General features: G+C 39.4%; 1 protein-coding gene across 1 annotated transcript; it reads left to right on the top strand.

Annotated features, from left to right (window-relative positions):
- The first annotated feature begins 8737 nt into the window (after positions 1–8737).
- Positions 8738–47069, top strand: RPS6KA6 (ribosomal protein S6 kinase A6). Its single transcript, XM_075763056.1, has 22 exons — positions 8738–9046; positions 18466–18525; positions 22099–22215; positions 25837–25918; positions 26763–26843; positions 27281–27360; positions 30116–30222; positions 30497–30534; positions 32094–32236; positions 33066–33136; positions 34376–34464; positions 34910–34974; positions 36967–37069; positions 37455–37579; positions 37870–37995; positions 38596–38685; positions 39365–39523; positions 39973–40134; positions 40540–40616; positions 42331–42448; positions 44410–44550; positions 44964–47069. Exons 1-22 carry the CDS (start codon positions 8966–8968, stop codon positions 45087–45089), a joined length of 2241 nt encoding a protein of 746 aa, XP_075619171.1. The 5' UTR covers positions 8738–8965; the 3' UTR covers positions 45090–47069.
- The last annotated feature ends 15526 nt before the right edge of the window (positions 47070–62595 follow it).

The raw sequence follows: 62595 nt of genomic DNA, 5'->3' as shown, positions 1-62595 counted from the left end.
TGAACTTCAGCCCTTTATCATCTGCCTCTGTTTATGTGCATTTATACGTACTTTAAAATTTTTAAATAAATATTTCAATGTGAATATTTAAAGTATTTTAATTCTGACTATCTCTTTCAACGGTTCCTGTAATTACAAGGTACGTCATTCATTTCAGATTTAAATATGCTTCCTTCCCACACAAACCCAGCATTATTTCTTTTTTTCTTTATATTACTGTTAGCATATTTTAAAAGTGAGTCTTATTATTTTTTTGTGTTAAGAAATCAGATCCTCCCCTTTTTAAGAGTGCCCTGGTGCTTTTTGCTGTCCTTCCCAAGATGGTACTAGATCGTGTTGGTTGCAGGAAAAAATATCAAGGGCTCCTCCTCCTCCTTTTATGAGATAAAGGCTGACGCTCAGAATTACAAGTTTAAAAAAAACCACAGCGCTTAATAAAAGTAGAACTTTATCTCTCCTGCCATAAGATCCACTGGTGGTTCTAAACTCGAGGGTATTCAGCATCCGTCCGTTTACGTGATGGGGTCAAGATCAGCTCAGCTCTGTTTGTAGCTCACAAGGGGGAAGGTGCAAACCCAGCACTTTACAGGGGCGCAGCACAGAGTCATAGGCTGAGGGGTTTATTGGTGCAAGTAACTTAATTACATATTGCCCACACCGCTAGAACAGGAACACGCCTGTTTATGACGTTACCCAAACTTTACAGAGAAACTGCACTGCCAGGTCATTGCTATAGAATTTCATTTTGATGCAGCCTTCGACTTTTCCCCGTTCCCGTGAAGACTGTCCAGGTAACAGCAGCGTTTCAGCAGCTCCTTCCTGCTGTATTCTTTAAAGTCCTGCCATATCAGCTCAGCTCTAATTTGCTTAAACTCGGTGAAACACCACTAACTGCTGAAATGTCATCGACTTCTACACTTCCACCAGGTTGGAGCTGACCTTTCGTAGCTTTCAGTAGGGTTTTCAAGGTACCCCCTACCAGCATTATTCTTGCTGTTAACAGAAGATTATTTATTGTTTACTCCGTAGTGGTCTGCCAATGTTCTGGTTTGCTGGGTAATAACCATTCTTTAAAAGTCTGACTTCATTCTATTAGATGCTTCCTCTGTTGAGTGCTCTCATTTCTCACTGAAGCCAATCCACAACATTTACTAAAAAAAACTCCCATTAAAGGCGGTGAGAATCTGCCTCTCAGATGGTGTGGACTGTATTTTTTCCTTATCATTAAGAAGTCTGTTCGTCTGTCATTTTTTACTGCTTTCATCTGTTCTGCCATGGCTACTGATCGATGCCTGTGACAGCTCATCATTAAAAGGAGAAGCAGCTCTTTCAGTGTCAAAGTCAACTTGTTGAAAACTCTTCATAATCGCTTGTTCTCATAGATTTACGGCAAACAAGGAAATATTACAAAGAACTGGGAAATGTCACAAGTAATGTCCTTTCTTAACTTAGCATTCAGCTGCCCCATGACCACTGTCATTTATTAAAGCAATAGAAGAAATAAGATAATGAAACGAACTGCGAAGCATTTTGTGGCATTTCCCTGTACGAAAGACAGGGTTTAAAGATAAATTGCCACTGTAATGGCTGCTTCAGATTGTCCCGGGAAAGCACAATGTGACTGGGATAAATAGTTTCGACTTCGCTGGCGGCGCGGTGTTACCAGATCACATTGACAGGGCCGAGCAGTTAACGCTTGCAGAGCAGCACGTTAAATAACGAGCAGGTCAGAGTTGTGGTACGTAGAGGTTCTGTATTTAATACACATGCGTAATGCCAACTGAGAGTAATGTTAAGTTAGGGACATGCTTCAAAGACGAACTTCCATCTTTCCTGAATCTTTTAAACAAAACAATGTGACTGTAGAGGCTTCTCAGCCTGACATCCAGCCTAGTATAGAGTTTCAAGTAACTTCAAGTCACTTACCTGCTCATCTGCATACAATACTGTTATTTGTCTAATTGTTTCTATTCTTGTATGTTTGGTATGTAAAAATTCAGTAAAGCCATTATGCAGGAAAAGAAAAGGAAAGTAGTTGAGATGATTATTCTGTTATCAGTCATGACTAAGATGAAGAGAGATATACTAGCAAGACGTTGTTCCTAAAATAGATACCTTGCAAATAAGAAATGTCAGTCAAATTAGGTTTAAATTAAATTCCTGATAGCAATTACTTACAGAATTATCATGCTCCCATTGAAATTATTATGAATATTGTCACCATTTTTAATGGAAAAAGAAGTTGGGCTTCAGATACTGGTTCTGAACCATGTTTCAGAATGTCTTCAGCTTTTACCATCTGCTTACATTCTGCTGAACCCAGAGTCATGCTGCTGCAAAATGGGTACTTGGCTGAACTGTGGCACAGAGGAGTATGAAAACGAGTTAAACTGAGAAATGGGTACTTGCAGGAAGTATTGAATGGCCACAAACAAGTGACCTCACTGGGAGGAGAACTGATGAAGTGAAGAAATGTGATGTGTGTTCCAAATAAAGAACTGATGACTCAAGTTGTGCCCCAATTGGAACAGAAGCAAAGTCAAGACGGCTTGAAAATAACCTTGAAAATAGCGGAGAAGAAATAGCAATCAATTCAAGTTATGGTGACCCCCAAAAGCCACAAGAATAGCAGAGGGTTGGGAAAGTACACTGATTTCTCTTCCTCCCGGAGCGGGGATTCTTGAAGAACTACTGCTAGAGCAATTATCTGAAGACCTCAACTAGTATTACTGAAGTAGTATTCAGCGACCTACTCTCTATTCCCAATAATGTATCTATTACTCATGCAGTCAAGTCCTTTTGTTCCACAATAAGGAGAAAACAATTTCTAAATATATTATTTTAAATCAGTACCTTTACACTGCAAGACACAAACAGCTACTGCTGAATTATTTCTGACAGATTCTAAGTCTCTATTTAATCTTCCAGGTTGAGACATTTTTTTCTAAGCATGGCTCAGTAGGAAGTTAATTATAATCTTCCAAAATGGGAAGAATTTTCACCTGAGATGATTAGGATACTAGTTTGAGGCATGATATGTGGGCTCCTAGCTAAAGTTAGGAACTGGCAACATCTTCAGCTCTGTATCATTTCAGAAGTAACACCCTCTGCTGTCATAAAAAAACTTCCCTGAAGATTGAGATCACGATGATTTTAGATGCAATCAATTCCTCAAGTATTCATCATTGTTGATACATTTGCATATTGGAACATCACAATGCTTTGTTCTGTGCTCTGAGGCAAAATGTGAATTCAAGTTGAATTTTTTTCAGGCTTTGTTTCCGTTTCAAGGATTAAACAGGTTTGAAGAAAAATAATGATGCAAGTTTTGGAAAATACAAAAGGATGTGGGATTTGGTTAAAAAAAAAAAGGATTGATTGCTCGTGGTAGATTTTCCATCTGTTGGTGTATTCACATGGCTGTGGTAACTTATTTCAGTATTTAATTACTTTTTCTGACCTGCATTTGGCTCAGCTAACCTTAGGCGTTTATGAGAAATATAGTTGGTCAAGTTTTCTTTGTTAGTCTTTGGAAAGAGCTGAATTACCAAAGAAATTCATGTTGATGAGTACTTAGAATGAGGTTTGGTAAAGCTGGGCCTCTGGGTTTTTCACTGTAAGTCATTGCGCAGAGGCTGAACTGTGGTTCTCTGCTAGGCTTTTCCAAGCACAGGCTCCAAAACTGTACATAAAGCCTGAGTATCCATCTCCACAGTGTTACTCATGGATGTAAAACAAACTCCCTCCTTACTCGATCCCTGCTTGTATATCCAGTCCTTGTGGTAGGCCTGCAATTTACTTTGAGTCGCCTCTCATTTCCCAAAGGACTTTGATAGCTAATGACTACTCACTACTTTCCTTTTTCTTTGTAATTTGTGCGTGTTATTGGTAGTTATTTTATATTTACTTCCAAATCACTAGTGAAAATGTGTACAGAGAAACTGGAATTTCCCCACCCTTCATTTACGAGTGACTAAACAGCCCAGGAATCTTCAGCCTGGGAAACAGCGCAGAGCATGGTAGGATGGCGGAGGTGGGATATATACCATGCATAAAATCGCGAACCATGCGGAGAGGGTAATTCTTCACTCTCCATTACAATGTAAGGCTAGGGAACATCAGATGAAAAGAAGCAGTAGGCTCAGAGTGAGATACTTTTAACATAAGGTATAGTTGTGGAACCTGTGAGATGTTATGGGTGCTGAAAATTTAGACATTCAAGAAGGCTTGGGCAAACTGATGGAAGCAATATCTATTGAGACTTTTCCATACAAGATACCACCCCTGGCTCATGAAACCTGAATTGCTGGTTTGCAGCATTCACTCACTTTTGGGGAAAACAAAATATATTGTAGGACATTTGAATTCAAAATGCGTTTTGAAATGAAGAACAACTAAAAAGTTTTAAGTGAAAAAAATTTAGATAAGCATAAAAAAATCCAGTAGGACCTTCACTCACTGTGCCTATCTGCAGTTTTCATCCCCTACTGTCAAAGCAAGGTGGTCAGCAAAGTCATTGTGTTTTCTATATGGCTGATATCTTTCTTTAGCTCATTTTGGACAAATGTGGCAAAATTCGCTGCTAAGTTTGTCCTGTGCTCCTAAAATAGCCCAGAAGAAGGGTGTTTCCTTTGGTGGTGAGAGCGAAATAGTGAGTATCAAGAATCTTTCCTAAGGAGTTGATCTAGGAGCATCATCTCAAATTGGCTTTCTTTTTTATCTCTACGTGAGATTTTTAAAAACTTGCTACAAAAGTACAAAAGATGGAGATGGAAAAACATACTGGTAAAGCTGAAGCAGGGACTCAGTAACGGCCTCTTCACTCGCACTTCATATATTCAGTATAACCACAACTGAGCATAAAAGTGATTCTTGGCTGCTTCCTCAAGTAAGTGACTTCTCTTGCCTTTGTAGTGTGGGGCAAAGTATACACTAAACTGTTTAACAACATCAAACTGTTTGTAAGATATACCACATTTCTGTAAATACACACACAGGCACGAGCTTGGCTCTATTTGCATTTTTTAAATATCAGTATATACAGGATGGGATATGGACTCTCACGTTTCTGTTTCATATTAAGACTAACACAGTACCACTAAAGATTTTGTCGTGGTACTCCTCCCTAACTTAATCCAAATACATTGAGATCAGTTCCTCCTCTGGAACAATTCTGGTGTAGACACAGGCATACAACTTACACATATTCGATGCATCAGGACACTTCTTTTTCCTTCCCATGTGAGAACAAGCCATGCTAACAGAAGCATGCTTTGTACCCACGTAAATTCATCCACACAATAGGAAAGAGTTGTACTGCTCTGACTGTGCAAGTGTTGTTAAATCGTATCGTACAAAAGATTAAAGGTGAAATGATGATGAACTTGAATAAACTTGCCCTGAGAAATTAACCGTATCCCCCCCCAAACCACCCCCACAATCGATACTAGAGTTCAGTGTCTGCCTTCCATAGAATCTACAAAAGCTAAATTTATACCTGTTCCCTTTCAGGGGCTTTACCATTGTAGTAAAAACAGAGTAAAAATGTCAGTCTTAGCTCAGGCAGTTTCCTCAAACTTTGCTTTTTATACAGTTTCCTTCCTGGGATCTTGCTGAACTAGATACTATTCACATATTCACGCTGTTTTTTCTGCTTTGCTTCCCAGGGTGGAGCTGCGCTGTACTTGCCATGGTTAGCGTGGTTCAGATTCCAGTATCGTTAACTGAGGGGAGGAGGGCAATAAAAGACACTGGAGTGATGATAATATTCTTATTTTTCCTCTCTCGAGAAACGTTCTGGGTGAATGAACACAAAAGTTTGCAGGACTCTTCTGGAATAAACTTGTTTAGGGACAAGGTTGATACAGATTGATAGAAAACAGCTCTGTAATGCGCCTCTCTGAGAAATGTCCTGTTATGAATGAGATGCAGGAAATTTGCAGGGATTTTTTTTTTTTTTTACCTCATAATTTTATTTAATCTTATTTTCAGGTGTATGACTGATACTTTCAGGGAAACTGAATGGGCAAACTAAGCATGGGTGCTGTCAGTTGGCTGCAGCCCTGAGGTCTATATAAGGGACAACTCAGTGGTTGGAGTTCATGTTACTGACACTGAACAAGCTGAATTTTGGCTGCAAAGCCATTATTGTTGTTGTTGTTGTTGTTGTTATTATTATTATTATTCCTTTCCTATTAGGCTTGGTAAAAGAGCATTTTCAGCAACTTTGCCATGTCATGCAATTTATTTTAAAGTGAACAAATATTTAGAAACTGATTACTTTGAAACCTTCATCTAATAAAAGCACCTGACAGAGGAAAAAGTGGTTATAATGTCATGCTGGTCATGCAACGACCTGCTGAGGAACATAATGGGCAGAACCTGCTGAACGAATTAAGGTACTGGAATGTAAAAAAATATTCAGCTGAAAACTGCGCACCAAATCTGATCCGATATCCTCATCTGAAAACTGCACACTAAATGAGATCTGATATCCACAGAGTCATGGACACGGGCTAGATTAGATGCTCTAGAAAAAGGTACAAAAAATATCCAAATATATAATATTTAAATCTTCATTTGAAACCCAAGGCATGAGGCCTTGGTCTGCCAAAAATAATGGCTTGCTGTTGTATTTCTGATGTTTTATTTCTCTATAAAAGATCATGGCGGGGGATCTTGCTAAGTTTTAAATTCCAGTGACATATTGTTGTCTTTTTTATTGAACACCTTTTGCTTCTTTGGTTGTGAGAGCTAGAGTAAAAGAAATTCTGAATTTTCATTTTCTTATTCAGTCATTATTAAATCTACATATATTGTCATTTCCCTTTTATAGTCATTGACATGAATAACCATCCTAACTTCTTTGATTATTGCTTTTCTCTGAACTTCTCAAATATTATAGTGTTAAGATTTGGGGATGCAGAACACTTGTTTGCAATCTCTTATTGTTTGAGGCAACAGGAAAAGCCAGATGCAGGGAAATAGCATCTGCAACACAAGTTTTAGACAGAAGTTCTTGCTGAGCACTCAAGCACATTCAAAAAGTCACTTCTCACTCGATTTCCTTTATACTTATTTAAGATTTGCCTCATGGCACTGCTCAAGTACATACATATTTCACCTCACAGAAAAGATGTGGCCGTTTGGCTTCTTGCGGGTGCACACCAGTTACACGAACAGAGGCACTGGGGTGGGTAGCTATGCGTGAACCGATGGCCCACGAGGCAGGGGCTCTTCTTCTCCTCTCACTTCATCGCTCTAAAATCTCCACGTTCGCACAATCCTACGGTAACAAAAACAATGTTTACAAGTGACCTAGCCTAAACAGCTCTCTATTTAAAATGTAAATTCTCTCGTGATATTAAGTAGTAGCAACCTTGGTCCTACATTTTCTTACATACTTTGTACTTTCTGAAGGATGAACGTTCCTGGTACACTCTTCCCGTTTCAGTCCAAAACATTTGTCTTCCATGGTTGAGTTGCAGACCTTTAAAAATAGGTTTGCAATGGAAATGCTGACACGCCAGCTGGCTCTTGCTGCAATGACACATTCACAATAGGCAACTCTCTTCCGCAAGCTCAGTGACAGGGAACTGGTAGCGGTTAGCTTTGTGAAACAGGTCGCTCTAATTTAATTCTAATTTAATCAAGGACTACAGCAGCACAGCAGCTTATACTATACACTTGTTTGTACGATGATTGACTTCTGAGGAAAAAAAAAAAGCAGGACTGGAAAGTGTTCTGGACGATGGGGTGTACCAGCTTGTTCCCTCAGTTGTGCTAATTTCATCAAAATTATTTGGCAATTAAGAACGGTTTGAGACTTCTTTTTCTAGCTTTATCTGAAGGGCAGGACTTACTAAGAAGTCATACAGAGTGGTTAAATAAAGCCTCAGTGTCACTGAGGCAGTTTTCTATCCTTAAAAAAAATATGTATTTTTGATAGTATCATCTAGTGTTTTCCAGATCTTAAGATCAAATGGAGATTTTTGCATCCATGGTCTTTTTTCTACCCCCGCAGGCTTGGAAATACTGTAGTGTTTTTCTCTAAACACACGCTTGGAAACAAAGGAGTCCATCCCTTGGTGGTTGTAACCACGGTGAAGCAGATGCACACGGCTATCCATGCTCTTCATCTCACAAAGAACCTAGGAGGAACCAGGCTACGGTTTTCCACTTCCCAGCCTGTGTTTCGTATCCTGCGACCTCTGAATTTTGAAAAACTAAACTTTTGTTTGTTTGTTTGTTTGGGGTTTTTGTTCCCCTCTGTCGCTCTATCGGGTAGGAGAGCCTCCATCCTCCCGGCCTGCCCGCGCTTATGAGGGGAATTCAAGGCACCGAAGGTAGGGACCGCGCATTTCTGCGGGGGCTGAGGGGACAGCGGTGTCTCAGCCGGGGGGGTACGTCACCGATTTCACACCATGCCTTTTTTACCCCCTTTGTTTTGTTTTAAACGCCCCGGTGCCGCTCTCCCAGGCCCTCCCTCAGCTTCCCCCCGGTCCCAGGCGGAACCTCCAGGTGCCGCGCGCCCTCACGGCTATTTACCGCGGGCCCTCAAACGGGGAAGGGGGGAGGGCAGAACCGCCCTAACCGGACACCCCCCCCCTCAATCCCCTCAGCGAGGCGCCGCCCGGCCGAAGCAACGTTAACGGCACCGCGCGTCACCGCGCGTCACGACCCAGCCCCCCCCCCCATACAGGGGATTCTCCGGCCCGCCCTGACGTCATCCCCATGCCGCGCAGGCCCCGCCCCCGCCGGCCGCCATGTTGGGGGGTGTGCGCGGGGGAGCGCAGAGCGGAGCCGCCCCCGCCGGCCGGCAGCAGCAGTAGCCCGAGCTCCGCCGCCGCGCTTATGGGCTGGAGGAGGGGGCCCGCCGCGGCCGTCCGCCGCCTCTGAGCCGGCCGCGGGCCGGGGAATGTGCAGCGGCTGGCGGCGGCTGCCCGGCTAGGAGGAGAGCCGGGACATGGTGCCGTTCGCTCCGCTGGAGGACGCGGAGGAGCCGGAGCCCTGCCACAAAATGGAGCTGTACGTGAGCGGCGGCGAGGTCAGTGTGGGGCCGGGGGCGGGGCGCGCCGCGGCCGGTTCCCCGCGGGCACCTGCCTCCCCAGCCCCCGCCGCCGCCTGGGAGCGGCCGGGCCGGGGGCGGAGGGCGGGCAAGACCGCAACGCCCCCGGCCTCTCCGCGGAGGCCCCCGCCCCTCCCCGGCTTCGCGGGTCTCTTCCGCCCCCCCGCCCCGTCTCGCCTCGCTGCCCGCGGGCTGCCCGCTGCCCTCCCCCGCCGGATCCCGGCGCTCTCGGCGCCGCCGTCGCCGCTTCCCCGCCCCCCTCGGGATCCCCCCCCCCCCCGCCACCTCCCGGCCCCCGCCGCCCGGGCACCTGGCCTGCTCACGCCTCGTCCCCCGGAGCGGCCGCGTCGGGACCGGCCTTCCTGCGAACTCGCTCCGGCCTGTCCCGGGAAGGCGGCGGCCCCCAGGCGCGATCCGCAGCCCGTCCCCACCGGCCTCCCTCGCCGCCCCTCGGCAGCCGCGGCCGACGCCTCCCAGCCCGCGCTGCCCCGGCGGCGGCTCTGGGCTCGGAAAGCGGAGTCAAGCCGCGCTCCCCTCCCGGGTGCGGGCTGCGGGGCAGCGCCAACACGTGCGGAGTTAGAGCAGAGCCAGCCGGGCTTGTGAGAATAACGCGTGTTAGCGGGCACTGAAGGCCGGCGTGCCTTGTGTCGTCTTCGTAACGGTGTTAGTGCCACGGTTGTGGGTTCCCAGTTAACGTACGGCTCCGGAGGTTTGTTGTAAACTTAGGTTTATGGCCACGGATCTTGTGGAAAGTTACTTTAACTTCTGAAAATGTGATTGTACTAGTCTGGGTGTGCATCCAGGTAGGTTGTCACTAGGAGAGGTCTCGTTGCTTTTGCATTGAGTAACTATACAATGATTATCATACACACAACTAACAGAACCGGGAGCGTGTGACTGAGGTTTGGATACTTAAACGTCGTAAGGAACAAGAAACGGCTTTGAGAGCGTCTTGGAGGTATTGCTTAGCGCTCTGGGTGCATCCGTAAGCAAGTACTAAACGTTATTTAAAAGAAGATAAATGGTAAAACTGGCTGTGCTGTAATAATGCATGTATCTCAGCAGAATGTGACACTCGAGTATTAAAACTTCTGCACTTTTATATCAGAAGCGTAGGATTGCGTATCAAGTATCGCCAAGTATGACAAATAAAAGATTACACCTAGGTGTATTAGACACACAAAAGATGTTATCTAAATAAAGCTTCTTAAAACTGGTCAGACTTGCTTTCCATGATGCGGTAGGCTTTTCTTACCGTAAGTAAAAAGGTCTGTAGCAAATTCATCTTGAAGTGCAAAGTAGACAAAACAAGCATAACTTAAAGTTTTGGGAAGAATGAAAGGATATCCTTTAAAGGATCCTGTTGTATAGTTTTATTGGAGAATAAAATTTCATGTAAAGGAAAAAAAAATGAATTCATAAGAGGAATAAAGCCACGAGGTTTTAAACGTCTTAGAATTTTTTTTACTTTCTGGGTCTACAGAGTGCGACTTCCAAGTACTATAATTACTGGACATGTATTTTTGTACCATGGCAGCTACACTTTAACACTTTAAAATGTTCTAATCATCTACTAATAGTTGATGTGGTCCCTGTACTTTAATATTAGAGAAATCCTAATTATGTTAGTGAAGCTACAGGTAAGGATTAAAAAGTCAGCAGAAGTATTAAGGCTTATTTGTTAATCTTATGGTTAGTAAAAATAATATGCTGTAGTTAAGGTATGAAGCTTATTGAAGGTCTGAGAACTTTCTTGGCCCCATTGATCTGTTCTTTAAGAATATTGCAATACATCAATGTTAAAATAATGAAACTTAGAGTATTGCAGCTGAAATGTGAGTATTTGGTTATTGTGCATCTCTCAGTATTTTTTGACTGGACAACAGAGTGTAGGATGGTGGGTGTCCAACTGAACCAGCTCTGTGTTCATAACATCTGAAGGCAACTGTTTGCAACAGTTGTTCTTTGAATCGTATTTTCCTCAAGCCCGTACATGAACTACTTACTTAACAGGGTCTGCGTAAAACTATTTCAGTAGTACTCTTGATTAAAATGAGACTTCGTGTTTGTTATGTCCATGTTACACTTGGCTAGCGGCATTTGAAATTTCATTTATACCAAAACCAGTTTCTTCAGGTTGCGTATGAAATTCCCTATTTACATTAACAAATACTTGTTATTGTCATAACACTTAATATAAAGTGCATCTCAGGGATGTGTAGTACTTTTCACTTGTTGGATTTCCACATTCACGTGGTTTGGGGATTTAACAAAGGTTCATTTTATGTAAAAAATGAATTTTGGTTTGGATTCTTCACTTAAATTTTATAGAATTAGGTATAGCCTATAATGCTTACTACAACCTTATGTTGGCAGTCTGCTAGATCTTGGTGACCTTGGCCTCACTGGAACTGCAGTCAACAATATTACTGTGAAATCATCCTGTATTTTGAATAGTAACTTACTCGTGGTTACTGGTGCTCTTGTCCATCAGTTGTAGCATGGGAGAAAAAAATTAGAGAAACAGTTGAGGAATCTGCTTGTTGACTAAGTATAGGATTATGTTATTCAAAATAAATGCATTTCCAGTGAAGTTGCACTTGTGTTGACTTGATGGAGTAAAAGCAGTTGGTGAGGGAGGGTTGCGGTCTTGAAGGCAGGAAACAAATTTTCACGCTTCAAGGCATAAAACCAACATGAACTTTTGGAAGAAATTTAGGATTGTACTGTATTTGCCTCTTTTCACGTTGGTGGCCTTTGAAGTGCTAAGGATTATGTTTTGGACTATACACTGTGCTGTTCCTGTCTTTATATTCTGATGACAGTGTCACTTGTGAAGTAATTCTGTGACTGTGGGAATTCCTTCAGAATAGGTAGGAAGGGTTGGTGTCATGCAGTTTAAACTTCAGATATTGAATCAACTTTTCCTCCTAAATATATGATTAATAAGTATTTTCATGGTAATAAAAATAGGTACAAGGGTGTTGATTATAATCAACTGTTGCAGATTATTAAAATATGATTGCAGTTTACAAAGGAACAGTAAATGTTAATGGTTTATTGACCAAACTGAATGCAATGCAAAAATACTTGGAATTGGGCAGAATATAGTAATTTTGGAATTTTCTGGCTGTTTGTGCATTTAAGAGGAGAAGTGTAATTGACTTAAGTGCATGCTCATTGCAATACATGAATATTGTGAATTGCATAAATGCCACCTCAAACTCAAATATTTATTTTCAAAATAAATACTTCAGAAACCAGTTGCTTAATTGGCTGACCGTGACAAGGAAGACAAGGCTGGAACAACAAAGTGACTGGAAATTAAAGTATTCTGCTAGGAAACTGGGCTGTGTTGAAAGCTGCTGCCTTTTAAAAGGCATGTTCGTGAGTTGAGCTTTGCTGCTGTTGTACATAATCTGTTGCCTGTGCCAATTTAAATAAATAAATCTTTGATTTTGGCCAATGTTTTTAGTCCGTTCTCTTAAGCGTGTTCTGAGCCTGGTCTGTCAAAGGCCACTGAATTTTGTCAGTGTTAGGAGTTGCATAACTCCTTTGTGAGTAATTACTGGCAGTGACGTGGATGACTCAGCTACCTAGTTTTGTGCATCTCTGAAAAAAATCCACAATTAGGTGGCGTTATGCTAAGGAGAAAAAAAAAAAAAGTAATAGTATTGCATGTAACTTGAACTAAGTGCCCTCAGCCATTGCAACAATGTACAGTCTTTTATAAAGAACAAACAGGCTTAAAAAAAGTAAAAAAAAAAAAAAAAAAGTAAGCACATTAATACTCTTAAATGGAAAACAATGAGTGTCTTTATGCATTGAAAAGTGCTGCAATATAATAATAATAATAATAATTCTGTTTGGTATACCACTTTTGAAGACCGTTTTGGAAATCTGCTGTGGTATTCTGAGTCTCTGAAAGGAGCAGGGGGTCTGTTCGAGGTAACTCGCCTCGGTTCCCTCAGGGTAGTTTTGGAGACACTTCACAATAGCCCTACATCAGAAGAATGTTATGATTTGTTAACTCCTAATATACAGAATTTTAATATTTACGTAGATGTACTTCTTTACTACATTAAGAATAAAATTTGAAAAATGTTGTTTTCATCAGTTTTAAGTCTTACCCTTTTCCAGGGTAATCTGGCTGATTCCTAATCTGCCATTCAACACTATTTGCAGAGTGGCTGCTTTGTGCCTTTTGATTATGGAGTTACAGTCAGCTCCCAGACAGGCAGTAGTAAAAAGATGTCAAGTCCTTTACTAGTTCAGTGATCCCTGTGCTTGTGGTTAGGTTTGTGTTTTGTCATAGCTATAACTAGTCTGACATACACATAATTCTCCCCTGATCTCTGATAATGGAAAGGATCAAAATGTTCTCTTAAAATCAGTAATTATATGTTGCTGACGATTTGTTATCCTATCTGAATGTATGATTTATTTGCCACAGGAAGAGAACTTTATAAGTTTCCTAGTGTCAATTATGTGTTTAAGTATTTTATTACTTTTTTTAAGGTAGATGGCTTTATCTTGCTGTCTTACTTGGTGCGTTTAAAGAGGGTGTGAGTGACCGACCTGGCCTCTTCCTTTTGGGAGAGGATCTGAGGGACTGAGGCTAGCACAGGGCTTGTGCCCTGAGCGGATGAGAAAAAAATTCAGCGTAGACCTGCGGTCTCATGTGGGCGCTGCCATCAGCAGGACGTCCTTCCTCTGGTCACATCGTGGTAGGGTAGGACTCGGCTTTGGTCCGTGTAACTCCGTGTCTGGTAACCCTAATAACATCGCTCTGTCTTCCACTTCGTGGGCTTGGCTGCTGGACTGGAGGAAATTGTTCTTTCCCAAAAGTATGCAAGCCCAGGCAGTAAAGAACACCGAATCCAGCTTGGGCACCTGCATGCAGTAACAATATCTGTTTTTGTTGTTGTGGGTTGGGGGTTTTTGTTTGTTTTTGTTGTTTTTATTTTCTTTTAAAAAAAGGCTGTTGTATGGAGAACAGTTGTGGGTGTTTTATAGGAAAAACAGGTGCCTTTAAACTTCAGTTTTGTTCACAGTGACTTAGACATTGTTTTAAAAAATAGCAAACCCCCTCACCTGTTTGGCTGTGCACAGAACCCCCACATTTTTCCAACCTATCTCAGGAAATAAGATTCAGTAGGCCAATGTGTTGCTAATTAAATTAATGATGCAAACTCTCTGCAGATGTCATTCAAAATAAATGAGGAACAAATGTCGTTGTCTTAACAGGATTTTTTTTCAAAGGACTTTTTTCCCAAAGTCTTTTCAAAATAATTGGGGTTTCCAATGTAAGCTTCCACTCTAACATTTTGAAATAAGTATTTGAAGTAATGCTTTTGTATGTGGGGAAGTAAACTGGTTTGTCTTGTGTTCATTTGGAAGAATTGAGAGGTGTAGGTCTGGTGACTGTAGCTGCAGTAACTTAGCAAATTAAGCACAGTGAAGGAGGAACTGTGGAGGATGCGGAAGCTTTTGTTGATCCTTATGTAGAATTTTACCTGTTTGAAACCCGGCAAGATTGTATGTGAGTGGTGATGAATAACTCTTTCTACTTCTAATAATACTATGACTATAAAATTCCCAGTTCTGTTTTTTTTCCTGTAAATTTTTTAATTCTGTTTGAATGCCTAAATGAAGACATGTAAAAACAGGGCAGAATGAACCAGCTTTACGTCATCTTCTTGTTTTCCACGTACTTAGGCATTTTTGCTGATCACGTCTAGCTGCTTTCAGCCAAAACCTATAGGTCCGCCAAACCATAACGCATGTATCATGTAAACTGTTAAAAACATCTTTAATATGCGAGGGGGAAGATGGTTCTAATCTTTGGTAATACTGGGATTCCTCTGTTCTGCTGTAATTATCAGAGGAAAACCATGTGCAAGAGTAGTTAATCCTTTTACCAGCCCACAAAAGCCCTTTGGATGTTCTCCCAAGGTAATAGGGTATAGTCCCAGCCGGTCATGGGATCCAACGCAGCTATTTAAATCAGAAGGCAGATTGTGCCGCGTTACCTCGGAGGCAGTTTGGCATCGGAGGCTCGGGTCTGTTAGCCTGCACCTCTGGAAAAGTAAGTTTCTTATCTGCCAGATTGTCTGACCTTAACATCATTCTCATCTCTTTTTATGTAGTGGTTTTGGTTATTTTTATACTGACCAACAGTAAACTTTCTCTAATTTTAAATATTTTTTGTTTGGAAAGTATTGACACTGTTTGCCTAAAAGTCTGAGTTTAGTTTGTGTCTTAAAGTTAGTATCTAAAACGTTCGGGTATTTGCAAGAGTTTAGCAGTACTGAACACTAAAATGATTCAAGGATGAAAGAATCTCCCTCAGAATAATGGTACTCGCTTCCTTTCGCCTGTTCTCTTATAGGGATATGTGCTTTCTGATGTTCAATAGTAAATGAAATTTGTGCTTTCATAGATATTTAGTAAGTAATAACTTAGAGGTTAAAATAGTTCTGTTCTTTATATGTTTGTATATAAATATTAATTATTAAATCACTAAAAGGGGACACAGTTGGCTGTGGAAGCAGAATTCTGTATTGCAATTTTTCTTTTTTGCCTAATGCAAGAGACAGTGACAACTTCTAGTTACTAAAACTTGGCCACTGTAAGTAACTGTACAGAACAGAAATGATTTGATTTTTGTCATTGAATTTTTTAACTGAATAACAACAAACTACTAGTTCTTTAAAACCAGGCTTCAGAACAAATAAGACAAAAGTGTAGTCGTGTATATTGGGCAATAAAAGTAGATTCATGCACTTGAACATAAAATTCTTTGGACTAAAAATTGGCAAGCATCCCAGTCTTTATAGTTACAGGGAGACTGGACAGGGGAAAAAACAACCCATGAGCAACAATGAAGGGGAAAAGTGTATGATAGGAAACTGTTAATTAAGATGACATTTGATTACCTGCCATAAAAATCCAATAACTTACTGTTTGAGATTTGCCAGAAAACTGAAAGTATGCCTACGTGGCGTGCTCAGGAACTATGTAGATCAAATAACATGCTGATTTTTGGTTCAAAACGTCATTCCAGCAGTGACAGCTTTCTGTATCTGATTGCCTGGAGTTAAGCTACTGTTTTTAGTGTATCTGCAGTTCTGTGGCTGGTAGTATTCGTTTCAGAGCTTAAATTTAAGTAACAAAGCTTGAAAAATGTTAACCATATTGAAAGAAAAGGTGAAATGCATGCTGCAATTTAAAGTCCACAGGTGAAGAATTGTTTCATTTCTGAGCACCTGGAGTGGAAACCCACTTTCTTACTAGGTCCGAGTAAGTTTTTTGGACAACTTCGATGGACCTTGTATTAATTTATACTTGAATGTAATCTAGTGATACTGTGAAAAGAAATCATGTGGCAGTGAATCATCTGAAATGAGGTTGGAGTTCATATCTGGTCTGAACTCTGGTATTATTTCTTGATGTATTCAATTAATTCATATGATAACAAGTATAGCGGGTGCCCCATCCCTCTCAATATCTAATTTGGAAAAAATATTATGCAAAACAGAAATAGGTTAGGTAGGAAATTAGTAGCTTTGGTTTCTGTAGCATATGTGAGATTTCTGAATCCAGGGTAATAGGTTAGTGATTTTTTGGCCTTGAGAAATTAGGGTGGCAATGCATGATATATACGCATGATGTACATGTGTTGAATATGCCAGCACTGGGTTAAACTGATGGTTTGTTGTTAATGTGAAGAGTGTGTGTGTGTTAATTGTGGTTAAAATAAACAGAAACTTAGAGAAGAGTGAAAGTAACCAAAGCTTCATGCTACCCTACTTCATAGTTGTTTTTCTTTCCAGTGAGGATATAGTCCAAAACCAAGTGCTGGTATCTTGATACAAGAGTTGGAGATTTAATTTTCTCAAAATCATTAATTTAGGACTGAGGTCTTAAAAGCTCTGCTTGATTTCGAGAGTCCTAGAAGAAGCAGTGGAAGTGTTTGAGTTTGCTTAGACAACACAGTCGTGGTAGTATAAACCTGTCCCTTCAGCCCTACCTGTTTGTTGAGTTTTCTGGTTTGTTTTTATAGAGGCATGGTCTACATGGCACTTCAAGATTCTTTGTAGTCCTGTGGTTTACCAGTTCACATACCGATTATCATACCATATTGTGGTATCTTAGGCATGTATTTTAGATAAATTCAGAAGTACAAGAAAAAAATGTCATTACTTGGTCTAAGAACTTAATTGCTTCAACTTCTGTTTTCAGGAAAAAAGTAGTTTGAGTTTCCTTATGTTATTTTTAGTTAGTATTTTGTTGTGTGAGATCTAAGCCACATGAAGGTAGTGATGCTGAACAATTAACATACAAATAAATTAGCAATTATCATTAGCGAAATCCATAATTGGCTTCACCCACTTTGTCAGGTATTTCCAGCTTTTAATTAATGCTTTGCATGTTGAAACAGGGCATGTCCTTTATATTTGGGGTTGGGATTTTTTTTCTGTTTCAGTTGTTAACAAACAATGCCATGCTTTTTACTTAAGGAGAACCTAAACTAAATAACTTTATCTAGAAATTAAACCCTTTTTACTGTGACTGTGGGCTTGGTATCTTTGCTGTTTGAAGTGTGTGAAGGGGAGTAGGCAAACACTAGCAAATATTGTGCTCACTTCTGAGCATGTCATGTATTTGCTTCTGTCTAAATGCGTATCATACTTTTTTGCCTCTTAAAGGTGTTGGTTTTGAAAATGATCCACAAATATTTTAATATACAGATCTACAGTTTCTAAAGTACTTCATTAAAGTTTGAGTATTCTATTTGCTAGATATTTAAATAACTTAATGCAAGCAAATTTTTAGAGGAATCTTATTTTTTAAGGAAATAGATAGTTATTTTTGTGCATGAGAATTGTGGTATGTATTTTCTGTTCTACCCGCTCTTGCACCACTTCTTGCCCCCAAAGACTTCAAATCACTTTAAAATCTTTTCTCTTTAAACTGCAAATAAATTTTCAGCATCAGATTTTAGGTTTTTGAAAAGCACCCACAACATAAATTTTGTGCGTAATGGAAGAATTTTACATTAGTGTCATCCTGTCTGCATGGTATCTGTAGCTTTTAAAGAAGGAATTTTAGATTAATTCTAATTAAATAACACTATGAAATGGCATTTACAAAGGGATATGCTAAATGATACATAAGGGAGATGCTAAATATAACTACTAAGTAGTAGCATTTGTTTGAAACTACAGTTTTAAATTAGAGCAACAAGAACACCAGTTTTCATTTGTGTGCTCTGAAATGTAAATTGGTCAAATTATGAGCTCTGCTTATTTGAAATTGTTAGGTCCTAATGTTGTTTTTGTTTTGTTTTCTGTTTTTTCTTTCCCTTCTACATTCCCCTTCCATCCCCTCTCCAGCTAAATGGCCTTAAAATGGCAGACGAGCCTATGGAAGAAGGTGAACCATATTCCTACCACGTAAGTATATTTGATAGATGGTCAATTTAGACATTCATTAGCATGATTTCCTTTTGAAGCAAAATTTATGCGTTCCCTGCTCTGTAATAACTTTTGAACCTATTGTTTTATTTGACCAGATCTGAAGAGGCTGTAAGTCTCAAAGACAATTTTGAAAATTAGTACCTGGGTAGGGGCTGTGCCTTGTTTGGGAAAGTTTGCCACGTGAGGCAGTGCTGTATGGAAAACAGATTCTGTGTGCTGGAGAGAGCATTTACAGAGCCCTCAACCTCAGAAAATGCTCAGTCCAACCTTGAACCTTTTATACACAGGGTGCTTAATGTTGCTTTTATTACACTGTCATCTGTTCTTCCTTTGTATTTTTTAATGTAGTTGCTGTACGTTCATCTAGAAGGTACTTAAATCCTGCTATTTTAGAACAGAATTAATTTTTACACCAGTATGTTAATTTGACTTTTATGTAGATGTATCCCAGATAAACCCTGTTGAGCATGACTTTTGTCCAGTGCCATGGTGATGTGGTTATTTAGGAGATGCTGAAGGTCAGCGTTGTGTATGCTGGCTAAATTTTGGGCTAAACTTCAGGCTGATTCTCTTATGTGGTGAAATGCCTGACTTTGCATGGCAAAATCGACCGTCACTTTTCAACACACCCATCCATGTATTTTTGAACAGGATCACGGAAGGAAGGTATCAAGTAGGTCTTACTGCCAGCTGTAACCACTGCTTTGCATATTGCAATAATGACTTTTAGTGATTTGGAGAATAAACTCTTGGGGGTAGAAATGTGGTGCTTGGATGCTTCCTGGTGTGGAGCAAGTAAATAAAGAGTCAGTGTCAGGGTCATCTTACACGTAGCAAGGAAAGATGTGCAATGGGTTGTCTCAATCTTTCACTGTACTTGAACCAGAAGGATGTTGCTGAGCTCGTTTGTTAGGTGCTTGGAGCTACATACCAGTCAAGCTGTAACAAAGCAAGATGGCACAAAGCCATAACTGATGGCAGCATTTCTTTCTGTGCTTTGTCTTCTGTTGAACCTGCTGGGAATAGTTACCTCTTGCACAAGGCAACTTGGTGGGAGCTGGTACCTGAGTCTTGAAATAGATTTGCTGCTCGAGCAGCAGAGCACAAAAATCAGATAACCAAATTTGCAGTTCGTGGAGGCCAAACTAGAAATGAAAATCAAACTGGCTTATATATCTGTTCAACTCTTTACCTGCTCATTTCTTGTTGGTGGTCTTTTTATACTTCAGTATGCCAATTTTTAGTACTTTAATGGTAGTTTAGTAGGTGAAATTATATAGACATCTTTTATGAAAGTAAACACTTTATAAAAAAAAAAACTCATTTCCTACATCTCAAGTTATTCTTTATTTGCATGGAGACGTTTGCAAATGGAAAACATTTTTCCTCTCAGTTCACACTTAGAAATACTCTGTCAGTCTCCGCAGCAACCACCTGTGATGTCACAGGCTAATGACTCAAGGTGGGTTATAAACAGAAGAGCACATGAACTTGTAAAGATCTTTTCTCATGCAAAGGTTCACAGTGTTAAGGAACACAAATTAGGATGTTCAAGAAAAAAGGCTTCTAAATAGAGTATTTACATATTTCATAGAAAGAACTGGCCATTAAGTCTGTTGTACAATTTGGTGTGTAACTGGAGGAATCACTCCTTTGATCTGTCGTCAGATGACTTGAAATGCTAGTGTTCTTCCCTGCCTTAAATTCCAGGTTTGTGTTTAAAAAATAACTAAAAAAGTGAAGAGATGTGCGCATCTTTCATACAAACATGTGTATGCATAGTCATCAAGATGGATGGATGAAGTGAAGTTGGGATGTATACGCTGTATCATCAGTTTATGTCAGCTGGGTTTTTTGTGAACAAAGGGAAATAAAGTAGCTTAGAGTGTGAATTAAATAATTAACTTTGTATCCAGCAATGCCTTGTGTTAATACCTACTTTTGCAAGGGAGGCGGGTGGAACAAACAGGCCTTTTCCAGAAAGAGTATGAAGCAAGAGATGTAGGAGAAGGGAAAGGACTTGTGCAACAGCAGCTGGACTACAGTTTGTGAACATGCTGAGATGTTAGTTTGAATTCTTTCTGTCCCCTTCTGGTCAAACAAAGCAATTAAGGCATAGACAGTTAATGCACTGTGGTGGTTGCCTCCCCTTTTATTTTTTTCATTATTGCAGTAAGTACATACACATTTAGATGATCAGATTTCTACCCTGAATTTCTGTGTAACCACACAGAGAATTTTGTCTAGATACTTATAATCAGTGTTATCAGACTTGATACAGAAGTTTTAATGCATGGTCTTAGGTAGCAAGACTTTCTGTAGTCAGCCTGACTATAGAATGATGTTCTTTCCTAAAACCAACTCTTTTGTCAAGTGATCGGGTCTTTTTCTGGTGGTGTTCATACCTATGATTGAGGGAGAGCAATGCACTGTAGGTTGGTAAGGTGTTTTTCTGCACTCTGCTAAGAGAAGCTTTCAAGATGAAGACCTAAAGGGGGGATAGGAGGACAGTTAATAATCATTTGGATACACTAAAAGCAAAACAATGCAAATCAGATCAGATTTGCTGTTGTGGTTGGGTTGTATTTGCTGTGTACAAGAAATTAATTGGTATTTTTGATAGGGCTTGAGGGTTGCTGCTCCTTTTCTACGTGCAAGCTGAAGTTGCTGTTGTAGCCCTAGCACGTAGTTGGTAGCTTCAAGGGTGCTTATTTTGTCACCTCACTCGTTTTGGCTCACAGAAACTTCTCTTACACCATAAAAGCTGCAATACTTAATCTGATTTGTTTTCATCTTGGATGTTTGTCTTTTCACAATAGTAGCTGCTGGGCCCTGCTTTAGGTAAAGATGAGAGTAACAGGAAAAAGTCAACAGAACACTAAATCTTTTACCTACCTCAGAATTACCGTGGCTTTCTTGAAGGAGATCTCCACGCAGGATGGTCTTTCCATGAGCTCTGTGCCCCAGAGCTGTGTTTCCTTTGTTGGATGCAGGAATTTGCAGAGTTCTTAAGATGACTCATACCTTATTTATGCTCTTCAAATGATGCATATTCCTTTAGCTACAACCGGATGACCATATTTATTATTTGCTGCTGTGAAAAGCAATAATTACCTAAAATGATGCAATTCAATTTAGCTTTCATTAAGACTATTTCAGGAAAAGGAAAGATGAGAAGAGTAATCCCTGGGAGAACTAAAGGCTGCTAAAACAGAAGTGAAGCACAGAAGGATCGTCTCGGCCTTGGTTTAAAAAAATCTATGTATTCCTTTCATGGTAGAAAATCCATCTTTGCTGTAGTTGTAATAGTTGTGACAAAAGGGAATGAACATTCTTTGAGAATGTTACTTTAATTGAGAAATTTTAGATGCATTTATTTAAGAAAGGATGGATGGGAAAACTCTTCATTTGAACATCTTTCTTCTATGCCTTATTAGAATTCCAAATATTTTATTAAAAAAAAGAGCAGGCATTTACATGCACTTCTAATAAAAGTTGCTTAATTCAGATCTGTTCATTGTTGTATTTTTGTTTGCTATGAAATAATAGGATGAAGGAAGTGTGAAAGAAATTCCTATTACACACCATGTGAAAGAAGGATGTGAGAAAGCGGATCCAGCACAGTTTGAACTACTTAAGGTTCTTGGACAGGGGTCATTTGGAAAGGTAAGAGAACAAACTTTGCCTTCATCCGATGTCCACTTTGAACCTGCTTTGTCATAATAATGTTTTACTTCCCTTATTTCTATAATACTACAAGGTTAGGTATAAACCTAACAAATCTGAGTAGAGGTAGATATGCGTGTGGAAATTGCCCTGTTTTGGAGGAAGTTATCCATCCTGTTTTGCAGTTGGTTAGTGTGGGGTTTGGGTTTACTATGATAGCCTTTCTGACTTTGCGTTTTTTAGAGGAAAAGTAATGTCTTTCACCATAGATCTGTCCAAAAAGTCAGCCTGGGAGGGGGGTTAGCTCAAATACATTTTTGGGTAAGAAAGGCAATGCTGTAGCAGAGTTGCTGGGAATGTTTGAAAAGTTATTGACAAATTTCATCTTTTTCTAATCTCGATCTGGTGTCAAGGGAGCACTGTTTATAGCAGGACACCATATCATATCAGAGAGGGAACAGCCTAGGTCCCTAGGAAGAAGGGTCAGTCAGTAGCAAATTTTAGGTGGTCTGCAGTGGAAAGTTACGGTTTGCTTTAACTTGAGGGACACGTTTGTGATTCATCTGGACTGGCATCTGCAGCTTCCTGGGAACAATGGCACCAAGAGCAAGGGATTTTACCAGTTGGGTTGTAGCGTTAGGGGTGGGTTTTGTGTAACAGCTCTGGTGTTGTCCAGCTCTTTCAACTGCCTTAGGCTTGATTGCAGCATCTAGTGAGGAATCAGAACAAACAGTATCTGTGTTCTATATAGGCTGTCTCACATCTTCTGTAGCTTAGGTTGATGCTTGGGGGGCCCCAGCAGTGTAATAGAGATTGATGGACCCTTCTGGAGGAGATCATGATTTATCTTTTAAAGATGGTACTTGACATGCTGTGAATGTTTGGCTTTTTTCAATATATGAAATCTGTATTGATGTAGATACAGAAGAATGATTGTGGTAGCTTGGAACTTGAACCAAAGTAACAATAAAGCAAATAACCTGGGAAATGTATTTTGAATTTTTTATTTTGCTGTATTTGTCCAGTGATCTACAGCTAAAAGACACTAAGTGAACAATTATTCAAATGGCGAATAGAGAAGTATGGCAATTTTTTTGTTACAGTCATTTCTTTGTAATGTGCCACATTGCAGAAATGAAATTAAAAATCACGTCACAGTCACTAGTTTGAAACACATTAATTGCAATATTAATCCTAGTGTATAAGATGTTAGTTTAATTTTTTAAAACCTGTCTCTTAAACTGGATCTTTCGCAACACACAAAATAGACAATCAGCTTAACTTGTATGTTTCCATTTTCCTGTTCTTCGGCTGGTTTTGCCTGTCTCATGGCAGGAACAAACCTCTGCATAGAGTTGTATGAGCGGGGGGCAAATTAGACATTAGGAAGGCATTCTGTGAATAAGTGATAGTTTAGAAAATAGACTTTAAAATATTTCTTAATGTTTTATGGCTTAAGAAACATTTCTTTATCTGGTCGTGTTAGTTGCCAATTCCCTCATACGCTTCTTGTCTTCAGAGGCTAAAAGGCTCCGTGCATTTATTACTCCTGACTTGAGATGTCTCAAGCTATCGTAGAATTCAGCACATCTGGTACAGGCATCTTAGCCTGGACTCAGACTGATTCTTACTTCAGGCTTTGGTAGTGTAAGGAGTGCTCTGGCTCAGATAACACCGGCTTGGTGAGATGTCTGTTTAGAGTTTTTGAAACGTGGCGGTACTTGGTTCAGGAACCAGCTTTAAGGATTTAAGGTGACTGTCGCGCATCTGAGCGGAGCTCTTTTTATCTAATATTTGTTGCTTTCTATTGAAAAGAGAAAACAAACAACAAAGATCAATGGCTGTTACCTTCATGGTGTTTGTTTTCTCTCTCCAGTTCATGCTTCGCAAGGGTCTCCCTTTGGCTTTAGCAAACACAAGGTTTGTTTGCTCTGGCCTGGTGTACTACTACAGCCCATCCTCTACCTGGCTTTTTTGACATCTGTGCAGGATTTAACACTGCTTCACAGAAATAAAGGGTTAAACCTCATGTCTGTTACTGAATTTCCTTCTTCAGCCTTTGATAACCTTCTAAGGCTTCAGCACCCCATCTGCTGAAGACAATCTTCGATTCCCTTAGGTGAATCACCTTGTGCAACACGTGCCCATCTTGATTTTGCTTTACAATTGAACAGCTGGAGACTTTGAGTAGTTTTCAGTGGCAGCTATTTTGATCCTTATTAGCTAGAATTTGTAACTTGTACGTAAATTCCTTACGTTCTCACAAGCTGCTAGTTATCAAGCACTAAAATATTTGTACATGCTTACTAATATTTCACTTCTATAATTGTAAGTGTATTAATCTACAGGTGTTTTCTTATTTGCCGATGTTTGAATTAACTCCCTTTACTATTTGACCATCAACATCACATAATAGGAGAGCAGTGCTGTAGGCTGATCATTGGGCTAAACTTAAACAAAACAAAAAGCTCGATAACCTTGAAACATGATGACATTTTTCTTCTAACCAGAGCTTAAAATAAAAACAACCCCTCTCCCTAACTCTGTACAGTCTAGTCAGTGACAGCATATGTATTTCTGGTTCTAGAATGGAAAAGTTGACAAGTTTTTGGGTTTTTTTTAATAATTTCTAAATAGTAATTTCTAACACAGTATATATGTAAATAAATCTTCTGTTAATGAAAATCTGATTAAAGTAAGATCAGAGAGGCAATTTTGAGTAGCTCTTGGCATTCTCTTGAGTTGTACGTTTTATTTCTTTACAGTACAAACATTCCTCATAACTAATAATTGCTGTTATAAGAACAACGACTTGGAAGCAGAGCACATACCAAACAATTTTGTAAATGGAAAGACCTAGTAGTTAGAATATTATTCAGTAGAGGTACATGTATTTGTACTGCATTATTCTATGTAATATTATGCTTTTCTTACTGTCATGTTATATACTATCTATCTTTAAAACTCCTCTGGAAAGATGAGAGTAGAAAAACCTGTTGGAGTTGCTATTCCAGACGGAAAGGTTGCTTTGATCTTAAATGGTGTGAGGCTTCCTTGCTTTCCTCTCTGCACTCTTGCAGAATTCATTAATATAGCTTCTTGCATATTTGAGACTTGGGTTTTAAACCTTAAAAACCTCTTAGGAGGTCGCAGCCCAGGCAGAACTGTCATTCTCCAGGAAAGCAATATAAAGAAACACGTTTCTGTAAGTACTTGTTTGATAAGTACTTTTTTAAACAGCTTGCTATAGGTTACGACCAATCTGAATACTTCAGAGAGCTTGGTGGTGCTTGTACCTCTAATCTGATTAAGGGAATGCAATTTTGCCCTTCCTTTAAAGATATGCACTTAGAAAAGAATACTGAGAGCTGTCTGAAGTTAATAGGAGGTTTATGATAGTTGCTTATTCGATTACTAAGCTTCCTTAGACAGAAAGACTTACTGTGAATATTTGGCATCTTTTCATTCTTCAGAGTTTTTGAGGAATGGGATGGGACTAGGGACATGCTATCTCCTTGTCTGTATTAATGAAGTTAAAAGTAAAGACCTAGTAATGGGTTTTAGTCAGGCTTACGTAAAATATTTTTAGCGCTAATTTAAAATTGGTGTTTATGTTACCAGGTTTTCCTCGTACGGAAAATAATTGGTCCTGATGCTGGACAACTTTATGCAATGAAAGTATTGAAAAAAGCTTCTTTAAAAGGTAAGTTTGGCTTTTGAATTTAGAAAATAGTTTTCAGTGCACCTGGATCTCTTAAATGAGTCTTGTAAATACTTCTTTTTAAAACCTTTTTTTAATCTTAAATATTTTTTCAGTGAGTTCATAACTTTTTTCTCTGACAGTAGCTTTTTTTTCTAGAGTAACTTGTAAGTTCATGTTTAAGAATTATTTTAAATCTGGCCAGATAGCTTTAATTATGTGGTTAAAAAGTACTCTTTCAAAGTTTAAAATTGCATTATTTAATTCTGTTTAGTCATTATATCAAAACAAGATAATTTCATAAACAGTTTTTCCTTTTGTCTTTTGTTAAGTTAGAACTCTACTGTGGTTAAAATTAAAATTAAGCCATTCCCTCTTGTTAGAGGTGCCATAGCCAGCTAACTTACTGGTTTGGCTTTCAGAATTCACTTTAATGGGCGCAACTTCACTGTGTGTAAATAGGGACTCTTACTAGTTAAAGAAGAAAAAGTAATCTTAAAAGACAGAAAATAGATATTCAATACAGATGGCTAATTCAGAGATTGAAGTTAGCCAGGAAATGTAGATGTGAGCTCTTTTTCTTGGAAGTTACATGATTTATCACAAAATATTGGGATGTGTTGGAAAAAATTGAAGACAATAAGGAAGCTGGGGCAGGTAAGAAACAAAAGAGAGTTTTGCTGTCTGAAAGTGTGTGTTTTGGGGGAGACTGAAAAATTAAGAACAAATAAGATAACAACTTATTTCTTCAGACAGCAAAGACTTTCCATATCCTAATTTCTGCTCCATTTGTGTTATACCAAATACATTTGTTTCATACTAGTCTGTTTTTCTTTTTTTTCCTCAGTTCGGGATAGAGTTCGTACAAAAATGGAGAGAGATATATTAGTAGAAGTAAATCATCCATTTATCGTCAAACTGCACTATGGTTGGTATTTTTTTGCTACATTTTCTTTCATTACTTGAAGACATTGCTGATCTTGTTCTTCTCAGTTTTGTGTCCATTTTAGTATCCGATTCAGTTCTAGCAACTTTCAGTCACAGGGCAAAAAAAGAAGTGTTAAATACACATGTATATATAAAAGTTTTAGGTTAAGTCCTCTTGAAATTAAAGATTTGGAGAATTCTTACAAGTTCTGCAGAGATTTTTTACTTTTCATTGAGTAAACCCAAAACTCAAGACTGTCTTCTGTGAAGAAGCAAGTAATCATTCAATAAATTACCTCATGTGCTGTTGAATTATTTCAGTTCCATAACAAAAGTATTGCCTTTCACTGAAATTTCCAAGTTGTAAAAGCATTCAGATCTGTTTTGTAGATCATCTTTGTCACACAACTATTGATACTCTTTTTTATTTTTTTTAAGCCTTTCAGACTGAAGGGAAGCTATATTTAATATTGGATTTTCTCAGGGGAGGAGATGTATTCACGCGATTATCCAAAGAGGTAAGTACCTAAAATTTTATCTCCACTCTGTGTTAGACAAGGGGTTATTTTTGTTAGTACAGAATTGTCTTCTATAATTGTTTCCCCCATATTTTTGTCATGGTCAAATTTTTAATAACTTAGTTGGGTTTCCCTGATATATTCTAGAATATATTCTGTAACCTTAAGAAACATGAGTGTGTATTGATTAGTAGCTGAAATTTTAATTTGCTATCTGCAAAGTACAGTTCTTCTGTCTAAAAATGTTTTGTTGCTTGGAAACCTAACTGGATTAAATTAAGATTTAGCAATAAAGAAAGGGGATGTATAGTTCTTGTGCTCATAGTCAGCTTAGGTGCTCCTGGATGCCTGCATCTATAAGAGGTTTCTGCTGCATTGTAAAATTTCATAGTGCTGTAATACAAATCCTAATGCTTAATCTCACAAAGTGTGAACGTTGAGTATTTTTGAGACCACTCTCCTTCATCTGACATTGGAACTTTAATTTTTCATTTCTGTTTTTGTATTTTTTAAGTATTATGAACATGTTTATAAGACTTTTATTTTCTTTCTGCAAACCTTTCATAAAGATCTAAATTTTTAATGGCAGTTTCTCAACAACTTCACAGTAAGAGAGCTTTTTAGTGTTTTCAGCAGTCTAAATACATTTATGTTGCTAATGCATGGGAAAAGCCACTTAAATGAGAAAACTGGGTATCTGGCTGATTTTTCATGACATAAAGGGGGTGCTTGTATTGCTAGTATGTAAGGCCACGAGCTAGATTTTTTTTCCCATATTATTGTAAAAAATAAAGCTTTACTTTAGGAACAGACAAAAGAGAAGGAAGAATTTAAAGATGGTTTTGTTTTCTTTTTTATAAAAAGCTGACTTTGGTAAAACAGTGATTGTATCTAAGAATTGAGCTCAAAATTAATTAACCTTGAGGCTGAAATGGAGGTTAAAAGCTTAAACAGACTGACTTGTAAAGGGTTATTGGAACAGTAGGTAGGAAAGAGGTCAATCTCTGCTTTGATATAGGATGTCTAATTATAGAGGAAATTCTGGTCTAGCAGGAAGAACTATTCTTTTGCACTAACACAGCTGGGATTACTGAGTAGGCAACATTCTTAAATAAGGGATGCAAGTCCATCCATAATAATACTAGCTAGGTGGTTGAAAGAGGTATGTATTCCCTTTGGGAATAAAGAAGTAATAATTGTCAAGTTCTCTTACTGTTAAGTCTCTACATGTTTTTTTGGAAGACTTCAGTTACCTTCTATGATGGCTTTTAAACTCTTACTGTCTCTATGGATAGAAAAAAATCAGACCTTTTTATTTTCTGATGGGAAGACAAAGTGTTTTCAAAAGTATACAAAGTAAAATGTTTGGTAGAACAAAGACAGTGGACAATACACATGAGGGTAAATTCCCCGTGGCATTTCATACTTTCCACACGAGGATTATTTTAAATTAATTGAGTTTAGTATGAGGTTATTAAAACGCCTTTGTTGGTGTTTAAATTCTAATGTGGGTATGAGAGTTTCAACTGTGGAAGTGAAATGAGTATATAATGAAGTTTTCATTGGTAACATTTAATGAAGTTGACTTGCATCATGTTTAATTTGACACAAAGTTTTAAATGAAATTATTATTGGGAGATTGTAGATTACCATTTAGCATGATTGTATTGAGAGATGCATTTTAGCTCCTCCAAGGAGTAATGATATCCAAAGTTTACTCTTTCTCTTTTGGATATAAAAGAAAACTGGTGTCAACATTGGTCTTTAAAAAAAAAAATCAAGGTGAAACTTTGTGTAGCGTAAACAGCTTTATTGCTCATACAATGTTAATGCCTATCATTGTGGAAATTAGGAATATTTCTGTTGCCAGATTACGTATGTACAATTTAAAGTACAGATCAGTGTACTACTAAATCAGTAAGCCCAGTTACCTTAATGTAAGTCTTGTTAGCCATCTGCTGTGCAGTTGAGATGGCTGTTCTCCTTCTTCCTGGTGTCTTCAACAAATAAGGGAATAGTTCCCTTAAACTTCAAATTCAGTTCCCGTAGTTTAAAGATTACTAACTTCCCCAGGAGTTTGTAGAATGTGACAAGAGCCAAAGCAGATATGATTCTGGTATATGAAATTAGAAGCAACCTGTTGAGTGTTTAGGATAAAATACATCTCTCAAATACTTTGTGCAATGTCAGTCAGTTTTTCAGTATCTCACTAGGGTTCTTCAAATTTATTTTCCTAAGAAGAGCAGAGTAGGTTCTTCAGCTCCCACTGTAGACTTCCACGTCATTGTTATTTTCACCACAGTGTTTTATTTTGCACACTTTTTTCCTAAATGTTTTCTACTTTTCTTTTCTAAATGTTGTTAATATAAACTCACAGAGTCAGTCACCCAATACAGGAATCACGTACTAAATTTTATGATGCAGTGGAAAACAGTCTGTATAGGATTGTGGCAGAAGGAGTGCTGGTGGTGAACACCAAATATAACAATTAAATTTATTGCTTTAAGTTAGCTAATGCTTTGCAGTAACTGCTGCTGATGTTTTTATTGGAGTATTGCAGGTAGTTCTTTTGTATGCTTGATGACTAGCCTATATTAGTATATCATTTCTGTTAGGTGAATTCATGAATTATGAGTTCATAAAGTACTCCTAAAATTTATTTTGAAATTTAGGTAGACAGGACTATTTTTTTTTAGATTGCAGTTTTAAAAACTGAAGACAAGATCAGAAGGTAAATCTATACAGTTCTTATTAGGTTATGTTTACAGAGGAAGATGTGAAATTCTACCTCGCAGAACTGGCCCTTGCTTTGGATCACCTTCACAGCTTGGGAATTGTATACAGGGACCTGAAGCCAGAAAAGTAAAGTAAAATGTATTTTACCACTATTACGTGTATTTTACTTGTTGCTTTGCATTTTCCACTATAGTGATGTAAAAAATTAAAAATATTTTTCTTAAACTATGTAAACAAATATAAAATGTTAAAAACACAGCTCTGATGTTTAAATGAAATAATATTGGCTTGTTAAATTAATGATAGAAGTTAGAGATCGAAATTGTTAATCATTGTTTTAAATGTTATATGTAAACATTCCTCTTTATGTGTATTGGTGAATGTGAATTTTAATTTTCAGCATTTTGCTTGATGAAGCAGGACATATCAAGTTAACAGGTAGGTAACACTTATTAGTATAGCACTTTCTGAACATATTGCTGTATAAGCTCTTAGTTATAAGCCTAAAATATGTGTAGTGATGGCTGGAGTGTGTGTAATCCAGTACTTAGCTGTTTAGAAAATTTTTTATTGGGCAGACTTACATAATAAATCTGTATCCCTTCCCTATATAATGATTCTTTGTATAGCATTAAGTACTTTTATTGAAGTATTTTAGACAGCCAAATGTAGTTGAAAACACAAAACCAGAGATTGAATGTGGTTTTTAAAGGAACTTTAGTTCAGGTGGTGGTGTGTTAGTAACTAAAACGATCTGCTATTCAGGTTAGAAAGTGAGCTGTATCAAGATTTACTGTGAAATGCCTTTTAACTGAAGATCAAGAGGTTATAGACCCAGGCTAAGGTTGATGACTGTGAGACTTTTAAAAGGGAACAGAGGTGCTTTTGGTGTAAAAAATTTTAGTGTGCAATAAGACTTCTGAAATATTACTCCTTTTTTTTGTTTGTTTCTGGATTATCGCTTTTAAATGCATATAAAATTGCAGAAAAATGTTCTACGAGGAACAATTAAAAGATACATATTGTGGGAAATTATATATACAAAAGATTGTGACTATTTAAAAATCAAATCACTATAAGTTTCTGAAAGCTTTAAATTACATTTAAGTTGATGCTTACGTATTATGAATTCGTATTATGTATTTTGATCTATAGATATTGCTGTTGGATTCCAAGAGAAAATTAATTTTTTTGAACTCTCAAAGACTTGGTGGAATAATGATGATGGAAATCATGTTTATAAAATGAATCATTTTTAAAATTCTACATGATAATTTCAATTCAATTCAATCCAAAATTCTCACTTCCCTCTGAAACTGGAAAGAATAATTGATGGGATTATTGATTAGCAACCATTTTCCCTTGGGGAAAAAAGGGAACCTTGCGAGCCTTGTCTTGAGAGTTGGGCTAATGTCAAGGACTTCTGTATTCAATGGCATTGTTCAAACTGGGAGGGGGGGAAGTATTCTGGGAATAAAGTCAGCAGATATGCAAGACTCTACTGAACTCGAGTCAGGTTGCAGAACCATGTTGTCTTATGTAACTACAATATTTTTAGTCTGACTTTATTTATTCATCATTCAGTAATACTAGACCATGCAGACTGTGTTCTCTTTAAAACTCATTTTTACTTCTATCCATGTTTTTGTGTTAATAAAGCAGGCAGTAAACAGAGAAAAGCAGAACTTTTATCTTAAGGCTCTAAATGTGTAACGTTTACAATACTGAGTTATTTTGAGTAGTAACATTGATGGCTGATCATCAGTTTAGTATGACTTATGATTTTGGTGGTATGAGTAAACTAAATGCCTGCAGTATCTCTAGATGTCTGCAGTTTCTTGTTTTGTGAAGAGCTAGGATAATCACGTAATATTCCTGAAAACAAACAAACTAAAGTTGTCAACGCTCTGATTTTGAAATGTCATATACAATATTGCTTTTTTTCTTTTTTCCTAAAGTTCTTTACTGGCTATATTCTTGTAATGCTGTTGTTGTAGACTTTGGACTCAGCAAAGAATCAGTAGATCAAGAGAAGAAGGCCTATTCTTTCTGTGGTACTGTAGAATACATGGCACCTGAAGTAGTAAACAGGCGAGGGCACAACCAGAGTGCTGACTGGTGGTCCTTTGGTGTTCTCATGGTACTGTATGCTTCGTTGCTTACCTTGCCTAAGGTCACAAATGCACGGCGTATGTCTAAAGTGAAATGTGAAATAGTCTAATGTGAAATAATGTGTTTAGAATAAGCTTGTCCAGTTCTAATTATGAATGCTTGGGTAAAGGGAAGAGAGAATTCAATGACTGAATTGCTTCTGAAATAGCAACTAATTTGAATAATATTTTTTTTCTCATCTGTTCAGCCCTATAAGTAGTACTTACAAGGAACCACAAAAATCATACGTGTAGTACATAAGTAGTTTAGAACAGTTGTAGGCACTGTGAAACTTCAGTTTGTGTATTTGTTTCTCATGATACTTGACAGTTAAAGAAAAAAACCTGAAGACTTGGTTTGATGGAATATTGCATTTTTGTAAGAGTAAGCCTGTTGAATGAATACTGAAGTGGAGTAGTGAAATAAGCCATTAACTGCTAGCGCTTGTGCCTTTGCCATGATGTGTTAGAGCATCAGGCTGAAATATGCATGTTGACGTTAAAAGTAAAGTACCGTTTTAGAATTTATTATTCTTGCCTTTTTTCAAGGTATGACAACATCTAGAACTAGGTTATGGAGGGGATTTTATTACTTTAATTAAAGTGGATGCAAAATATTCCTGCATCATCATTACGTTACACTTGCCACTGTTTTTATCATATAAACAAAATTCTAGATTTGTGAACTTTTTTGATAATCTTTTAAAAGCTCAAGTCAGTATGTTTAACGTAGTGATAGGGAAGAGTTCAGTACTTAACAATTTGTTTGAGCAGTTGGAGGAAGAAATGTTGATTTAGATTAACATTTGTTCTTTTCAGTTTGAAATGCTTACTGGTACACTACCATTTCAAGGTAAAGATCGAAATGAAACTATGAATATGATACTGAAGTAAGTATATCTTCTTACTTTTTGCAAAAAGTCAGAAAATGTAATTTTTAAACATGTTTTAACAGCTTGTTATAGCTCGTTGTGCTTGAAGAGCATTAAGGTAGAACAGGAACAAAAAAGCTAAGCCCCCCCACCGAGGTTTAGAACATGGATCATTCAAATACTGTTAAGTATCTGCAGGAATTAAAATCTTAGGCATGAACTTGTATTTTCATTGTAGGTGTATAATAAAGATAAAAACAGTATGGTGAATTAGAACAGCATTATATACCTCTCCTGTGGTTATGCTCTCTTGCTACTGTTACAGCACACCTTATTTTGTAAGCAGTAGTTAATCAGGTGTTGCTTTGTGCACGTATGTATGGAGAGTGCACTTACGTCGTCACATTTTTCGTATTAAATTACCTTGGTTACAACAGAAGCTGTCTAACAGGACAAACTGGGTAAACTGGTGATTAGTAAGTGAAGTTGTTCTTCAACTTCACTTGTTAGGCAAATATGTTCTTGTCTTTATTTGTGCTTAGCTAACAAAGAATTTCCTTTAGACCACATGCAGAGCCTTGGGCCTTTCAAGGGGGTGAGAGAGAAGCTCTCTTCTTAACAACATGGGGCAGTTTGAACTTCCCCCGAGCGTGTTTATGGTGATACTACCTGTGAAAGTGAAGGGATTACATCACTAGCCTCACTTGGGGTTCTAAGTGATACCACAGTTCTGCAGAAGAATTTCTTGCCTTAGCATAATTGTTTTCATAAAATAAGCTTGGTAAATCAGTAAGCTTTTATATAATGGTTTAGTAAACTACTACTTGAGACTCTTGCTTCAAAAGGAATATTAGCAATCACTTCAGGGGTAATACCAGTAATGTGGTATTTGGTGAGTTCTGGCGTTGATTCTGGTAGAGATATTTTGGTGATAACTTACTGGTGACTTGGAGATATCTTTGAAAATGCTTATGTATTCCTGAGAGAATTGGTTTAGTCTGTTTTAGCCTAAAGCTTGTTTTGGCGGCTTGGGTGGGGTTTGGGGGTTTTGGTGTGGTGGGTTTTTGCTTGTTTGGGATTTTTGTTTGGCTTTGAAAACCACTCCTATAATGTGAAACTTAAAAGCTGATGAGTTAAATGTGTACACACTACAAGACTTTGTACTACGTCGTTGATACATAAAATTGTCTACATAGACTTCATTGCACAATTTTTAGTAAGATACATTTCTTCCTCTTGTTCTCTGTTTTCCTTTAGAGCAAAACTTGGAATGCCTCAGTTCCTCAGCCCTGAAGCACAAAGTCTTCTGAGGATGTTGTTCAAAAGGAACCCATCAAATAGATTAGGTTGGTTCATTTATTTAGGTCTTTGAAATAAAAGTGGTTGGGTTGAGAGAAAGTAGTTGCTAGAGACTCTCAAGCTCCAGATGGTCAGTAAGATTTGGATTTAGATAACATTTCTTGTTAGGTTGGGTCATGACTTCCTGGGTTTGGCTAATAAATGATCACTTTCTTGGACTCCAGTGACTCTTAGCAGTGAGCCAAAGCTTTGACAGTGTCAGGGCAAAGAATATTGACTCTGTATTGATGAGCTCCGTGCACTCTGCCTCCCTGTGATGAGGTATACGCTACTTAATTCAGTATTTTTGCATCTTTGGAATATTTCTGCATTTACAATTCCATCAAATAACCATGTCTATACAATTTTTTTAGAAATGAACTAATTTTTAATGCAATCTTCTTCAAAGACTTTACCCAAAAGTGTTTTCAATACAGTATATTCTTTGTTCAGGGGCTGGCTCAGATGGAGTTGAAGAAATCAAGAGACATCCTTTTTTTTCTACTGTCGACTGGAATGTAAGTACAAAATTATTTGAACGATAAAGCCGGTCTTAATTTTTCTGTTTTGTAGCATTATAAGTATTTGCATCTGAATATGGCACAATAAACACCGCAGTACTGCTGACTTATGTTCTCACTTCTACTGTAATCTTACTTGGCATCTGGAGCTACAGTGTTCATGGTTTAGGGAGTATTAATTATAAATTGTGCATTTACTTTTTAAATAATTAAGAGTTGCAGCATTCTAAAGCTTAAATTGTCTGTTAGAGCATTTGTAGTTGGGAGTGGATGCTGGTGTTCCCTGAGTGCAAGAAGCCTTCTCATCAGTAAGTGTCCGTCTAGTGCTTCCGTGCAGGGCACAAAAACTCGCTGTTACTGTAATTCTCTTTGACTTCTCTCTAGTTAGCCACAGCACACTCCTATTTTATCAGTCCTGTTCCGTTCACGGTTGAAGTATTGACTCTGGTGCTCTGAGACGGTCAGAAGTCTGTGCAAGCTCATGATTGCTTGCTTAAATTTTTAACAAGCACCTTGATGTTTTTCCTGTGCAGTTCTCTAAGCTTTTGAGATGTTTCCCAGAAACATTCACAAAACTAAGGTGCTCAATGTCAAATAAATCCACTCTGAAAACACTCCTTTGCTATAATGCCTACAAAAGGACAGACACAGTAAATAAGATGTTGCTGTGCTGACAGGACTGCCTGTGATGCTAGCCAATACTGTGCCCAACTGTTTCTTTAAAGCCTGTTGTCCTTATCCTTCCCTTTATCTCTTGTATTTACTTCTGAGAAGGTGGTTTTCTAGCTGTGTTTATGCAGCATCTACCACAGAGTCCTGATTAGCAAGTAGAGTTTTCAGTAGCAGCGAAACTTCACTGTTTTATGAGTACACTTCCTAAGAAGACTGCATTACTACGGCTTGACTATCTACACTTTTTTTTTTGTAAGGGACTGACATAGAAATAAACACCAGCAAGGAACTTTGAAGGATCTGCAGTTCTAACTCTTTATTTTTTCTTTTACTTTTCTAATTTTTTTTTTATTTGACAGTGCTTTGTATTTATTTCAGTATGGTCGTGTTGATGACCACTTCAGTGTTGTGTATCATTATTGCTTTGGGATGAATTCAGATTGTTCTTCCTTGTTCATGTTTTTTTGTTTTTTTAATTGGAATATGTTGCATGTTCTTGTGCAGGAAGATTAAAGGCAAAGTAGTACAAAATATAGGTCTGAAAGGATGAGAGAAATGCCAAGAAGGTGTTCTCAGAACTTCCTGAACTTTGCACGGGGCTTTGACATCATTTGACATGAAATTTTCTCTTCCTTAACTGTAAATGGGACGTACTGCTGATTCGAGATCACTTGGGCAATGCATTTTTCTAAAGCATATTTTGTAAAGGAGGAAAAAAAGGAGGAGCCGTTGTTCTGCTTTCACTTCCTTCCCCCAACTTAGTTTAATGGATTAGGAAAAACCTGGAATAGAGCTTTGGGAATTGGCAGATCCTTGCTAAGAGGGACGTGTCTGTCACTCCTGAGAGGTCTTTGTCTGGGACTGTATTCCCTGTTTTCCCTTTGGGTGGGGTTTCAGGGTGGTGACAAAATAGCAGTGAACCAGGATGAGATGATGATAGAAGGTAAGATGCACTGCAGCTGTTCCATGTTCTTCTGAATAAACCAAACTAGTGATAAGCGGCAGCCTGCTGTTGTAGCTTGAAAAGTAAAGGTCTGGTAGATGAGGCACATTCAGAAGAATAAGGGAAAAGAGCTGTGTGTTGTTTGACTTGTTTGGTAATATTTGCCGTAGCGTTTCAAGTCAGAGGTGTGTGAAAGTAATTCAGGTTTTCCATATATATGTGTGGGTTTTTCACTTTATGTTACTCGATCTTTCAGAAAACTGTTTTAATACAACAGTAATGTTTGAGTTGCTTTTCCTTCAGCTTGGCAAAATTACAGCACCCATGGCAGTTTCATTCACTCTTAATTACATGACTTTGTCCTTCTACTTCAGAAGCTGTTCAGAAGAGAAATTCAACCTCCATTTAAACCTGCTTCTGGAAAGCCAGAAGATACCTTTTGTTTTGATCCAGAATTCACAGCAAAAACACCAAAAGGTAATTGTGCATGGTTAGAAATTGGTGAGGTTCATGGGACAAGAAGGGTCAAATTAATGTTACAACAAGCAGCTTACTAAGAGAAAAAAAGCCTGTGACAAAAAAAGGAAAGGGTGTAATAGGGTTCCAGTACTTTGAAGGAGTATGTTCTCCTCAGTGGGTTTCTATTTTTTTTTTTTTAATATTCTGCTAAACTTTGATTCACCAAAAAAAAAAAAAAGATAACAGCTGAATTATGGTTTCTAGTTATAAAGTCAAGACATGCAGTGTTTGGGGTGGAAGTGTTTAATACTAAAAGTAAACTAAATTTGATTCCAGCAGTGATTGCTTTTAGGATCGGTATTGCTAGGATTTAGCCGTGCTAATCAACTATGTATGCCACCAGATTCTCCAGGAGTCCCACCTAGTGCGAACGCACATCAGCTCTTCAAAGGATTTAGTTTTGTTGCGACTACTACTGTAGAAGACCATAAAATATCACCACTCACCAACATACTGCCAATAGTACAGGTAACACTTTATTTTTGGGGAAACTTTTTTGACATGCCCAAGATTGACCAATATTGAGTGTTTACAGTCTGTTCTGTTTTGTTGGGGAGACTATTATAAAATGCAAATTATTAAAATGCTTCCATGGGATATTTTTAAATTTTAAAAAGCGAGTTGCTATTTTTCTGGAGGCAGAATTCAAAAGAGAAAACATGAGCAAGCAGAAGAAACTTTTGCTGTTGGAAACAGTATTATGGCAAAGAATGTCTTGTTACTTTAGATGACAGCTTGTATGCATTTGTTTTTTAAAGCAACTTCATGGAAACAGCGCACAATTTACTGATGTATATGAACTGAAGGAAGATATTGGTGTTGGCTCCTACTCTGTTTGCAAGCGATGTATACACATAGCTACAAATATGGAGTTTGCTGTAAAGGTACTCTGAATAAACTTCACTGTGACAGTTCTGAAATTATTGTGTGGTAGACTTGTGGATTTAAATGCATGAATTTTCCAGTTACTGTAGCTGTTTATATACTCTGAGAAATGAAACCCAGCATTTTCTTCAGTTGTTGAAATTGTGTATTGGCTTCTTTTTGGCTTTACTTTTTGTGGGTAAAGTTATGGCCTTGAAGACCTGGCTTTGCAATTACATTCTTGAAGCCTGAAAATACTGTACGATGATGAGAACACCTGAAATAAAATAAAATCCACAAGGGTGGAACTGGGCTGCAGAGAGGCGGTGATGCTTCAGACAGTCCATTGCATTTCCTTGTGCATTGGAGTAGAATAGACTGCATTAATGATATAATTTTAACTGGGAGCAAGGAGAGAGCAAGAAATGAATAAACATTGGGATGTGAAGCTGGAAGATGAATTAGTCATGATTAGCAAGAAGTAATGAACTCTAGAAATGTTTTTTTATTCTGTTGTTGAAGTGAGAATATAAATACAAAACAATTTCTTCGTTAAGAACAATTTCTTCATAATAAACTTTGTTTAGCCAAGTTGTTTTTCCTGTTGCTATATTTTGCAGATAATTGATAAAAGTAAGAGGGATCCATCGGAAGAAATTGAGATTCTCATGCGTTATGGACAACATCCAAATATTATTACTTTAAAGGATGTATGTATATCTTTTATTTGCTACCTCATATTACACAGTAGTCAATAAATAAATATAGATGCAGAGAGTTTATTTGGGATTCATTAAGTTTCTTTTACATAGTAAAATATATTGGGACGTTACATCTTTACATAGAGTAAAGTGTTGAGTATTTCAAAATATGATATTGTCCTGATACTAACTTTTCTAAAGGTTGTTTAATGAGCTTGAAGTGAGAAATGATGTAAAGGTTAGAAATGCCATATTTCTTCTTAATTCAAATGAGTAGCTAATGTGCTGGTAGTCTGAAAAAGCAGTTGCATGTTGTCCTGCGTGTGCTAAATGCCAGCAGCTAAAAATTGTCCATGGAGGGGAAGAGCAATAGGGAGTGGTAGGGCTACTCTCCTCTTAGGACAGAAGTTCCTAAACCAAAAAGTTTAGTTCGGGGTCATGAATTAACAATCAATTACCTTAAGGTCTCACAGACTGACACAAGCTGTCTTACACTTCAAGCTCTAAGGCTCTCGAATTGCAGAATTAAATTTGGCAGTCCCTGCTGTTTGTTCTTTATGTTCACATGTGAATAGGTGAACAATCTAATCTGTAATTTTCATTTATCAAGATGTATAATTATAGATGATCTTTTTTAATAGATCTGTGTTTGTTTCTATATGTGTGTGCTTGTTAAACTTCTCATCAGGTGTATGATGACGGTAGATTCATATACCTTGTCACTGAACTGATGAAAGGAGGAGAGCTGCTTGATCGAATTCTCAGGCAGAAGTTCTTCTCGGAACGAGAGGCTAGCGCTGTATTATACACTATAACCAAGACTGTGGACTACCTGCACTGCCAAGGAGTGAGTGATTTCTTCTGACATTGCTTCTTTCACAGTTCTTAGAATTAACAAATGTCTTTTGTTATGTGCTTTGGTTGGCTTGTTTTTATGGCAGAAGGGAAGAAGATTTCTGAGTATTTTACGACAAGGTGAAATAATATAAACAACTCATCCTGCTATTCTGGCGAGTGCTTTTGACTTTCCTCTTAGTTTATGAAACAGCAGATATTTGTGCTCTTAATGTTTGTTGGCAAATGGTTATGTTATAACGCGACTGGAACTGAGCCAGTAGGTGCTTTTTATGACATTACTTGAACCAAATTTTTTTTTTTACTTGGAAGTTATATAATTGTGTAGAACTGTTAATAAGTATATTAATCTAGAGAATAGTTTTTTATAAATTGCAAATTACGTACAAACAAAATGTACATGCAACTTCTAAATGATTTTAAAAATTTTGTTGTTTAAAGGTAGTGCATCGGGACCTTAAACCTAGTAATATTTTGTATATGGATGATTCAAATAATGCTGATTCTATCAGGATTTGTGATTTTGGATTTGCAAAACAACTTCGAGGAGAAAATGGACTACTACTAACTCCGTGCTATACTGCAAACTTTGTGGCACCAGAGGTATTTTAAGCTGCTGTGTGTGTTCTCTGTGCTGTTTTTGATGCATCAAGTTCTTCAACATTTTAGCAATGCTTAAATAAAAAAAAAAATTCTGCTAGTTTTCCTTAAGTATAATTATATATACTTTATAAACACTGGTGCATATGTTTATAACAAACCTGCTTTAAAAATAGCAGAATCCACCCTCAAAAATAAGATGTAAGCCTGTTGAGAATCTTAAGAGATGATGTTCTGGGAACAAGAAATACTGTTGATAGTTATTGTAACCTGTATGTTGAAAAATAAATAATCAAACCTCTGAAATTATCCTGGGGCTGACTTACCCTTCCTTAGGCTGTGTAGTGGTATCGGTGTGGGGTGGCTTTTTAATGTATGAAAAGCCTTTAACGCTCTTTGTTTTTATAGGTTCTCATGAGACAGGGATATGATGCTGCTTGTGACATATGGAGCTTGGGTGTTCTTCTTTACACAATGTTGGCAGGGTGAGAAATACTTCTTGGCTTTTTTTGTTTACCTAAAATTCCAGCATGCTGCATGAATCCGTGCTTTCATTAAAATTGTAAGGTATTACCTCACTGATTTGAATGCAGAATGACAAAGACACTGAAGTGGAACAGGAAGCTGTAAGTAAATCCATATGTAAACTAGACTTATCTTACAGGTAGGTTCAAGGCTTCTGTGTTCTGTAGTGTATGACTGGGGGATGCTAAAGACTTCCCAGTTTCCAGGAAAGAATTCAGTCTGAAAGTATGTAGTGGTTTTCTTCTTTTTCCTTCTGCCTCTTGTCCTCGCCACCCTAGTATCCTTGTAGTCACTTCCTTGTATCTCCTGCCACAGGCTTGACTCCTGGCCCTTTTGTAGAACACACTGGTTTGTAACCTCTTCAGTTTTCAAAATCTCTAAACTTTCATTAAGCACTATGAAGCACTTAGTGGCTGAGTGATAAAAGGTTTTCTGAATTCTGCTTTAACAGAAAAATAGCAGATAAACACTATCTATTGGAAACCATTTCTCTTGATAAATTTGTACTTCATGTAATATCACCGCCATCACTATGGTTCTATCCTCAAAACTCAGATTGCTGTGTGATTTAAGTGCAAGTATGCAGATAATGGACAGTATACTGCCTGCACGTTTGAGAAACGTTGTATGAACAGAAGGTATGGCAGGCCAAAAGTATCGGGGGAGGAATGGTCCAGCATGAATTCCCATCTCTCCCATTTTGTTCCTCTTAAGTTCATCAACTGAAAGACTAGAACTAACCGGCTAGGGTAGTTCCTAAACATCTGTTGATGATGTTGGTTGATTTTTCTTCTATGCAGAGCTTTCAAAGTACCAAGGTAGAATGCATTAAGCTTAATTGTTACTGTTTGCAAGCTAATTTGAAATCTAAGGGGTATAATGATGTAACTACTTAATCAGGGTAAGATTTGGATTTTATAGTTAAAACTAACTTGGTACTAGCCGATGATCACAGGGGAGATGCCAGAACATTGTCATACTCCTGACGTTATTAAAAGGTGTATTTAAGTGATCAGGTTTCAGATTTGCCAGTTTAGTTCTTACGAGTTTGTTGCAGCAGGATTTGTAGAAAGTAAGCCAAATTTACAGGAAACCCTGTCAACTGTTATAAGCCTCCAAAAACAATGGTCTTAAGTGAGTTTGGGAGGCTTAAACCCGAAGTGAAAAACTACCATGAAAATTTTCTTGTAGCTTTTCCCTGAATGATAGATGTGCGTACCTTGTGCTCATTCTCTGTCTAATTAAATGCACGTACCCTAAACACGCTGTTACTCCCGGTTTATTGGGCCATTCTGTTCAGGTACTGTTCCAGGTTTGGATTACTTTACATGCTCTGGTAATCTAGTGTAATTTGTGTTTATGAATCACTTCTATTTAACTTGAAAGTCTGCACTGATTAGAATGCATTATTAAGATATTAACTTAAGACATCGTTTTAGTTTGCATTTCCCATTTATTCTACTTGATTAACCACAATTATGGGGAAGAGAAAATAATACATTTTCGAAGAGGAAATGCTAATATAAGTAGTATTTAATAGTATCTAGCGTGTTTCTGTCAGCAGTGGGATATCTAATCAGAATGATACACGAGATTTTACCAGTTTCTTGCAGCTTCTTAGTTATAACGAGGCATTTTGTTTGTTGGTTTGTTTGTTTTTTTTTCTTTCAACAGCTATACTCCATTTGCCAATGGTCCTAATGATACTCCAGAGGAGATCCTGGTACGGATAGGCAGTGGAAAATTCTCTTTAAGTGGAGGCAACTGGGACACTGTTTCAGATGCAGCAAAGGTGTAAATGTGTTTTGTAACTATATTTTTGTAGAATTCAAATGAACATCTACTGAACTTTATAAAATAGACTAGTCTAACACAGTAGTTTGCTATTATTACCTGCGAACTTTATCGCAGTGGAGGTCATCTAGGCCAACCTGCTCAAAGCAGGGTGAGCTGTGAGATCTGACCAGGTACCTCAGGGCATTATTCAGTCTGATTTTGGAAACCTCCAAGGGTGGAGACTGAACAACTTGCCTGGGAGGCCTTTTCCACTGCTTGACTGCTGTAATGAGGAAAAAATTTCTCCTAATTTCAAGCCAGAACATCTCGTGTTTTACTTTGTCCTCTGTCTCCATTCCTTTAGTCAGCATGGCCAGTTACCTCCCTCAGTCTGCTTGCTGTGCTTTGGCACAGGATGCTGTCAACCTTCTTGGATGCCAGGTCACGCTGGTAGTTCAGGTTCAGTTTGTTGTCTACCAAAACCTCCTGATCCTTCTCAGCAAACCTGGTCACCAGTCAGTCCCCACCCTACCTTGGCAATGATTTTTTTTCCTTTCCGACCACAGGACTTCACATTCATTCTTGCTGCATTTTGTAGGGCTCCAGTTAGCCCATTACCCCATCCTGTCTGGGTCCCTTTGGGTGCCTGCCCTGCCCTTGAACTCATTAGCTCTTTCACCACACCTCCAGTTTGCTGCCCCACTGCAAACTTGGCAAGAGTGCACTCTCTTCCTTCCCCCAGGCCACTGATAAAGAATTTAAATAAGATAGGTCCCAATATAGGCTTTTCTAATCATCAGTATTTTTTTTATTGGACCAAAATCAGGTGTTTGTGGGATTCCTTAAATCAAAGGATGACTTTTTACAATTACCTGTTAGTTCTAATAGCTAACTAGTCTTGCATTAATAGGTTAATTTTTTTGTAGTGCAATTTCTTAAATGTTGTTCAACGCTGAAGTCATCGGGTCTTTTGTCTTTGTTAGTATTTCTAGCAATTAAACTAGTACTTTAACACCAAACACATCTGGATGTCTTCCCAAAGTCTTGATCATCTTGATTATGCAGCTCTCCCTTTTATTTTAAGACTGCATCTCTCATCAGCTGCTGTATGCGTTCCCTGGGTTTGGTGTTGGCCTGGTCTGTAGGTATCTTAGTCACCACTGTTACCTTTTATAAAGCTTGGCATTAATATTAAATCTTTTCCTAATCCTGTGGAACTGCACTATTTGTTCATTTCAGTAGGAGTGATTCAGAATACTTGTTGGCTGATGCAGTTTTAGCACAAGTAATTCACTTCTGTATATTTAAGAATGCTTAACATTTTGTACCTAAAACAAAGGGAACATTCTGTCAGCTTGTTCATATTTTGTTTTCTTTCAAGCTATTCCTGTCTCTGTTCTGGGCCCTGCCCACCCAGCTCTTCTTTTGATCAACGTTGTAATTAGTAGCTTATTGCTAATGCTTCTAAACAGGCAAAAACAAGTGGCCATTTCTGTTGGCTTTACTCTGTATATAGGTCCTTGAAGGAAAAATTCTTAGTATATCATTATATATGAATTCAATTGTAATATGTAGTCAGCAGACCCCAAACGTGTAGTACAAATGAGGAGAGATGTTTGCAAATAATAGCTTTCTTCCGTAAAATCTGACTGCTAAATTTTAATAGGATTTGTAGTCTTTTAAAGATTATATTAATAATCAACTGAAATATGAAACACACAAACAACAGTAAGTTTCCTTACAATAAAGGCTTGCTCTGTTAAACTGATTAAATAGTACAACACATTGTTTTCAGACTTCTGCGGTGTCAAGGCACAGAATGATCCAATTTATCTGCTGATTTTTGTGTGTGTGTGTGTCTGCATTGTGTTAATCCCTGCCACATAGGGTACTTTTTTCATTGCTGTCATAATTAGTGCTTTAAAGTCTGTATAAATTATTATAACTGAATAATACGTGTGTTTTGTTTTTATGTAGGACTTGTTATCACATATGCTTCACGTAGATCCACATCAGCGGTATACAGCAGAGCAAGTATTAAAACATTCGTGGATAGCCTGTAGGGACCAGCTGCCGCATTATCAACTAAACAGGCAAGATGCACCACATCTAGTAAAGGTAAAACAACCTGAACACTGAACGTTGCTTGAGCTAGTGGATGCACAACGGATTGGGTTGCTTTTAGAGCTACAGGCAGAACTCATTTTTTTTCTTCAGAAATTAGCTTGCTTTTGTTTTCCCTAGTATATACATATTTAAGTTACACAAGCAGACAAATTATTGGTAAACTAATTTTTTTAAAAAGAAATACACAGGAAAGGAAGTGTCAAATACCTGTGCTTAGAAACCTGAAGGAATTCAGCAATAAATGTTTTTTGTTTTTCCTCAAAACAAACTTTAGAGAATATGCATGACCTGCTATAAATACCAAGGATTTTTTTTCGTAGTTAATTAAGAATTTAGTATTCAGTTGCTTTATTTTCTGATAAAAATGACCTTTACAGCCTTTTATATTTCTCATTGTTCTCTAGGGAGCCATGGCTGCTACATATTCTGCACTGAATCACAAGACATTTCAGCCAGTGTTAGAGCCTGTTGCAGCCTCAAGTTTAGCTCAGCGACGGAGCATGAAAAAGCTAACATCAACAGACTTATAGATCCACTGGGACACCTTAGCAAACAGAAGCAAGGGGAAAATCCAATAAGTGGCTCTATTTTGCCTGACCTGTGATCAAAAGGCATCTATGGTTTCCTGCTACACTACTTGAATTCTGTAAAAGTCCTTTTTTTAAAAAGAAAAAAAAATCCACAGGTTCATACTGTGTTGTTTTACAGGCCGTATCTGTTAAATTAATTTAAACGTCAGGTACACCATAATGAATTTCTCTACACTGTCCTTAAGAAATCTGTTGCAAATATTATTTCACATTCTGTATAGTTTTGCTGGGTTCATTTAAAAATGGTTTAGGGGACCGTTGCCAATGACCAAGTTGTACATAAAGTGTCAGTGTAAGTTTTCACACCCTCAGACCCCATTGTGAAGGACAAGTTCTTAATTTTGTAATTGGGCACTTAATTCATTCAACCTAATTCATTTAACTTGTTCCTTACTGTTATGAAAAGCTGACTAATGTATTGTGCCAGTGTTAAATGCATTAGTGTTAATTTGGAAGGTCTGTGTTTGCATGGTGCCAGTAACTGGTAAGTTTGTGTGAAAATACAAAGAAAAGGGATGCGTAAGATCCTGCACTTTACTCATAAACTTAATTTGATCTCTTGTGACCCAAAAGAAATGCTGCTGGTTAACAAATGGCCTCTTACAGGAAAATGAACATGTCTATTTGTTAGCACAAATGGTATTGTGTCCTGCACTGAGCTGGAGAAAGTAAGTATGTGTATAAACTGTTGAAATTGAGGATCTAAGTAACATTGGTACCACTCTAAGACAACATCATGAAATACAATATTTTTTGTTACTTATATTGTCCATCCACTTGTACAATGACTGTGTTACTGTTTCCTCATCAGTGATTTCCACTGAATATACCCAACATTAAGTTTGTTTGGCATAGAGACAAACTGACACTTTATTATAACGAACTTGGCACGTGGATTTTATTTTTTTATTTATTTGATTTTTATAGAACGTTGCTTCTATCTGAATCTCTCGCCGCATGTACAAATAATAGAGAACATAAATGCAAAATTCTATTTGCCTAACTGTAGGGGTAGCTTGGGAAAATAAATAAGCCTTGCAGCGTGTCCAGATAAGGGAATTCTGACCAAGAAATTTCACAGTTACGGACAAGTTACTGACAATATCCTATCGCCAGCACTCACTTGCCTTCTCTGTCTTGGTGTTAAGACTTCAGCTGTTTCTAACTGCTGTGATGGAGAAGAAATCAATTTCAGGGCCAGAATTATCTTGGGGTTTTCTGACTCAAAACCAGCGCTAACTGCTAGTAGACTGGGAACTAATGCATTTGGAGATGATGAGCTTAAAAGTATCTTCAAAAGTTGTAGACACTACTGTGCAATTGTACGGTCATAGTAGGATAATACGCATTTAGAATATTAATTACATTAGTGACTAACTGTTAGACTGTGAACAGTTAGAGAATCCAAATGACCGAACATCAAGTGCATTTCAGACTGATTTGCCATCCTTGAATTTCCTGTTTTGGATAGCTTTGGTAGTTACAAGACACCAGGGAGGGTAGAACTCGGTATTTTGAGACAGGAAAAAAGGGTTTCGGGAGAATTCTGGCCCAGCCACCGACGGTGGTGGTAGGACCTCAGATCTTAGAAGGCAGAGGGTGCTGGCTGTTTTTTGCTTATACCTGTGAAGTACTTGGTGGAGTTGGAAGTACTGCTAGATAAGCTGCTTTCTTTTGTTGTGGTGGGGGAAGATGGAAATTATCTGGCCAAATAGTTAGGTATGAATATATGTAGATTTGAGACTTAATGAGTATAGCAAACATAGGTGTGCTATTTGTATCATGCCGAACATACCCCGTACTAAATTTCTTGAGTGTTTGATAGGTGTTGGAAGCTTTAGGGGCCATTTGTGCCTAGTTTTGAGGTGCCTGTTTGAAATGCTTGAAAGCTTATCAAAGAACACAACTGCTTCCTGGAAAGCTTATTGTTCAGTACAAAATCTGCCCCTTATGCGGCTGGTTCATCCTTCTTGTCATTACTGAAGACCTTTGCCAGCAAGAATGTCTGTAAACCTCTTGTCTCCAGTCTATCGGTATAATTTTTTTATAAATTTACAAATTACTGCCAGAAGAATTTGAATTCACTCTAAGAAAAGAAAAAAAAAACCCACAAAGTGATCAGAAATAAAGCCCCTTTAGCCAAGGTCAAGGTATAATGTGGTTTGAAAGGTAGTAGTAAAAGCTGCGTGTGGGGTAGAGAGTAATACAAGGCGTGGAACACAACTAAAATGTCAAACTTGAATTGTCTTCAGCTTTCCCGTAAGGTAGCAGCTGGTCTTTAATGGCTTTATTCATGAATCATTTAACAGTGTTTATATTGGTATTTTCTTTTCAGCTTGCTTAGAAGCACCACATTATAAGCACCTTAAAAGCATTTTGCACAAAAGCAGTTGTAAGCAACTGGAGGTACTTAAGTTCTTCTTGGTGTACAACACACAGGTGGTAAGAGGAAAAGTACACAAACAAGATGGATGTTCTGATTCTTAGCAGAGAATTTAAAACATCTTCTATAAAGTTAACCCTGCTGGTTTTGTATCATTACCAGCCAAGTGGTACTCTTGGGGTAAAAGCAAGGTTTCAGTGACTGCAATGTTACAAAGTTGTCTTATCACAAGGAAAACATGGACAAATGCCTTTGTTCTATCTGACAGGCCAGTGTGCCCTGGTATGCCAATATTAATCCTTAATTTGGGGGGGGAAGTTCACTTGCTATGAATATTTCAGCATATCAGACTTTAAAACTGTTTGGATATGCAGGGATACAAAAGAGTTCACTTGCAGTTTACTCTTACTAATATAGTATTTAATGATCACTTTTTTGTGATACTTCTTTTGGAATTTCTTGCATACTTCTCATCCCTTTTTTTCGAGCTTAGGTTTTGTTCAATTAAGCAATTATATAAAAGTAGCATGGTCTGCTCGTGAGTAATCAGTAAAACGTTTGAAATGGAAGAACAATTTGAGCTTGGTCTTGGCTGGAGTGAAAAGTTAGTATAAATTGTTTCATACCGTCTCTGCACGGTTCAAGATTATGAACTGGTTACAATCTTGGTATCTTACTGATTTACTTTTTTTAAAAACTGAAACTTCTACAAAAGCTTATGATTACAAAGAAATAGGCATACGCACTATGTATTTAGAGGAATTTCCAGATAACTAATTAATATCTTAAATGATAGAATATCTTGGATATGGCTTCTGTTACTGCCAGCGAAAGAGCTGCTACTCTGCCGCTTGGTGATGGCAATTGTAAGTTTAGTTCTCAAGTGCAGATGGAGCCTGATCCGTTGGCACTGAAGAGAGGAGATTCCCACAGACATCAGCTGTGGCTGGAGCAGGCACATGACGTGTTTTGCCGTTCTTTCACCCCTTGGATATCGCAGTTTCTACCGTCATTCATCTCTTTGATAGGAAGTGAGCAACTCTATTGTATTCCTGTCGTGTATCCAAAAATCTATGCGGTGGCATCAAGGTCGCCCAGTGGTGCGTAACAAAGAGCGCCTGTATCTGAGAGCGTTACCATGGGTGGATTCATTTAACCCACGATTTTGTGGCTTGTGTAGTCTCGATGCTGCTGTTAACATGTTGTGCGTGTTTTCCCATTATGCATAAAACTATAAATTGTCTTTGACGGCACGAAGAGCCTAAGGTGTAGGTGGTCTAAGCGTACTGACTGTTTGAGGCCACTGATCTTGTAGTATGGTTTAAATATTCTCCTTGCATCCAGAGAAGGGATCCAAAACCTCCCCCCAAGTCAGTCATATTGAACTTGAATTCTGTCTTCCATGACTTAATTTTCCAAAGCTCATCTTCAGATGTTCGATAGTTAAAATTACCTCTAGCAAACTTCAACGAGTGGAAGTTGCTTGCAGTGTACTTACAAACTGGTCGTTTGCAATGACAGATTGCTGCATCCAGGACTCGGCTCTCTGCCCTCAAATGTTACAATTAAAGAGTTGAGATAGCTGGTAGGAATTAAATGAGTTACACAATACTACAGTAATTATCCTGATTTGTATCAATGAAATTAGGATAAAATGTCAATGCAAACATAGGGTTTTATGTACTTTTGTAGCACTTAAGTGTTTCAGTCCTATCCAGAATTAAAAGTTTGCAAATACTTGTGGGAGGGAAGGGAGGAGCAGGTTTTCCTTTCTCAAAGTTTTCAGAAAGCTTCTGAAGCCACAATAATAGAGTCCTTATGTAGTCCTATGGGAGCTCTACATGATTAAAAAATAAAAAAACCTCTCCTTGAAAGTTCATTCAGAAACTTTCTTGGGTACGTATTGATACCTGTTGGTACCACGCCTGCGCTGTCAGTCATACCGTACCATCCTCCTGCATTAACACCCCTTTAGTTAAGCACACTCTGAATACTCTTTGTCCCTACTTCAGTACATTTTTTTTTTAAATGTTTACTCCCCCCCCAAAATTATGATGTTGTTGTTAAGCTTACATTTTTCTTTGGGAATAGAAGAATGAATACAAACTAAAAAACCAAAACAAACACACCCTTAGTGTATAGCTAAAGCTCACTTGAGTATTATAATAACTTCGGTAATTAGAAGGCCCCCCCAAAAAATAATCAGTGACTGGTTTTCTTGAGACTTTTTCCTATGTAATGAAAGCAAACTTTCTTTGAAAGCTTTAAAAGATATTTATTTGATTATGTCTCTTAATGATTAAGATCTGGGCAATAGCTTATTACCAGTAGTGAGTTTGAATAACATTGAGTCCTGTTTTGGGGTGGTTTTTTTAATGTGAGAACTGTAAAGATGCTCGAGGTGGATCGCCTTTGCAGGACAAAGTGTTCCTATTTTGTGTGGTTTGCATTGGGCTTATGAGCAGCGTTTGCTAAGTAATTGCGTTGTCGTAACATCCCAAGCACTTTGGCATCTTGCACTGATACTCTAATTAGAGCTAAAACTCTTCTGGCACGTGACTGGCTATAAATCTCAATATACGAAAGGGCATTAATTGAAAACGGTGTGCAATGAATTACATGCTCTGAGGTACTTCAAAGATGAAACTATACAAAAGGTCCCCGTTATCGGATATTGTAACTGTCATTTCTTTCTCTAAGCATATTGTGGATTTTGTATCATATTGTATTTATTTCATTTAATTTTAAAAAAAAAAATGTTTTCTTTAAAGCTCTGTATATATTGACATTAAAGTTTGCATTGTACTACGTTCTCTTCTCCTTGTAAGGCTGAATCTAGTAGTGCATTGTATGGTATGTTGTTTTTCTTTGCACTGTGCTGCTAAAAGATACTATTGCCTTGAATTACGACATGCCAAAGACAACCTCAAAATTGTATTTATTTTTGTTAAACTTTGTGAATAATGATAAAGGTACAGTTTTAAATAGCTGGCAGTTCCTTGAGTACTAGAATAAAAAGACTGCAAATTCATAATATTTTATAATTGACAAAAATCCATCATTTATGATTTGGAAGTTCATCAACTCCTTTTTTAAAAAAAAAAAAAAACCAAACTGATATAAAAACCAATGAGCGAACATTCCTAAATTAAATGTACTGTCAACTGCATTATTTGGTAAACCTTGCCAAAAATCTCACATACATCAAGAGCTGTTTATAAATTTATACTCACAGTGAAGTGTTTCATGCCACACTTTCAATAAAACATACATTCACTGATAGGATTGATGTATTACTTCAGGGTGGGATGATCTGCCTTCTCTATGTTTTTCCAGGTATCTATTTGGCTTTGACTTTATTAGGAGGAAATCATTTTCCTGCAGAGGTTTGGTCTTTTGAAAATACAGGCATTTAGGTAAGGAATGAGAGTAATGACATCACACATGACCCGCACACCTGGTCAGAGTTAAGTATGTGCGTCAGCGTTTGCCGTGCGAGGTCTGGGGAGCTGTAGCAGATGGCTCAGCCTCCTGATACCGCTTCGTCTTTAAGCTGATGAATTGCTGCAGATTATGGAGCTCCTCTGTCCTACGCGCGAACGGTCGCTGCGAAGCCGAAGGGGGTTGATCTCCTCGCTGGTAAGTGCCGGAGCAGCTCAGTGTGCAGCTAACAATCCCCATCATGGGAGAGGAATAGGGGATACTTGGATATAATGGCATTGAAGTTAAATTACAATATCCGGGTTTAAAATACGTCTGAGCTACGTGGTAGTTAGTGTTGCCATTTGTATTCAAAATGGGTTACAAATACTTTATTTTTCAGTTACCGTATCAGTCCAAATAGAAAGGTTTTTTCCATGATTGCCCAAGTCCATCTCCTGGATGATGTTTGCTCGCACAAGATGCTTCAGGGCCTCTCTGGTGGTGGAGTCACCTGGCTCAGGGGCAGCCCTTGAAGGAGGGAGCTCTCAAGTCACCTGCGGATGAACCCCTCTGCAATTTGGGGAAGGATCAAGTGCTTCAGGTTTTTTGTTTTTGTTTTTTTTTTTTTTAAACATTTTCATTAATGAACTGGTAAGTGAAATGGGAAGGAAAAAGCAGGAGTTGAACAAGGACCAAGCTCTGGGTGGCAGAGAGCTGTTCCCTTTCCCCTGCTCAGCAGTGCCGGCCCGCGGTGTTCCCCGGGGGCTCTGAGGTTGGGTCAGGGCTTGGTGGACCAGCGGTGGTGGTGGTGGTCCTGGGGTCTGCTCCCACAGCTGGAGAGCAAACAGCAACGCTATGCCTTGAGCTGGGAAGAAGTGGGTGACCAGAGCCATATAGGAGTCCCAAGGTGGTGGTGACTTTGGTTTCATTGAAGGTAGGTGGGTAAAAATTACCAAACTGGACAAAAAAGATTATTTTAAAATAACTTTAAAACAAAAAAGCCCAAAGTCTCAGGCAGTGGGTTCCTGTAGGCTTGGTGAAGAGACGAGGCATGGATTATAAACCAACCAACCTTACCCATCGGATGCCAGTGAGCGTTCTCAGAAACCAGGGACAGGAACGAGCCATGGGTTAGAAACGAGACTACAGGAAGTGCCTTAATCACACCCTGCTCGTTTTGCAAACGTTGGTTCTCAGAAGCTGTTTTCCTTCCCCATGATTCATCTCAAACTTCATGACTGTAAGAGGCACCTTCCCATGTCTGTCTTTTGTGCTTTTATGGAGTAGAAAATGTTTTAAGGTGAAGGAAAGGCTCTCAAAGACATTTAAAATATGCTTACTTCAGATGAGTACCTTTCCAGAGGTAGTTACCAGATCAAGTTCAGATCATCAACAACATAGCGTAGTACCGTGCTGGACACCGAGGAACTGGGATGCTGAGGCCAGAGCATGCTCCTCCTTGAGCAGAACCTGTTCAGTGATGGACCTCAAGGATGGAGAGTGGGAGGTAAGGACTGAGAAGAGCTCCCTTGTCTTTATGAAGTGAAGGTTAAGATTTACTACTGAATGTGATGCCCTGTTAGCAGGGCTGCGGTGCGACGGTGTGTGTCCTGCTGCCATGCCATCCTCCGCTTCAAACACATCTTTGCCTGAGCGCACACATGTGGCAGGAAGAGCTGGCAGGTGTCTGCTGGCATATTTGCCAAAATATGGATTTAACTGTACTTACTTTAATTTTTGTTCAACAATTTTCACCCAGAACTTCTGGGGAATTTCTCTTAGAGGCTGGGGCTTCTTGTAGACCTCTCAAAAGACACATAAAACTTTTCCCAGACGTGCGGGTCAATTTTCTTCTTTGCTGTTCTGTAGTCCCTCAAGGACGGTTTGACCCGGCGCTTGGCCAAGGGCTGCCTTGCCACCCTCCCCTTGGGTCTGCTTCTCAGCAATTCCAGCCTCAGCAAATTCTTCCCTCTCCATAGCCAACGTGGTGCCCGCTTTTTGAATTCTGGCATCCGGAGAGCCATTCCGTTAGGGTATTTCACATCATCAACTCCTCAGTGTCCAGACAATAAGGTTTAATGCCCTAATACTGGTTAATAGTGCAACTGGCTTTATTCCTCAACAGATACGCTTCTGGTTCTCGTGGCTATCAGCATCCAGGTTTGTGTCCTGGCTCTGCTGAGATGGCTGGGATTCACGACTACCAATGGCTAGATTCCCCTTTACATTAAAGGGATTACATTTGGTTTTACTTCTAAAGGCTTTTGAGGGGAGATTGTGACTGCATTTGTGGAGCGCTGATACGGGCACTGTGCATTGCTGATCTGGCAGCTGGATGTCCGGACCACCTTCGGGTTCGTTTGGAGGTCTCTGTATTAAACTGAATGATGATCACGTAGCACGGTGTCAGAAGCAGGTATTGTGTTGTCTTTCGCTTCTTTTGGGCTGAATTCAGTAGTTTTGTGAGTGAGAAAGCAGCAATAGTAGCAGGGGTGAAGCGATAGAAGAGAACGCTAGAATAGAATCGCACAAAGCGGATGCAATTCTATTGCTCTTCTCTTGAAGACTTGGTGCTAGTTTGGCACAGGTACAACCGCAGCCTCAGCCCCCGCGACCGGCCGTGACGAGTTCAGCTACTTTGCGCCTGTTCGGTGGTTGGGTAAGGCGGGACCTGCCCGCGCCGCTGCCTGCGCTGCCCGCGCTGCCCGCGCCGCTGCCTGCGCTGCCCGCTCCGGCCAGGAGATGGAGGCAGCGCCCCGCGCCCGGCGGCCCCGCACCGCCCCGCACCGCGCCGCCGGCGGAGGGGCCTTCTGGAAACCTTCAAACGGGGATTTTATCCGGTATGGAAACGCTCAGAGACCACTTATGGCTGAAGGATCCATAGCAGGGAAGACGGTATTGGAATTCAATGGCTCTTTAAAAATTTAATTATTTTTTAATCTGCGGCTGCAGTATTGAGAGCGCTGCTGTTCTGGTTTGTGGGATCGCTTCGGCGTCCGTATCCCAGAACCTTGTGCCGAAACGGCTTCACTCCGGCTGTCCCATAAACAACTCTCTCTTACTCTTGGCTGAGGAGAAGAAAAGCAGGTGCAGGCAGGTGCAGGCAGCTGCCTGCCCGGCCTGCCTGCGGAGGAAGGCTTTGTAGGGAGCTCAGGGCTCAGCTCCTGAGCATCCCCAGGAACGACGAGCTCACGGCAAGGTTTTCCCAATCTTGGCAACCTTGGGAAAGGAGGAGCGGCGGGACGAAGCGTGGCGTGGCCAGGGTGGCAGTGGGGCACGCCAGCAGCGCGAGGGGGGCACGGAAGTCCCAAGCTGGACACAGAAGTGTTTTGGGAAATACTTGGATACAGAGCTTGCTGCTTCTAACGCTTCATCTGCTCTTCCTTAACACGTGAAATCAGTGCGGCCAAGTACAAACGCTTCTGATCTGGAAACGGTAGCAAGAGGCCAATTTGGAAACTTCTGATCTAGAGCAAAAACCTTAAAATCTGCAAAATATGGATTTTTCAGATCAAAACAGAGATCAGGTGTATATTTTTAGTGATCTTTCAAAGCTATTGAACTCTACTTTTGCTGAAGTGACTTACACACTTGTATGCTTGTAAATACAACTTTGTACGTGTTTATTATTTTGATTAGGGAATTTATTGCACTTTAATATGCTGTGATACTCCAGGGCTCAGCATCTGGAGCAAATTCTACAATAGAAAAGTTGTCATTAAATCGTGCTGGTAAGACAACACTTTACGAATAAAAATTATTTAAGAGTGTGCCTTGCCAAGTTAAAAAAGCGCATTTTCTGGTTTGCTGAAGGACGATGAAGAGACACCGCTGACCTGGGTCACCGTGTCCTGTAAGGGCTGGGGGGGAACTAATAACTCGTTAGCTGAGACTTTTCTTAGGTGTATGGGATTTCTTATATCTTAATTTATGCTTATTTATATCTGCCTCTGTACATGTATTTGGTGCCAGAAGTAAATGTGTTAGGACTTGTGCCAATTTTAAAATATTTTCATCGTGCTGCTGAGGCTGTGCGGTGCAGATGGAGGAGCAGAAAAATCTACCCAGCGTTACTAATCAGCTTCAGTTAGCTGGTTCCCCCCGCGCCAAACTGGGAACGTATCCTTTAGCAGTCTCGCTAATTTTCTGTGCCTCGTGGAAAATGATCAAACTCAAAAAAAAGCTGAAAGAATTCATTTAAATGCACTGGCAATGGTTGTCAGTGATGGAATATGCCACCAGAAGGGCAAATTTGAGGAAATTAGTAACGTAACTGAAAGTTCCCGGCAAACTGACAAAGGCAATGTAAACTTGGTTTCAAATTAATTATTGCAAATAAACATTTGAAATGCTACAGGCCAAATTAATATTTCAGAATTCTCCACTATTTATTACTGTGCTTCATTTTCTTACTTAAACATATTTTGGGCCTAGGGCTGTTAAGAATTTAATTTTTGAGGTGCTTTAATGAATTTTAAAGCATGTTTTAAACAGAAATGAATAACTAATAAATGCCAAAAGTGATTAATTTTCTGAAATGTAGAAAGGCCTTTGTATTTAATTAAAAAAAATTGCCCTAAATTGTCAGAAAGTAAAGAGAAAGAAAATACAAAGTGGATCAATTAAAGTTTTGATTAACCAAATCACAACTTGTTTTCCCTTTGCTGTGGCACGGCTGGGGTGGAGAGGCACCAGCTCTTGGAGAAGCCCTACTTCACCACGAGCATCCCCTGCACGCTGCCCAAATTCAGTGTTGTCGAGTAAAAAGCCAGTGACACGATGGTAGCGGAGAGGCACCCAACTCTACTTTTAAAACGTGTGACCTGTAAGAATTTGGGAGCGTTTTGGGTGATTTGTATGAGCGTTTGCTGCCTGATCTGCTGCTGGTTTTTGCCAGTTTGGTCCAAAGGTGGTCACAGCCGGGATGCTGTGGGCAGCTGTAGTCGGCTTGCTGCAGGGGGTGAGTTGGGACCGAGTGGTAAGGTGGGATTTGATTAGCAGCACGTGCTCCATCGTAGTTCCTCGATAGAGTTACCAGTGCTTGGTTGGATCTGGGATGCCCCTTAGCCTGTTACTTGACATTTGGCAAAGCATTTCCTATAACACAAAGATAATTCTCACTGTCTTGATTTTGACGCGTAGTGCTCCCTCTGCACCGTTTCCTCGCGGTGCCGTTGGGCAAGCTGTGCTGTAGGGTATCTCGTACTCCAGGGCTGACTCTGTAGGTTGGCTTGGCTTGAGCTAAACTTCCCACTGAACCCTGAAAAACCCTTGTTGTGATGCTTCTTTCCTGCTGGGACATGGTTACCTTCCCCCCCCTGCTCCGCCCCAACAAAAAGCTTTTTTTTTTTAATATTGAAAAGCAGCTCTAGAAAGTAGCTTTGAAGCAGAAGTATACTTTTGAGGAAACTTCTCCCCAGCACTGGGGAGGAGCCACTGCCGCGTTCAAGCCGTGCCGTCCTCAGGTTCATGGTGATTGTGCTGGGGAAGGTTTTGCTCTACAAGAATTTTTGGACCCATTTGGCTCCAGGCTGCAAAACAAGAGACGTCAACATTTTCTAATGACGCTAACGCTGAGGTGGGTACGTATCCATGATTTCAAGCTCTTCTTTACAGATTGTATTCTTAATATTAAACCTTGCTAGTGCTGGAAGCCCTGTCCTGTGCTGCTGGGACACGGTCTGCACCCATCCACAGCACAGCAAACCCCAGAGCTTCAGATCTAGGAATTAAACCAGCTCCTTCATCCTCTGTTATATATAAGTGAGAAGGGGCTTTTTGCTGCAGGATGGTGCTGGGCAGAGGTGGACGAACAGCGTGCGGTCAGCGCCGATGTTTGGGGCTCCCTCAGACACCGTCCCCTGGGGAGGATGGTCAGGGGATGCACCACGGTGGGTGCCTGGATCTCTGGGGTACCACCATCGTCGGTGAGGGTCACCCACAGAGAAAGACAAATTTTAATTCACCCTTTCAATCAAATCTCATAGTTAGAAGCCGCCTTACCAAGGGTGCAGACCTGGGCGCTCTGCCTCCTGCCCAGCTGCCCGTGGCCGTGCTCCCGTGGGTGCCTGGCGTTCCGGCACGGTCCCTCCTGGCAGCCCCCGGCGAGGGCTGAGCCCGGGCTCTCATGGGGACGCTGGCTCCGGGTGGGTGGCTCCTGTTTAACTTGGGAAAGGTGGTGATGGCGAATCCTTCTTTCAGCGAGATGATTTCCAGGCAGGGAGGTGAAAGGCTGGCTCCTGTCACTGCCCAGCTTTCCTCGGGGATCGTGGCGGGGAGCCGGGAGGGGACCGAAGGTGAGGGGAGCAGGGGTGGGGTTTTTGAGTGTTGCTGACAATTTTTCTTGCATGGGTTTTGCTGTGCAGCTGGAGCGAAGGAGCTGTGGTCGGAGGGGGTGGCCAGGGGGGCTGCTGGCTGCGCATGCCCTGGTTTGCTCCTCTTTAATAAAATCTTCCAGAGATTTGCCTCCGCAGCATCCCGACCGGAGACCGGGGCAGGTGTGGGAAGGGACCCGGCGTCAGCAGTTGTCACATGTGGGGCTGAAGCAGCCGCCGTCTCTGTGGCCGGAGTGGGTGGTGGTTTCTTTTGTTTGAAGACAAAAATCAGCGGGTGCTGTCGGCCAGACTGGGGCTGGGACGGCCGCGGGCTCGGTGCTGATGGCCACCTCATGCCGACCGTGGGTGGCCGCGGTGCGTGGCTGGCACCGATGTGCCCCTGCCGAGGCTGCCACAGGGATGGAGATGCTGATGTGCCAGAGGCTGTTCGACCATCTGGGGTCTCGCGATGATCCTGATTCTGGAAGATAATTTGTTTGTTGGTATTAAACATCCCTGGGCTGCTCATACTAACCAACGACCTCTCCCATATGTGCTGGGCACGAGGATCCACTCACTTCCCTGCTGTCCCAGGAGCGTGTTTAGAGCTTGATTTTAAATCAGGGAAGCAGTGACCCTTTTAAATACTCACGGTAACCCTGCAGGTGTGTAAGTCTGAAGGCTTTGATCGGGGCTTTGTCCCTGGCTGGCATGGCTTCGGAAACGCCAAAGAAAAATTCATATGTGGCTGTTGTGTTAAATGAAAAGTTGCGATATCTGAAAATTAGACAGAAGAGAGAGACAAGCATAGAAAAAAGAACTTTTAAGTTGGACGTGATACTCAGGTCTAAACATATTTGGATGATGAAAATTTTCTTGCAGCTTTTAAAGTCAGTCAGGAAAAAACCTGTTCATTCTACAAATCTTTTAATGTGCTCTAAACACGTAGCAAGTTGTATATTGCTAATAACCGTAATGCTAAGGAAAGTAATACGTACTGTTGTAAATAAATATAACACCTTTTAATCATAATTTGCTGTCTTAAAATTACGTTTTTGGCTAAATATCAGCTGTCACCTTCTCCTCCTGCAAACCCTGTTTTAATCTGTGATAGCAACACCCCAACAGAGCTCAGCCCAGAGCTCTGCAGGCTTTGTGTCGTGCAGTTGATCTTTGGGTTAGTGGTTTCTGGTCTGGAGAAACCTGGGAGAAGACACCTGACTCCTCCTCCTCTGGAGGAGGTCAGTCCTGAGGACAGGTCAGTCCATGCCCACGTTCATCCTGCTTTGCCTTTCGGGGTTCCCTTGCTTTGGGGAACTCGCTGCTGAGGGGTGGAACGCTCCATCGCCCTGTGCTGGTGGCTGATGGTGGTGGCATCTCGCTGGTTTTTTCTGACACTCTTTTCTTCCAGGACTCCCCAACCCGTTTGTCAGATCCTTTAGATAAGGTGGTGACACAGAAGTGGATACAACCTTGCTCTGAACTACAACTAGCTGGACGAACAGCACTTTGTTGAAAACTGGTGTAACTAAACTTTTCCTGGGATAGTATGATATCAAGGATACATGATTTTATAAGCCTATATTTTTCTGGCCATTTTAATGTGGTTTTGTTTTTACGTGAAGAAGCTAGTTGTAAGAACGGAGAGGTTTCCCTAGTTTAGGTGAGCTTTTCATTTAAATTTTGAATCTGGGGCTTGTGTAATGCTTAAAATTATATGAACCTCATCTTGACGTGGGGATTTATGCGCACAGCTTCCTGCGTGTTGAGATGAGAATACCTATCATTAATTTTTGTGGCTTGAAACCGAGCTTGATTTAGATGCTTTCTTCCCGAGGGAAGAGACATTTTATAAAATCACCGCAGTGGTAATTGTTTGGAGTTCAGAGTGAACTAACTTAAATTTCACATGAATCAATTGTGTACTGTAAATGATTTATGCCCTAGCACATGCCTTCAAATGTCCTTACAAATTACACGGAGCTAAGAATAGGATGATTTGTTGCAAGTGACACTTTGTAGACTGCTCAGCAAAAGTGTTTGCTTGCAGATCTTGTTATAGGAAGATCTGCTCATCAATGGGGTCAATAAAAACACAAATTCCTTCTGAATTTTCCTTTCCTGAGTGCGCAGCAATGCACGCAATCCCAGCATCTCTTCTACGAGGAGTTACCCCTTAGTAAGGGTTGGTGTTACACCTTACAGCCACCATTCCTCCTCAGCAGAAGACGCAGAACCAGAAATGCAGGTGCTCAACAAGATCTGACAAAGGTGTCTCTGCTAACTGGTTTCCAAAGGTGTGAGCATCATGGGGAGAGAAGTATTATTTGGGGTGCAAAGATAAAAAGCCATGTGCAATGATGAAACTAGAAAGGGAAATTTAAAATAACACATCAAACAAAATTTCTTGATGGCTTAGAGGATGAAGTTATTGTAAAAAGACATCATCAGAGAAGAAACGTTAGAAAATCAGTATGTCTATGTGTGAAATTTTGTATTTCTCGCTAAGTTCCTTTAACCTGCTGTACTTTTTCCCTTATTTTTTAAGCTAGGATTTACAGGAAAGGGATAAAGTCCTTTTTCACTCTGGGCTTTGAAATTTCCTAATTTTTTTTTTTTTTTACTTCTAAATTATTTTCTTCAGAGCCTTTTGAATGCTCAAATTGATTTCTGTTTCTTTTCTTATTAATGAAACCATTCATCCAAGAAAACTTTGGAGAAGAGAGATCTAATTTACAGACCTACCCTAGTGAAAAGAAATAAGGTGAACAATCAGCTGGACCATCCAAAGGATTATTACTATTTCAACGTAAGCTATTTAAGAAAATATCTATGGGGAAATATCTGGAAATGTAATAACTTAATCCTAAATATCATGAAAACAAAGCAAATAACCAGGTATATTGTAGAGACTGAGAACACGAGCAGAGACAGATGCTCACCTGGGAGGTTTGTTTTAGGCAGGCAGAAAGTTTTTGTTTTGCTGCAATCTGGCCCAGAAAAATAGCCTGTCCTGAAGCTTGCCGTGACAACTTGTAGGTTGCTGGTTTACTAGGAAAAAGCTCTTTTTTTTTTTTTTTTTTTTAATCCCCCCAAGTCTCTGGCACTGTAGTACTTGCTTATGATGTGCTCCAAGACCAGAAGGATGATCGATTGTAAAGGTGATGTTGAATTCAGTAGTTGGCTGCGGCAAGCGCTGAGTTTCTGGTTGAACTAAGGCTGACACATAGAACTTCTCTTCAGTTTAAAGATTTCAAATGTCAAAATACCAAGAATGCTGCACACCCCTCTTTGTAGGTACATTATCTGATGTTTTAGAAGTGTGAACCTTTCTATCTGGGTTGTATTGTAAGTATATCAGGAACTACATAAGCCCATTACAACTGACCTAAAATTTTGCTTGTTCGTTTATTACCTTTAACCAACCATTTTCATCCTCCCTTTAAATATCTCTGCCAAAGATGGCTTTTTATTTTCCCCCTAGCTAATCTTGCAGGAGGGATGTTAAGCTGAATACATGAGAGAATTTCAGGGATTGAAGAGGAGACGGATGCAGCCACAGAGAGAGGAACAGCCAGCGAGTCTCATCCGTGCACGCTATGTTTTTGCCAGCGCATGGAGGTGGCCACAGGTCAGAAGAGGATGCCCAGATGTTGGGCAGCTGAGGGTAATTTGAAGTCCCATGTCAGAGCTTTGCTATGGATCAAAAGAGAGATCCTGGCAGAAATACGTGCTGTAGGATCATCTACTACCACGTTGCCAATCTCTGCTCACTTAATACCTACAACACGCCATTTCCCGAGTCAAGCCACCCGCCTGGAGGGAACGGAGCCAGCCGGGGTGAAGTCTGACTGTTGTAGAGACGTCAAGAAAACCTGCACTCTGCCCATTGCCAGGCCTGTGCAGAGCAATTATTCATGCTGGAGACCCAATGCTAGGAGACATGGGCTCAGTGAGAGGGAATGTCTAGTACTGGTAGGACGAGATTATTGTGCTGCAACTTGAATGAAAGGCAATTTTTTTCATAACAAAGATAAGACAGGCCATGAAAGACACTTTTTTCCACGAAGGAAGAAGGCGTTATCCTGCTTAAATGATTTAGACAGACTTTATTTTCTAGGAAAGCCATGAGTCTCTTCATGGATCATTGTCTCCAAGCTGAGTTGCTCAGTGAGACCTTTCGTCTGTGGAAAAGAGACCCGCATAGTGTGAACTGAGCTGGTGACTTTCCACCACTGTAAGTCAGGAGCCATAGAAATGTTTGTCAATGCTTTGAAAAGAAACAGTTGTATTTGAGATGCTTTCCTAGGGAAAAAAATCCTCAATATGGAGCTACAGCGAGGCTAGATTTTAGCGCAGATCTGCCAGGATGCATAGGTTTTCTTTTTTCTTTGAAATAAAATATGAAAGTCGGTTGAGGCATCTGAGCTTTTGGGATATTATACGGAAAATTATTTAATGCACCTTTTTTATTTTTGATGTGGGTCAGGTGAGCTCTGCATAAAATAAGATTCTAGAAACAACATAAAAATACTTTCAATACTGGAAGAAAACCAGCGTGAAAAATTCTCTATATCAGAACTTGGTTTGGTGGCCTCCCATTTGGGGAGTAGTACGCACTAGTCTGCAGACAAAAATCCCCACGTCCCAACTCAATCAAAACATGTGGCCACCTGCCCCAAGGGCGTTTCTCACTAATGGAGACAGGATCTTATCTGATGAGCATCGTCACTTGATCTTGGTCAGATTAAACTCTGGGGTTAGTGCAAGACATGAGTATCTCTTAGTTCTGATAACCTGTGATCCTAAACTGGTCAAACAATGGTGATTGTTCCTCCTGCAGAGGTAGTTACTCAAGCTGGATATTACTCTCCTTTGCTTATCTCCCCTTCCTTCAGCCGTTCTTGACATGTATAGAAAAAAATTATGTTACCGTAGATTGAACTGTGGGCTAGCATTACTGTGTAGTATATATTTCCAGTAAACAAGATTCCTGCTTGTCACTTGCAATACTCGATAATTACTGGTTTGCCCAAAACCTGGCTTTTTCCTTTTTTTTTTTTTAAAGCAGGACAGCATTTCAAAACTGCACGTCATAAGCTGTTTTCAACACTACTACATTCTTCCCAGTCAGGTACATTTCCCCACTCAGTGTCTGCAAGCACTTACTCTTCTCCCGTGGACAGCATCTGCTTTGCTTACATCACGCAGTTGCCCTGGCAGATGACATCATAAGGAGAGTGGGAATCCTGCCAGGGATCCTGTTCGCTTTCTGCATCTGCTGTGCGAATGCTGTGCGTGGTGCTTGGGCATCGCAGCTCTTTAA

This window comes from Balearica regulorum, chromosome 11, assembly GCF_011004875.1.
Source record: "Balearica regulorum gibbericeps isolate bBalReg1 chromosome 11, bBalReg1.pri, whole genome shotgun sequence".
Classification (NCBI taxonomy): domain Eukaryota; kingdom Metazoa; phylum Chordata; class Aves; order Gruiformes; family Gruidae; genus Balearica; species Balearica regulorum.
This window is presented reverse-complemented; position numbering and strand designations above follow the sequence as displayed.

Excerpts from the sequence above, each read along its gene's own strand:
- RPS6KA6 (XM_075763056.1), top strand. The coding sequence starts at position 8,966 with ATGGTGCCGTTCGCTCCGCTGGAGGACGCGGAGGAGCCGGAGCCCTGC. Across the intron at positions 22,216-25,836 it reads GACAGGGGTCATTTGGAAAG|GTTTTCCTCGTACGGAAAAT; the intron begins GTAAGAGAACAA and ends TTATGTTACCAG. Across the intron at positions 34,975-36,966 it reads TTTCTACTGTCGACTGGAAT|AAGCTGTTCAGAAGAGAAAT; the intron begins GTAAGTACAAAA and ends CTTCTACTTCAG.